The sequence below is a fragment of the Acanthochromis polyacanthus genome, chromosome 11, assembly GCF_021347895.1.
Source record: "Acanthochromis polyacanthus isolate Apoly-LR-REF ecotype Palm Island chromosome 11, KAUST_Apoly_ChrSc, whole genome shotgun sequence".
In the NCBI taxonomy this organism is placed as follows: Eukaryota; Metazoa; Chordata; class Actinopteri; family Pomacentridae; genus Acanthochromis; species Acanthochromis polyacanthus.
This window is the reverse complement of record NC_067123.1, coordinates 3,620,714-3,692,802: the sequence shown is the minus strand read 5'-3', so window position 1 is coordinate 3,692,802 and position 72,089 is coordinate 3,620,714. Positions and strand designations below refer to the sequence as shown.

At 38.3% G+C, this 72,089-nt stretch overlaps 2 protein-coding genes across 2 annotated transcripts; one reads left to right on the top strand and one right to left on the bottom strand.

Moving 5' to 3' along the window:
• The first annotated feature begins 23,211 nt into the window (after positions 1-23,211).
• Positions 23,212-53,122, top strand: LOC110966045 (prolyl endopeptidase-like). Its single transcript, XM_051955468.1, has 15 exons — positions 23,212-23,412; positions 31,780-31,854; positions 31,936-32,069; positions 33,476-33,606; positions 33,674-33,883; positions 33,952-34,073; positions 35,496-35,601; positions 38,642-38,833; positions 43,789-43,986; positions 44,562-44,665; positions 44,868-45,004; positions 48,747-48,841; positions 49,772-49,903; positions 50,967-51,123; positions 52,579-53,122. Exons 1-15 carry the CDS (start codon positions 23,371-23,373, stop codon positions 52,871-52,873), a joined length of 2,130 nt encoding a protein of 709 aa, XP_051811428.1. The 5' UTR covers positions 23,212-23,370; the 3' UTR covers positions 52,874-53,122.
• A 4,493-nt stretch (positions 53,123-57,615) lies between these two features.
• LOC110966042 (galanin receptor type 1-like) lies at positions 57,616-64,686 on the bottom strand. The gene is made up of 3 exons (XM_022215273.2): positions 63,917-64,686; positions 62,893-62,958; positions 57,616-61,288 (listed from the first exon to the last, which is right to left on the bottom strand). Exons 1-3 carry the CDS (start codon positions 64,568-64,570, stop codon positions 60,935-60,937), a joined length of 1,074 nt encoding a protein of 357 aa, XP_022070965.1. The 5' UTR covers positions 64,571-64,686; the 3' UTR covers positions 57,616-60,934.
• Positions 64,687-72,089: the final 7,403 nt, after the last annotated feature.

Here is a 72,089-nt window from a genome sequence, read left to right as displayed (position 1 = left end):
ATATGCAACACAACCCTAAATATTAGACACGCACTTAAGACAAATGTTTGTGAGTCACTTTCTGGCAGTTCCATGAACCACGACTTTTAGTTTCCAACCAGCTTGTCCACCGTAACACACCGTTTTCATTTCCTCGTATCTCTGACGTGACGCCTAGAGTCGAGCCAGATTCAGATCCAGTGAAAACAAAATGACACAGAAAGCCCTTAAGCTGCGTAGCCTCCCATAATGCCGCTGGTCGTGGGCCAGCACTCGTTTTGCTTTCACAGAGAATGAAAGTGATCCGTCGGCTGACTCAGATTGAAGTCCTGCATCTTGGAAACCTGCCACACCTGGAAAAACATGAAACTCCGGTCGACTGTCGGTTTGCCTCGACGTGTCCTCAATCCTTCTCCGGCTGTTTTTCCAGTTTCTGCCATAAACAGCTAACAGCTTAGCCGCAGATCTTCACAGGAAAAAAGAGGATTATTGTTGATAATGTCATTGTGAGGAGAAACAGTATTTTTCATTTTAATGTCAGGGGTTTGTGGTGTTGTTGTTGTTCACTGGGAAGCTTAATTTTCCATCGGATCCCTTTAACAGAAGGATTATCCCCCTGAGCCTTAAATATGGAAGATGACATTACAGCGTTTCCCTGGAAGCATCTTTGTTTGTCTAACTGGGTCTTACACTGTAAAAAATAACAACCTGTTCCCAACACTTAATTAAATACAAGAATGCACGCCTACAAAAAAAACCTTGTTAAGTTGAAGGAAACATTTTGATGGTTGACAGAATATGGGGGTATTGTAAACAATGCCATTCCATGCATCATGATATCAATCAGTTCTTCAGAGAAGTCATGAATACCAACGGCTCTGCATGTATGAATCATGTTACAAGAAGATTACAGAATATGTTGCACTGTTTTTACAGTTTGAGCGTTTTATTCCATCAAATTTCACTTCCATGGAGACGGCTTTCCTTTTCTTCGAAGCATCAGAAGAGTCTGACTGACGCTGCGAGTCATAATGAAGGGCAAAAGTTAGTGAATGTAGCACAATCCTAACCTTGCCAGCAAGTTGATTTCTCGCGATTTGTGAGTTCACAAATCTCTCAAGAAAGCATCTTGCTCCGCTCCTGCTTTCACTGTTCGGACAGAGCCAAGTTGGCACGGGCCAATCACGCCGCAGTATTCGTGTGTGGGGCGGGATATCCGGGTGTGAAGACGACACCAAGCGCCAGTAGATCAAAACAAACATGGCAACGGAGGACAACGATTGTGTAGATGCTGCTATTAAGTCAGTTTTAGCCGAATCTCGTATCGCTTCTTTGAAGGAAGAACAACGAGAGGCGCTTTGCGCATTTCTGGATGGTAAAGATGTTTGTGCTTTTTTACCTACGGGTTTTGGTAAGAGTTTAATCTACCAATTGGCTCCGCTCGTTGTGAAGATCCCGCGATTGGCTAAAAACAAACCTGTCAGAGGCGGGACATACTGTTGCATTGTCCAATCCGTGCCTCTTTCCTCCGAACGGATTTACATGGAGCGGTCCCAGATTGATATTGTGGAGTACTATCAAGTACTACACAATTATTAATCTGGCTATTGCCAGGTTAGCACAATCCACGGTGGAGTACAACCGGAGAATGGAAACAAAGCCGTCTTATAGCACTGCGTGATGACGTATGCTTCCGCTCTGCTCGTCAACTAGTTCCACATAACCAGTTCTGATGCTGTAGGTCGAGGACGTCGTAAATCGAGGACCCCCTGTACTGTTGCACAACTTTGCATCTTGTGTAATTTAAACTCAAATGTCTGCTTTAGGTTATTTTCTAATAAATTTAAGCTCAGATAACTTAATTAATTGACTTGAGGACATTTTATTCAGCTTAATTAAAGATTTTCGTCCAACTCCTTCCTAGTTAACACTGCAGTAAATTGATTTTTCAAATTTTGTCAACTTAAAAACGTGTCTCATAACCATCATACATTTAAGTTGAGTTAGCTTAATAAAACTGGCTTGAAAGCTTCATTTGCTTCACTTTGGGCCAAGTATTTCAGTCTCCTCCTTGATCTTAAGTACCTGAACAATTTTCTGGTGTTAAAAACTGGCAAATAAAAGCTAATTCCTTTAACTCAACATAGTTTGTTGGCTGAACTTAAGTTCTTAGATTGTTCATATCTCAAAAACATAAATTGCATTAGTTTATTAGATTTTTTAAGTCAAAATATGATTTTTACATTGAAGACTACTGATTTAATGTGAACTTTTAAACATTATTTTCATGAATTGCATTGACAACAATTCATGTTGCATCAACATAATATTGTGACCCTAACCCTTAACCCTTAAACTCAAATTTCTGCTTTAGTTGATTTTAACTAAATTTAATTTTAATTTAACTTGACATTTTTATTCAGTTTTTGTTCAAGATTTTCAGCTTTCCCGTCCTACTTGACACCGTAGTAATGAATTTTGTACAAATTTGTCAACTTAAAACGTGTGTTCATAATCATAATAAATTTAAGTTGAGTTTACTTAATAAAATTGGCTCAATAACTTAATTTTTCTTGACCTTAATTTCGGGATTTTAAGTCTCCTCCTCCATTTTAAGGTACCTGAACAATTTCCAATGTTTGGTGGTTGAACATAATTTATTGAAGTTGTTTGAACTGAAAACTTTATGTAAACTTATTTTGCTGAGTCCAGACATATTTTTTTAGAGTGCAGTACTTAATTAATAAAATGCTGCAAGATAAACATTCCAATTTACTGATTTAGTTCAACCTTTTAAACATTATTTTGATGAATTGCATGTTGCATCAAGTTATATCGTGAATAATTTAAACTCAATTTCTGCTTCAGTTGATTTATCACTAAATTTTAAGTTGAGGTAACTTAATTAAAATAGCTTGACACATTTTTATTCAGCTTAAATCAGGATTGCTAAACACTGCAGGAATTTAGTTTGTCCACATTTTGTCAACTTAAAAACAAGTGTTCATAATCATAATAAATTGAAGTTAACTTAATAAATTTATATTTCTTCACCTTCAGTCTGGTATTTCAGGTCTTCTCCTTTATCTTTAGGTACCTGCACAATCTCAGTTGTTAAAAAACTGACAATTAAAAGCTAATTCCTTTAACTCAATATAGTTTGTTGACTGAACTTAATTTTGTTCAAATTTTCTTACTCAAAAGATAAATTGCGTTAATTTCAATTCATTTTTTAAGGCTAAACTTTGTGTTTTACAGTGTGGAGATCCTTGGTGGTAAATCTTGGAGTCAGATTTTATTCCTGGGCTGCTTTGTTTTTAAGTGTTTCTTTGGAGCTCCATTGTTGTTTGTGGAGATAAGATGTGATTTACAGAGAAACATTTCATTTTCACTTTACATCATTATGAAAATACTCCTGAACTAGTCTGACCCGCTGCATAGCTTCAGGCGCTACTGTGAATTCACTGGAAAGCCTTTGTGTTGGCAAACAAACCCAAATGACAGAGGCAGATCTTATGGAAGCAATAATCTGAACATATGCGGGGGAAAAAAAGCACGTATGTAATCTGTAGGACAGCCTGTTGACGTATGTAATCCAGGTATGGAGAGTAATCCTCATATTTAATCTGACTGAAAGCCAACGTGTTGTCAGAGCTTTCTTTTGTTTTTTAATGTTTGTCATTCATTAAATTGTCGGCGACTTCTGAGGAGCTCTGCCCACTTCCTGTGGAAAAACAAGCCCGTTTGTTGGCACTGAAATGTTGCTGTGGTTTGAAATTGGCACAACGAGAAACCAGAACTAAAAAGAAACAAGAAGGAGGCTGTTGAGTTTGGGCTTGCAGTGGAAACTTTCACAAGTTATTGCTGCAGTGGCTCTAATATACCTGGAAAAGTACGGTAAAGTTCAGTGGTAACTCAAATTTCACTGGAATTTTACTGTGTTTGGGATTCTAACTGTTCAGTTACTGTTTAATGACTGCCGGACTCTACCGAGGTAACCAAGGTTACCGAAGTTACTGTTTAATGCAGTAACTAGACTTTACAATATGTCTGTGTAGGTTCTCATTCATTCCAGGTCATGGTGATCCAAAGTAGTTTAAATCAATCCACTGGACTTTAAGAAAGTTCCTTGAAGACGTTTCACTTCTTCAAAGAACTTTCTTAAAGTCCAGTGGATTGATTTAACTACTTTGGATAGACTTAACAATAACATCCTGTAGTTATAAACTAATGCCATTATATTCAACAGTAACAGTAGTTGGTTGTAAATCACGTATTTTTCTCCTTTTAAAAACATAAACTGTGAATTTTCTCTGTTTAAGGTGATTTTTTGCATTCATGAGCACAAGTTTCCATCCACTTGTAAAGGACCGTGTTTATCATGAGTCTGGAGTTTCCGATATTATCAATAATGGAATCATTTAAACACATGAATCTTAGTCATAATAAACAATCATGGATTTTGGTTATTTCGTAGATCCATTAAAGATCTTCTGGAAAATGTGACAAAATCTGCCGGGTCAAAATATAGAAACAACAACATCAATTTTGGACAAGTTTGTAATAATTTTAAACATATTTAGTCACTTTGGACAATTGTTGAAGTGAATTTATGTCCATGTAGACATCTCCTCAGTGAGTTTAGGCCGTATTGAGTCAATTTTGGACTTTTTTGCATCAGTTGAGGCAAACTTTTTAAATTCAAGTCAATGATATTCTTTTTCCGATCTTTGCTGAACTCCTCACACTTTCCCACTGTAGTGTTTGAGTCTAATGAGTGGATCTAATGGTTCTATTAAACTGGATCAGAGGAGTCAGCAGCTGTAGTCGCTTGTAATCACTCAGGAGAAATTTAGAGGCCTGAACTAAGAAAATTAGATTTAAAAAAACTTTCTACATCAACAAACTGATCATTTAAGCTGCTGTTTGTATATTTTAGTCATATTTGTAGAAGACTTTTAATAAAACTATGAAAGATCCAAAACTCATGATTGTTTTTAGTAACAAAGATTCATGTGTTTTCAATGAATTCACAGTTTAGGAGTCATAGAAACTCAAGACTGATGATAAACATGAACTTTATAGGTGATGAAACCATTATTTACAACTTTTATTGATTTTTACAAGCTAAATAGTTGGTAGATCTCAATTCTGGGTCATGAACATATATTTTTTAGTTCCACTTTTTAGGGATTTTAATGGACAAACTTTAGTCTGTTAAATATAATCTTAGAAACCAAATACCAAATAATAATGCAACACCAGTAAAGCTGACTTTCTCATGGTGGCAGTGTAAATTTAGCAGAAATATTTTTAGCTTCCTGACTCAGTCTGTGGTCTAAACAGAGTGAAGTGTAAAATCCTTTTGTTCGGTTCACACAGTCAGTTTAATTTTCTACTTTTGGCTGCGAAAGAGTTTCAGTTTGGAAAAACAATCGACTCCTGCTGTTTTTTTATGCAGTTTAATATTCTTAGTTGAAAAAGTGGAAAGATTTATCACTATTCTGCTCTTGGCTTTTCTTAAGCTTCACCACGCATCGACTTTGTCGGTGCAGCGACGAATGGATGCAAAGTACCGGTACAGCCAACGCTATTATAGCCGTTAGCTCAGCAGACACTTCTGCAGCACGGCAAGGCTTTGTGCATTTTTCTAAAGTGTTTTTTTTTTCAGTAATTCAAAGCTGCAATAAAAATCAAGAATGCAAAATTGCATTATGTTTGTTCTAAATTAGTCCAAATTCTCCAAAAAACAACTAAACACCTGTCCAAAATGAGTAAAACTGTCTGTAATTTGGCAAATTAGTCGAGAATGACTTGAATATGTCCAAGGTTACTTAAAAATATCCAAAATGAGTTAAAACCAGGTTTGAAGTGACTGAAAACTTTACTTGATACCTGGCCAACATCGTTCATATCTTCTAAAATTAGATTATTGAATAATTATTTGACCTTACGTGTGAGGAAAGTTTGAACAGACAAGGTTCCAGTTTTAAGATGTTTAGACTAAAGGCTGATGTGGATTCATCGGTAGGAAACAGAACCTGGTGTTCATAGAGGTCAGATGTTGGTGTTCACAGAGGTCTAGATGTTGGTGTTCATAGAGGTCGAGATGTTCATGAGGTCTAGATGTTTGTGTTCATAGAGGTCTAGATGTTCATAAGGTCTAGATGTTCAAAGGTTGTAGATGTTGATGTATAGAGGTCTAGATGTTATAGAGGTCTAGATGTTGGTGTTCACGGAGGGTCTCGATGTTGGTGTTGGCCACGGAGGTCTAGATGTTTGGTGTTCATAGAGAGAGGCTAGATGTTGGTGCTTCACAGAGGTCTAGAATGTTGGTGTTCATAGAGATCTAGATGTTGGTGTCACAGAGGTTCTAGATATGTTCATAGAGGTCTAGATGTGGTAGTTCACGGAGGTCTAGATGTTGGTGTTCATAGAGGTCTAGATTTGATGTTCATAGAGTCCAGATGCTGGTGTTAAGAGGGTCTAGATGCTTGGGTTCATGAGAGGTCTAGATTTGGTGTCCACGGAGGGTCAGATGTGGAGTGTTCATATTGAGAGAGTCTAGATTGTTGGTGTCAACGGAGGCATAATATTAAGGTCTCGATGTTTTCATAGAGGTAGATGTGTCAAAAATCTAGATGTTGGTGTTCAAGAGGTCTAGATTTGGGTTCATAGAGTTAGATATGTTGGTGTTCATAGAGATCTAGATGTTGGTGTTCACAGAGGTCGAGATGTTCATAGAGGTCTAGATGTTGGTGTTCATAGAGATCTAGATGTTGGTGTTCACAGAGGTCTAGATGTTCATAGAGGTCTAGATGTTGGTGTTCACGGAGGTCTCGATGTTGGTGTTCACAGAGGTCTAGATGTTCATAGAGGTCTAGATGGTGGTGTTCATAGAGGTCGAGATGTTGGTGTTCACGGAGGTCTAGATGTTGGTGTTCATAGAGGTCAGTTGGTGTTCATGGAGGTCTAGATGTCGGTGTTCATAGAGAGAGGTCAAGATGTTGGTGTTCATAGAGGTCTCAGAGGTCTAGATGTTGGTGTTCATAGAGGTCTAGATGTTGGTGTCATATAGATCTAGATTGGTGTTCACAGAGGTCTAGATGTTGGTGTTCACAGAGGTCTAGATGTTGGTGTTCATAGAGGTCTAGTTGTCATAGAGGTCTCGATGTTGGTGTTCATAGAGATTAGATTTGGTGTTCATAAGAGGTCTAGATGTTGGTGTTCATAGAGGTCTATGATGTCTGGTGTTCACAGGAGGTCTAGATGTTGGTGTTCATAGAGGTCCCTAGATGTCTCATAGAGGTCTAGATGTTCATCGACGAGGGTCTAGATGTTGGTGTTCACCTGGCGGTCTGGGATGGTTAGGTGTATTCACGTGGAGGTCTAGATGTTGGTGTTCATAGAGGTCTAGATGTTGGTGTTTCACGGAGGTATAGAGTTGGTGTATCATAGAGAGAGGTCTAGATTGGTTGGCGTTCACGAGGTCTAGATGTTGGGTGTTCATTAGAGGTCTAGATGTTGGTGTTCACAGAGGTCTAGATGTTGGTGTTCTAGAGGTCTTAGATGTGGGTGTTCACAGAGGTCTAGATGTTGGTGTTCCATAGAGATCTAGATGTTGGTGTTCACGGAGGTCTAGATGTTGGTGGGTTCACTGGAGGTCTCGATTTGGTGTTCATAGAGGTCTTGATGGTTGAGTGTACACGGAGGTCTAGATGTTTGGTGTTCATAGGAGAGAGGTCTAGATGTTGTGTTCATCCCGAGGTCTAGATGTTGGTGTTCAATAGAGAGAGGTCTAGATGTTGGTGTTCATAGAGGTCTAGATGTTGGTGTTCACAGAGGTCAGATGTTGGTGTTCATAGAGATCTAGATGTTGGTGTTCACAGAGGTCTAGATGTTCATAGAGGTCTAGATGTTGGTGTTCAACGGAGGTCTAGATGTTGGTGTTCATAGAGGTCTAGATGTTGATGTTCATAGAGAGAGGTCTAGATGTTGGTGTTCATAGAGGTCTAGATGTTGGTGTTCACAGAGGTCAAGATGTTGGTGTTCATAGAGATCTAGATGTTGGTGTTCACGAGGTCCAGATGCTGGTGTTCATAGAGGTCTAGATGTTGGTGTTCACGGAGGTCTAGATGTTGGTGTTCATCGAGAGAGGTCTAGATGTTGGTGTTCACGGAGGTCTAGATGTTGGTGTTCATAGAGAGAGGTCTCGATGTTGGTGTTCATAGAGGTCTAGATGTTGGTGTTCATAGAGGTCTAGATGTTGGTGTTCATAGAGGTCTAGATGTTCATAGAAGGTCTAGATGTTGGTGTTCACGGGAGGTCTAGATGTTGGTGTTCACAGAGGTCCTAGATGTTGGTGTTCACCAGCAGGGTCTAGATGTTGGTGTTCACAGAGGTCTAGATGTATGGTGTTCATAGAGGTCCTAGATGTTGGTGTTCATAGAGGTCTAGGATGTTGGTCGTTCATAGAGATCTAGATGTTGGTGGTTCACAGAGGTCTAGATGTTCATAAGGTCTAGATGTTGGTGTTCACGGAGGTCTAGATGTTGCGTGTTCATAGAGGTCTTGATGTTGGATGTTCATCAGAGGTCTCGGATGTTGGTGTTTCATAGAGGTCTAGATGTTGATGTTCATAGAGGTCTCGTGTTGGTGTTCATAGAGGTCTAGATGTTCCATAGAGGTCTAGATGGGTTTTTTTTGGCAGTTTAATATTCTTAGTTGAATAAAGTCGAGGAGTTTATGACTTATCTGCCTCGACGTCGACTTTGTGGGTGGGCAGCAACGCTGAAGTACAGCCAACGTTATTAGTACACTGTCGTTCGCTCGGCAGTCAGTCTGCATCGGTGTTTTGGCGCTAAAGTGATTTCTAATGAGGTTTTTTCTTAATTACCAACATAATACATAATTATTAGCAGTATAAACAGGCTTTTAAGGCTTAAAAGTGGAGAAAAGTGAAGTTATTAAGCCAATTTACTTCAACTTGAGCTTAGTTTCCGTGTTGATTATAACTTCATTAGTGTTTCTTCTTTCTTTTACATTGCTTTTGTACAGAATTCGCATTTCACTACACGACTCTTGCAGAAATTTGACTTTATGCAACATTTTTATGCCAAAACAACTCATTAAAACAGTTGTTTGCAACTTGAAAGTTCTATCTCAATCAATAAATTTGAATTTCGGCACGTTCTTTCTTAGAAATCTGTCGCTTTTACACCCTTTTGTGCATCTTGTGGTCAAAATAAAGTGAGAGTTGACACTTTCTCACAATAATCTGCAGCACAAATCGGTGTTTTTTATCAGTTGAGTAAAGCTGCAGTGAAAACTAAGAATGCATGACGTTTTTAAGCCAGTTTACTTCAACTTGAGTTTCGTTTCCGTTTTATTTATGACTTTCTTACTTCTTTCTTTGCATTGCTTTTGCACAGACTCTTGCAGGAATTTGACTTTATGCAAAATTTTCATACCAAAACATCTCATTAAAACAATTGTTTGTGACATAAAAGTTGTGTCGAAATCAATAAATTTGAATGTTGATGCGTTCTTTCTTAGAAACGTGTCACTTTTAAGGCCTTTTGTGCGTCTTCTGAGGTCAAAACAAAGTGAGAGCTGACGCTTTCTCACAAGATTCTGCAGCACAACTCTGTGTTTTTCTCAGAGGCGGACCAAAAATAACCCGACTTCACACCTCGTCTGGGTTTCGTGCCATCTCAGAAGAGGAAGGAAGGAGTCGGACGAGCCAGAGGCCTCCTTATCTCCGCCACCATCATCATCATCGGTGTTTTTATCGCAGCAGCAGCAGCAGCAGCTCTGAGGCTCATTTAGAGGCTCTAAATTGGTCTGACAGCAGAACATGCCGAACATTTTATGCTTTATTTACACTTTATGCATCTAAACCTGCAGCTCTCTGTGATCTCCATGAGTTGATGATGAACAGCTCCAGCATGAAGAAGCCTGAGAGTGCAGTGATGTGGGCCCGTTTACGGTTTCGTGTTTCTGAGTATCGTTGTCCGTCCAGCTGTTACCGGCAGCCGTGGGAGTTTCTTCTTCTTTCTCGGAAAACATGGCAACACATTACCAGTTCTCTCAGTTTTCGAAATGTTAGGAGAAATATCCGTAATTTAAGAATTAAAAGAAGAGAAGGCGTCATCAGAGCATCATCTGTGAAGCTGTGATTAGTTGTTGGATTCTGTTGCTAACATGTTTTTTTTTTAGCTCTTTCTTCACATTAATGTCTTTTTGTCAGATTAGATCAGCTTATGTTGCAATCTGTGGTCAGATTTCTAAAAATTTGCTTCCTGAGTTTCGAAATTCCCCATATTTACAGTAATCATGATTAAAATTAGAGGAAAATAAATTTTTTAAATATTTTTATTGTAACTGCAAAACAAACAAACAAAATGCTGTTTTGTCAACAAAAGATTATTCATTTTATTTAAGAATATATATATATATATATATATTTGTGTGTGTGTGTGTGTGTGTGTGTGGTGTGTGTGTGTGTGTGTGTAAACATACACATATATAAGTGTTTAACTGTAAATTTGCACTTATTTTCCTGTATCTGAATATGTGTATTGAGGACTACAAAAATGGAAAATATTTTTTAATGTCATTTAAAAATTTACTGTCGATTTTTTTAAACTATCAAACAAACAAAAACAAAACAAGAAAACATGCCAAAGCTGTGCCTAGTGTTTTTGTTTTGTTTTTATTTTAAAATAGTATTTTTTGTTTTATTTACAATGTTTAAGTGTAAAATGTCACTATTAGAACTATGTTTAAATCAACTAAAATATCATTATTTTGCTGGTATTCGAGTCAATATTCTATTAAGGATTGAAAAAATGTTTTGAAGAAAGTACACTTCTTCCAAAATTATTAAAATTACAGAAAAACAAACAAACAAACCAAACAGGTCGAACTGTGAAATACATTTTTTGCTGTTTTAAAATCAGTAAAAATATAATTTATTAATTCCCAGATAAAAATTACTACTAAATGACCACAAAAATAGTTAATATTCTTTTTAGTGTTGGTCCATAATGATTCAAACTCCAGAAAGGTGTTATTTTATATATTAGGTGTAAAACCCAGCACGGTCCAGTTTCATTCCTGACACTGGTTACGTCACGTCTGACCCGCTGAAACTAAACCTCCCTCTGATTCATCAGTTTCTGTGAAGTAAAGATGATCCGGTTCAACCTGCAGGACTCTGGATGTTCTGTGAGACGAAAAAACCTGGAACCAGACATGATGCATCAGATAAAGTCACCAGTTCAGGACACAAAGATGAGTCAGTCTGCTTCAGTTCAGGCAGAATTAAAGAATCTGTTACTGATCTGTGACCAACTAAGCCCACATTTACTGATGTTAGAGCCTCAAAAGTTGGAGAAATGTCGACCAAAGACTGGTTTTTAGTAGAAACAAGGATCCATCCATATATATATATATATAATATATATATATATACACTTACAGCAACTTTATGGAGACACTAGACCAGCCTGGAAGGGAATTTGGAACTTTATTTTTCCATTTTAAGCAACCAATAAGTTTTTATTTTTGACATTTTGGACAACTTTTAGTAATTATGTACAAGTTTGAAGACATTTTGAACAAATTTTAAGTAATTTTAGAGAAAATCAGGTCATTTTCAGGTCATTTTCAGCGACTTGTCGTCATTCTGGACACCTTTTAAGTAATTTTGGACTCATTTTGAGTAATTTTTGTACAGTTTTCAAGTTAAAGCAGTCAAGACAAGACACTGTACCAGCCTAGGTGGAAAATTTGACACCTTTTTCTCCACATTTTCTAAAAGGTCAAACACTTCCAGGAACCTTCTGAGGCCATCACCAGCCTGGGTTGAAGATTTGACCATTTTTAAACCACATTTTTCATTTTAAAGAGCCAGTAAGTTTTTATTTTTGTAATTTTAGACATTTTTTTTTAGTAATTTTGGTGAAGTTTAAAGTCATTTCGGTAGATTTTGTGTTATTTTAGACAAAATTTAGGTTCTTTTGGACAGATATCATTTCAAAATAACAAAACAACAACATGCTGTGAGTTAGTGAGTGAGTATGCACTTACTTACACTATACCAGCCTCATATGTTAATTTTGCTCCTTTTTGTCCGTTTTTAAGGGCGATCAATTACACATAATTATATTTTTTAGATTATTTACTGAGGTTTTGGACAATTTTTTAGGTCATTTTCAACTATTTTGAGTCCTTTTAGACAATTTTGAGTGATCTTGGAAAGTTAGAGGTCATTTGGATTAATTCTGGATGATTTTCACTTCAGTATTGGCTGATTTTGAGTCATTTAAGTCACTTTTAAGTGTAAAAATCTAAAAACTGGAACCTTAACACAATACAGAATTTTAAAAATAATATTTACAATGATTTCAATTTTAATACATATAACTGTACTTTGAATACCCGCAAATATCTGTAAAATAATTGCATTTTTAAAATATAAATATAGTAAAAAATACTGCAATTTTAAGGTCAAATCTTGTAAACAAATAAATACATTTTAAAAAGTACTATTAATTAAAATAAAATAAATTCATGTGGATAGTATTTACAGGTTAATTATAGAAATTAATAATTTTAATCTGTATTTTTTTATTTTTTAAGTTATTATTTCCAATTTGACTAAAAAAATGATAAAAATCGGTAAGATGACAGTAAATAGTTGATAAAGTTGCATTAATGACTGTTTTTCCAGTCTAATGTGGCTCTCTGAGGTAAAAGCCGACAGATGTCGACTTATTTTCCTGCTTTGAAGCTAATTTGTGATTTTAATGCTTCTGTAATCTTTTCTTTCCACCTAATTATCGGAGAGTCCAGATCTGCTAATGAGAGTCTGAGACCCTAATTATGAACCCGAGCAGCTAAAATCCAGCAGCAGGAAACAGACGGGGGATACTGGGGATACTGGGAGGATTAGACCTGCTGGGACACAAAACACACGGTCGATATTTAAACTTGTTACGGCAAAGAAAAACGAGGAATATTAAGGGTCGGAAAAAGGTAGATACATTTAAACTGTTGATGATTCAAATTACAGAAAAAAATATAGTTTTATGTTAATTGTGGAAAAACAAAAACATACAAAACAACAAACAGATAAACAGACCTAAACTGTGCAGAATGTTCACCTCAAAAATCTATTTATTTTTGTAAAATAACTATGTATTATTTAGCATGTTCAACTCTAAAATTACTCTATTTTGTTTTGTATTTAAATCAGCAAAAGTATCATTATTGCACATATTTTGCCAGGATTTGAAAAGCAATAACAACAAGGATTGAGAAGTTGTAAAATAAATAAATATAGAAAAATGAAAAATAAAAATAAATAACAAATTTGAAAATTATTACAATTATATTATAGTGATATTTTTATATTAGCTATTGCAAAACAACAACCTGCCCAAAATTGCAAGAAATGCTCACATAAATAGATAAATAAATAGATAAATAAATAAATAAATATAATTATGTACAGTATTTAACTGCAAAATTACATTTTTTACTGTATTTAAATCACTAAAAATCTAATTATTTTACAGATAAAAATTATGGATATTAAAGATTGAAAAAATTATAAATAATTGTAAAATTATTGTAATTGTAAATTATTTTTAAATGTTGTTCAAAAAATTGTATAGAATTTTATATTGACAAAACAAACAGGCCAAAACTGAAATTTACTGTAATTAATAAATATAAATAATAACAATAATAAATAAATAGATAAGTAAGTAAATAATAGATAAATAAATACATATATAGTTATGTATAGTACAGTGTTTAACTGTAAAATTGCATTATTTTTTATTGTATTTAAGTCAGCGAACATTTCATTATTTCACAGATAAAAATAATGTGTGTTGAGGATTGAAAAAATGGCAAATACTTCTCTTAAATGTTTTTCAAAAATTGTGAAATTAAATTATGTTCACATTGGAAATTGATATTAATCTGAATATGAATCAAATATAAATAAAATAAATATAAATGAATAAATAAAAAATATCAATTTGCTCTTTTGCATGTTTAACTGTACCAGGTAACTGTTTTTTACTGTTTTTAAATCAATAATAGTTTAGTATATGGATTAAAAATGTGTATTTTTCAGACTTTCTGTGTCTGATGGATTCTACAATAATATACGTAACAGTTGTGACGGTAAACGTGTTCATACTGATGGTCAACAGGTGGGTTTCTCTGCTCCTCTAAGTCTTTAGATCTGGTAGATTATATCATAATAAATGTTGGTGGTGGTAAATGTGTTCATGCTTCTGGTTATATAATAACACACGTGTTGCTGATGGTCAACAGGTGGGTTTCTCTCTTTCTGCTCCTCTAATTCTTTAGATCTGTCTGGCAGACAGCGAGGAGGATTTCAGCTCCAAATCCTGAGGATCAATAAAAATGTCTGCTAATTAGGAGGAAGAGAGTGAGACAGAAAAGAAAGGAGTCTAGACAGATAAACCAGACAGACTGACAGACAGACAGGAAGCAGGTGAAGACGAGGAGGTGAGCCTTCATCACTCTCCTCCCCTCGGTTTCCCTGACCCTAATCTTCCTCCTCCTCCTCCTCTGGTCTTCACCGCTTTGACCTAAATCTCCTCTTTTAATCTGCTGCTGGGCAACAATCAGGCCCTAATTGTCCTAATCTGGCTGCTGGTCTTTTATTGTCCTGAAGCGTCACGGCAGGAATGAGCAGCAGATCGATACTTGGCATCAGGCCACGAAACATCCAGCTTCTGACTTTAATTAACTCAGAGGAGCTGGAGGGTTCAGAACATCTTCGACCTTCAGAACATCTTTAGCCTTCACAACATCTTCAACCTTCAGAACATCTTCAGCCTTCAGAACATCTTCAACCTTCAAAACATCTTTAACCTTCAGAACATCTTTAACCTTCAAAACATCTTTAACCTTCAGAACATCTTTAACCTTCAGAACATCTTCAACTTTCAGAACATCTTTAACCTTCAGAACATCTTCAACTTTCAGAACATCTTCAGCCTTCAGAACATCTTCAACCTTCACAACATCTTCAACCTTCAAAACATCTTTAACCTTCAGAACATCTTCAACTTTCAGAGCATCTTCAACCTTCAGAACATCTTTAGCCTTCACAACATCTTTAGCCTTCACAACATCTTCAACCTTCACAACATCTTCAACCTTCAGAACATCTTCAACTTTCAGAACATCTTTAGCCTTCAGAACATCTTTAACCTTCAGAACATCTTCAACCTTCAAAACATCTTCAACCTTCAGAACATCTTCAACCTTCAAAACATCTTTAACCTTCAGAACATCTTCAACCTTCAAAACATCTTTAACCTTCAGAACATCTTCAACTTTCAGAACATCTTCAACTTTCAGAACATCTTTAACCTTCAGAACATCTTCAACTTTCAGAACATCTTCAGCCTTCAGAACATCTTCAACCTTCACAACATCTTCAACCTTCAAAACATCTTCAACCTTCAGAACATCTTCAACCTTCAAAACATCTTCAACCTTCAGAACATCTTCAACTTTCAGAACATCTTCAACCTTCAGAACATCTTCAACCTTCAAAACATCTTTAACCTTCAGAACATCTTCAACTTTCAGAACATCTTCAACCTTCAGAACATCTTTAGCCTTCACAACATCTTTAGCCTTCACAACATCTTCAACCTTCACAACATCTTCAACCTTCAGAACATCTTTAGCCTTCACAACATCTTCAGCCTTCACAACATCTTTAACCTTCACAACATCTTCAACCTTCAGAACATCTTCAACCTTCAGAACATCTTCAGCCTTCAGAACATCTTTAGCCTTCAGAACATCTTTAGCCTTCAGAACATCTTTAGCCTTCAGAACATCTTCAACCTTCAGAACATCTTCAGCCTTCACAACATCTTCAACCTTCAGAACATCTTCAGCCTTCACAACATCTTCAACCTTCAGAACATCTTCAACCTTCAGAACATCTTTAACCTTCAGAACATCTTCAGCCTTCAGAACATCTTTAGCCTTCAGAAAAGCGGCAGAAGGTGGCAAAATATAGTAATAAGATAAAACAAACACAAAATCCTTAAAATTAAGAGGATTTAGAGAAACCAGAAACATGTATTTTTGAGACTTTTCTCAAAGATGTGTGCTGTTTGGACTCCATTTCCCAGCAGCCCTCAGTCCTGGAGCCAAATGTAAACAAAGTGAACAACAGGGTGAAGAACAGATGGCTGCCGGTTAATCCGTTATTATTCTGAAAGTTTTATTATCATTTCACAATCACATCACATCAGGTCGAACCTCGACCTGCTGCCGGCTGATGTCTGGAACATCTGGAACATCTGGAACATTAGAAACATCTGCAGGAAGTTTCCTCCAGCAGATCCTCCTTTCACTGATCTGTTTTATTACCAGGAGATAAATAAATAAATAAAATGTTTTACAGCTGCTGAGTTTAATCCATCAGGTCTGGAGATGTTCCCAGAATTCCACCAGGAAATATTTTACACAATCCAAGGTCTTTTGCATGTTATTATTATTATTATTATTATTATTATTATTATTATTATTATTAGCATTTTCCTTTCGGCTTTTCCCTTCAGCGAATCAATTGCCTCCATCTAACCCTGTCTGCTGCATCCTCTTCTCTCACACCAACTACCTTCATGTCCTCTTTAACCACATCCATAAACCTCCTCTTTGGTCTTCCTCTGGGCCTCCTGCCTGGCAGTGGGAAACTCAGCATCCTTCTACCAATATATTCACTCTCTCTCCTCTGGACATGTCTGAACCATCTCAGTCTGGCCTCTCTGACTTTATCTCCAAAGCCTCTAACATGTGCTGTCCCTCTGATGTCCTCATTCCTGATCCTATCCATCCTGGTCACTCCCAAAGAGAACCTCAGCATCTTCACTTCTGCTACCTCCAGCTCTGCCTCCTGTCTTTTCCTCAGGGACACTGTCTCCAGACCAAACAACATGGCTGGTCTCACCACAGTTTTGTAAACCTTTCCTTTCATTTTAGCTGAAACTCTTCTATCACACATCACACCTGACACTTTTCTCCAGCCATTCCAGCCTGCCTGTACACGCTTCTTCACCTCTTTTCCACACTCTCCATTGCTCTGGACTGTTGACCCTAAGTACTTAAAATCCTCCACCTTCTTGATCTCTTCTCCCTGTAGCCTCACTCTTCCACTTGGGTCCCTCTCATTCACACACAGATACTCCGTCTTGCTGCGGCAAACCTTCATTCCTCTCCTTTCCAGGGCAAACCTCCACGCCTCTAGCTTCTCCTCCATCTGTTCCCTGCTCTCACTACAGATCACAATGTCATCTGCAAACATCATAGTCCATGGAGACTCCTGTCTAACCTCGTCTGTCATCCTGTCCATCACCATAGCAAACAAGAAGGGGCTCAGAGCTGATCCCTGATGTAGTCCCACCTCCACCTTGAACTCCTCTGTTACTCCTACAGCACACCTCACCACTGTCTTACAGTCCTCATACATGTCCTGCACCACTCTAACATACTTCTCTGCCACTCCAGACTTCCTCATACAAAACCACAGTTCCTCTCTGGGCACCCTGTCAGAAGCTTTCTCCAGATCTACAAAGACACAATGCAGCTCCTTCTGACCTTCTCTGTACTTCTCTATCAACATCCTCAAAGCAAATATTGCATCTGCTGTACTCTTTCTTGGCATGAAACCATACTGCTGCTCACAGATGTTCACCTCTGCCCTTAGTCTAGCTTCAACTACTCTTTCCCATAGCTTCATCGTGTGGCTCATCAGCTTTATTCCTCTGTAGTTGCCACAACTCTGCACATCTCCCTTGTTCCTAAAGATGGGCACCAGCACACTTCTCCTCCATTCCTCGGGCATCTTCTCACTATCTAAGATCCTGTTGAACAACCCAGTCAGAAACTCTACTGCTACCTCTCCGAGACACTTCCACAACACTCACCTCTTCTACTCTTTGTTCTCTCTCATTTTCCTCATTCATCAACTCTTCAAAGTACTCTTTCCATCTTTCCATCACACTATTGGCACCTGTCAACACACTTCCATCCTTATCCTTTATCACCCTAACCTGCTGCACATCCTTCCCATCTCTGTCTCTCTGCCTTGCCAACCTATACAGGTCAGTCTCTCCCTCCTTACTGTCCAACTTAGCATACAAGTCATCGTAAGCCCCTTGTTTGGCCTTTGCCACCTCTACTTTCAACTTACGCTGCATCTCCCTGTACTCCTGTCTACTCTCTTCAGTCCTCTCAGTGTCCCACTTCTTCTTAGCTAACCTCTTTCTCTGGATCCACTCCTGTACCTCCTCATTCCACCACCAGTCTCCTTATCTCCTTTCCTTCCAGATGACACACCAAGTACTCTCCGACCTGTCTCCCTGATCACATTTGCTGTAGTTGTCCAGTCATCTGGAAGCACCTCCTGACCATCCAAAGCCTGTCTCAACTCTTTCCTGAAAGTCATACAACACTCTTCCTTTTTCAGCTTCCACCATTTGGTCCTCTGCTCTGCCTTTGCCCTCTTCATCTTCTTCACCACCAGGGTCATCCTACACACCACCATCCTATGCTGTCTGGCTACACTCTCACCTACCACTACTTTGCAGTCACTGATCTCCTTCAGATTACACCGTCTACACAAGATGTAGTCTACCTGTGTGCTCCTACCTCCACTCTTATAGGTCACCCTATGTTCCTGCCTCTTCTGGAAGAAAGTATTCACAACAGCCATTTCCATCCTTTTTGCAAAGTCAACCACCATCTATCCTTCTGATACCAAACCTGCCCATGACCTCCTCATCATCTCTGTTTCCTGCACCAACATGTCCATTGAAGTCTGCACCAATGACAACTCTCTCACTTCTAGGGATGCTCTGCATCTCATCATCAAGGTCCAACCAGAATTTCTGCTTCTCCTGCAGCTCACATCCTACCTGTGGAGCATACCCACTAACAACATTGAACATCACACCTTCGATTTCTAGCTTCATGCTCATTACTCGATCTGAAACTCTTTTTACCTCCAGGACATTCCTAACAAACTCCTCCTTCAAGATAACTCCTACTCCATTTCTCTTCCTATCTACACCATGATAGAACAACTTGAACCCTGCTCCTAAACTTCTAGCTTTACTACCTTTCCACCTGGTCTCCTGGACACACAGTATGTCCACCTTCCCCCTCTGCATCATGTCAACCAGCTCTCTACCTTTTCCTGTCATAGTTCCAACATTCAAAGTCCCTACTCTCAGTCCTAGACTCTTGGTGTTCTTCTTCTCTCTCTTCCTACGAACACACCTTCCTCCCCTCCTTCTTCGACCAACAGTAGTCCATTTTCCACCGGCACCCTGCAGGTCGACAGCACCGATGGCGGTCGTTGTTAACCCGGGCCTCGACCGATCCGGTGTGGAAGTCGTACATTTGATTTACATGTTTGATTTGGCCAAAATTTTACGTCGGACGCCCTTCCTGACACAACCCTCTGTATTTATCCGGGCTTGGGACCGACACAATAAGACACTGGCTTGTGTCCCCTTGCGGCTACATTTTTATTATTATTATTATTATTATTATTATTATTATTGTTAGTGTCATCCATATTAATTTGACAGAGAATAAAGTCATAACAATAATAATAATAATAATAATAATGTTAATAATAAATTTAACCATTGCAAAAAACAAACAAACAAATATATTTTATTTATATACATTTTTTATTGTCAATGTAAAGTTTTATTATATAATTTTATTTTTTTATATTTTATATTTTTTAATATTTGTAATTTAACAATAAAATAAAATATGTAAAATACTAATTTAATTTATTAAAAAATATATAAATCAATTTAAACATTCACCATTTTTTGAACACATTTTTTTTAAATTAAAGATTATTTTTAAACTTCACTTGATATTATCTGTAATTCAACAATAAAGAAAAAGCAAATACATTATATATTTTTAAATTCAATAATAATAATAATAATAATAATAAATTATATTATTTTTCTTTTAAATAAAAGCAACAACCAGATTTTTTTGCTGATTTAAATAGTTTTTTTTAATTTTTAATTTTTTAATTTACAGTTTTAATATTGTAAAAGAAGAAATATCTCTTTGTAAAATTATTAATTTAAATTTAAACTTGTTTTGAAATTTTAAGAGAGGTTTCTGTAATTTGACAAAAAAAAGAAAAATAAAAAAAATAATCATTTTTTAAAAGTCAGTAATATTCATTATCTATACATCGGTTTATTCTAATTAGGGTTGTGATAGTATAATAATGTAAAAATAATTCTTTCAATAAATGCAAAAATCTGTAAACCTGTGATATTTTTTGCTGACTTAAATACAGTACAAAAATTATTTTACATTTTCAACACTGTAGAACTTACTAAAAAAATTACTAGATGCTTTTTGTAATTTAACAAAAAACACTGAAAGTCTGAAAAATACCATTTATAAAAATATAGATTTTTAAATCCATGACATAAGTGACTTGTCGTTGAACACTTTTGTTAAATTATTGCATAATTTTTGCTTTTGACTACAAATAAAACACCAAATTTTCACGACTGTCACTGCTCTTAGAACTCATTTATTCATTCATTACACCAAAAATCCTTTGACATGTTTTTTAATTTAATTCATCGTGTGTTTTTGACGTTTCTGACCGTTAAAGAGCTGTTAAGTAGTTTTCTGTCCCTCTGAGGCTGAGAGTGTTTGATTCTGCTGATAATAATAATAATAATAATAATAGTAATAATAATAATAATCATAATAGTAATAATAATAATAATAATAATAATGAGAATATAATAATAATAATAATAATAATAATAATGAGAATAATAATAGCTTTTAGGTTTTTTCTGTGGCTCCTTTCTTGACCTTATTCTGCCGGTAAATCTCCCGTTCACGGTCAGTTCTGTTACTTAACAGGCGATGAGTCAGCAGTCAGTCTGGATGAAAGTGGACCAGGAGGTCATGGAGGCAGAGATCTGGGAGCAGACGTCCTGATCCAGGTCCAGGCTGGTCCTGGATCAGATCCACTGATCCTCCTGAACCAGGTCCAGGCTGGTGATTTATTTTTACTGTCTGTAAATGAGTTATTTATAGATATTTTATGTATTTAATTATTACATAATAGTAATTATTAAACCTTCATTAGACCGTAGAGAGAATTAGTCAGTTATAGACGTTAAATGTTCAGTTAAATTAGTAAACACTGTTATAATAGCCTTTATTCTGGGTAAAATAGTAGTTTGGCCTGTTTATGATTAATATATTTTACCTTTAATTGAAACTTTCTCGTCTGAATCGGATCAGAAACTACAGAAAAGTCGTTTTCTTGTTTTTTTTTGCAGGTTTATCTTGATGGTCTGGATGTAAAGACAAAGAGGTAAATACTGTGGAGGGTCAGAGGTTTTTCTAACGGCCTGTTTTCTCATCAAGCCCGTCGCTCTTAATCACCTTAAAGAAATTAGCTGGAAATTAGCCTCTCTGCCTCCTTTCCTCCCCCTTTTCTCCCTTTTCACAGCTCAGAGGATTAGACGGATTAAACGTCTGAAACTCTGTTTTTTTCTCTTCCAGTGTCTCACTTCCAGATTTATTCACAACAAAACAACATAAATCTGCTCACAAAGTCCCGGAATGACACAATTTACTGAAATAAAACTTCACACGGTTCAAATTTACAGGAATAAACACACCTGTAGGAAACGGTTAGTGAGAATTTAAGGATGTTTTCAGTGACGTTAAAATGTTAAAGTGATTCATTCACGCCTGCTGAGTTTTGTTAAATACTGTGGAAGTCGTGGATGTTGACTCAATGTTTGTTTGTGGTTTTGATTTTACACTTAGCTGATAATTACAGAACTCAGGTGTGGACGTCACAGACAGACAGTTAATATTTAATTTCCAGAAAACTGAACGTGACTCAGTTTGTTATCAGCAGAAGAAAAAAGAAACAGAGCATTAATATATTTACTGAAAGTAAATTAATCAATGAACAGAAAATCACCAGCAATCCTGATGAATTAAGAAAATTTCTCTACAGGATTCAGCTTCAAAATGTGATTATTTGATGCTTTATGTCGTTAAAATTTCATTTCTTTGCATTTCAGATTGATTATTGGACAAAATCAGAGACTTGGACACAGAATCTGGACTTTTTTTTTTTAGTGTTTTCTGACATTTTAAAGTCTAAAAACTCCATTAATCATGGAAAATAATTGAAGAATTATTTACTAATGATGATAAGAACATGCTGACAAGAGTGAATCTAAAATGTGGGATAAATATAAAATAATATTAAAATATAAAGTGAGGCCCAAAAAAAAATAAATAAATAAATAAAAAGCAGCATGGATATTTAATAAATGATTAAAAAATAAGACAACACAGAATATTAGGGTTTGAAAGAAGATAAAATACAATGAGTTAAGTAGAATTAAGTTAAATTAAATTAATTAAATCAATATAAAATTAAGTTAAATTGATTTAAATTAATTTAAAGAATATAAATGAAATTACATTTTTTAGTGTTTTCTGACATTTTAAAATCTAAGAATTAATTCTGAAAAATAACTGACGGATTAAACGACTCATGACGACATTTAACATGCAGTCTTGAGGAATTCAAACTTGAACTTTGCAGAACTTTCTCAAGAACGTTTTTAGAATGAAAGATCTGCAACATTCAGAGAACATTTGGAGAATGTTGCTGGATTACGTTCCACGATAACAAAAGAAGAACGTTGCAGTAAAGTTTTCTAGATGTTATCGAGTCGCACGAAGACAATAAAACTTTCCTGCAGCGTTCTTCTTTCTCCAACATTCCGTTAAACATTTCCACAATGTTACGGATAAAGTATGTTCTCAACACAACAATTCCTAGAGGAAAGCTTTCAGAGAACATTGTGGGAACTAAAATAGAACCTCCCACAGAAGAAAACTTTAAACTGATCAAAAACGTGCAATTTTTCCTCCACAAACAGAAAATGCTGCTTTAAGTGCCCTTTTTAAATTTATTTTCTAACTTTGCAGAACTTTATCAGAATGTCCATGAAGTCTTAATTCAGAGGCTGCTCGTTAAGAATTTAATACCCTTTCACTGGATGCACGGCGGCTGCGCGCATCCCCCTACCCCCATGATGCGTCACTTCCGGTTCGTCTGGAACGTGTGTTTGTGGAAACTTTCACTTTCGTTTCCAGCTGCTGCCATTCTGTGGAGACGCTGCGAGCAGAGCGACTAAAAACAGACCGAAAGACGAGAGAAGGAACCCCAGAACCTCCAGAGAATTTTCAAAGAACCTCCAGAACCTCAGCATGGCCTTTCAGTACCCGGCGGCCCGCAGAGATGAGACCCAGGTCAGTGCAGGTCCGGGTTCGGGTCCGTGTGTCCGTCGGTAAATAAAGCGATCAGGAGGACAGACGGGAGACAAACTGGTGGAGGAGTTGTTATAAAAACAACAACAACAACACCAACAAACAAACCAAAAACAACTTTAAAACCTTGCTTAAACTTCCAGAAACGCTGCGTCATTGTTTCATTTCCGGGTGTTGGTCCTGCAGCTGGAGGTGTCATATCAGGTCAAAGCTCCTAAAACTGCATCACATGTTTGATTTAAGACTGAAAGCTGCTGCAGAAATACAGAAACAAGATGCAGGAATCATTTTTTTTTCATTTACAGTCTCAGAAAACTCCCCAAAAAGAGTGGAAAAAAACTACAAAATATGTTCTCAAAAACCGCATTTATCCTCCAAGCATGTAAAAATGTTCAGTTTATGAACAAATATGACTCAGAAAAGAAACAAAATAAAGATATTCCACACATCTGTGCAGATTTTCAGCCACCAAGTCGTATTAATGTGGAGAACTTCAGCAGAAGACGCCTGGACTTCTTTATTTCTATGAATCAATCTATTTCTTCATTTCCAGTAACTTTATTAACAATTAGAGTTCTACCATCATACTGGGAATATTTGCAGAGTCCAGCAGAGAGACACAAGACATTCAGGAGGAAAAACACCTGAATTCTGGTAAAAACTGAAGCTAACGTAACTAAAAAAAAAAAAGCTGAAAAATTACCACAAAAAGAGAGGAAACTACCCTGAAAAGTTCAAACATGTCAGGAAAAACACCCCAAATCGTCACAAAATTGGTGAAATTGCAACAAAAACTCAAATACGGCAAAAAAACCATGCAAAATTACCCCAAAAAGAGACAAACTTGCTCTGAAACTGAAAATCATTGCAAGAATGACCAGATTTACTATTAAAAGGACTAAAGCTACCATAAAACTGGTGAAATTGCAACAAAAACTCAAATTTGGCACAAAAAATGCAAAATATTCAGAAATCTTCCAAAATGACCATGAAAAGACCCCATAAAGAGCCAAAACTACTCTAAAACATTCAAATATGCCAGGAAAAGCATGCGGTATCACCCTAAAAGACCAAAAGTACCACAGAACAGTTGAAATTGCAACAAAAAAAATCAATTTGGCACAAAAAACTTGCCACAAAACAGCCAAAAATTTTGACAAAAAGAGACAAAATCACCCCAAAAACAGCCAAACCAACCTTGACAGGTTCAAATAACTCAACAAAAACACCCCAAATCACCACAAAAAGCACCAAAGGTACCCTGAGGTTCAAATATGCCAGCAAAAGCATGCAGAATCACTACAAAATGGACCGAAATTAACGCAAAGATTACCATAGAACAGATATAATTACGAGAAAAACTCAAATACGGCACAAAAAACATGCAAAATTACCCCCAAAAAGAGCCAAAATTCCTCTGAAGCGATCAGATATGGCTGGAAAAACATGAAAAATCACCACAAAATGGTCAAATTTACTACAAAAAGGACCAACGCTACCATAAATTACCATGAAGAGACACAGTCACCCCAAAAAAGAGCCGAAATTACCCTGAAACATTCAAATATGCCAGGAAAAACATGGAAAACCACCATAAAAACAAATAAATTTAACACAAAAAGGACCAAAATTACCATAAAACAGGTGAAATGCTGACAAAAACTCAAATTTTACACAAAAACATGCAAAATGACCTACAAAAACGGCCAGAATGACCAAAAAAGGACACAATATCACCCCAAGAAGAGCCAAAACTACCTTGAAAGGTTCAAATATGCCATCAAAAACACCCAAAATCACCACAAAAAGCACCACAACTGCGACAAAACAGATGAAATTGCGACAAAAGCTCAAATTCGGCACAATGACATTCAACCAAATAGGATGAAGTTCCTTCCTAACCTCCTAATAACATCTGATTCTTCATCTTCAGTAACTTTATTAATGATCAGAGTTTTTTGTTCCGCATTTGAGTTTTTTTGTGGTAATTTTGGTCCTTTGTGTGGTGGTTTTGCATGTTTTTGAAGGCATATTTGAATCTTTTAGGATAGTTTTGGCTCTTTTAGTGGTGATTTTGTCTCTTTTTGTGATAACTTTTGGCCGATTTTGTTGAAAGTCAGCGTGTTTTTTTTGTACAAAATTTGAATTTTGTTGCAATTTCAACTGTTCTGTGGTAATTTTGGTGCTTTTTGTACTCGTTTTGTTTTTTTTGGTGATTTTGCATGTTTTTCCTGACATATGTAGGGTAGTTTTGGCTATTTATGGGATGATTTTGTGTTTTTTTGTCTTGATTTTGCAAGTTTTGGACCAATTTTAAGTTTTTGTCACAATTTCACCTGTTTTGTGGTGATTTTCCAGCTTTTTTGGTTATTTTAGTTGCAGTTTTTCCCAGAACTCAGATGTTTCTCCTCCTAAATGTCATGGTTCTATCTGCTGGACTGATGAAGTTCTGAGGCTCAGAAATGATGGGAAAAGTTCATTAAAAAGTGATAAATCTGGACCCACCTCTGTGTACGTGAGGCGACAGTTCCTGGTTAACAGTAGCAGTGTCGTTTTACACCAAAATCTGTGTGTAGATTGCTGTTTTGTTTCTGTTTGTTCTTCAGAACAGACTTTGTTATTCTTGGGAAACATAATGAGGCCAGAAATATGTGGAAGCGTGACGGCAGGCGAGCCGAGGGATGGATTCAGAAACCAGACACCAGATAAATGAGATACACCAGGTTTTCTGTTCACGTGAAACGGAGATTTGTCACAAACTGACAGATGAAAACACGTTGGCTGACTTCTAAAGAACCAGACTATGGCATTCGAATGCGTCAAATGTGCATCCAGGCAAGAATTCTCTGCAGAACATCATTTTATCAACATTTTCCTGCATTCTAAAGCTCAAAACGTGCTTTTAACCTCAAAGGAACGTTGTTGGAGCTGCTAAATATCCTTAAAACATTCTTAGATCTTTTGTTCTAGAAACGTTCTGAGAAAGTTCTGCAACGTTCAAGGAGGTTCTATTTTAGTTCTCTGAATGTTCTCTTTGAAGACAGAATATAATGTTTTCCGAAGGCTTTTCTTTAATAAAATGTTGTCTAAGCATTTGCTGAACGTTGCGCTGAGAACGTCCACGTGTTCCTCAACAACTTCTTCGGAACGTTGCAGCCAGAATGTTCCAACATTGTTTGAGGAACATTTTACAGCCTGAAAAATATCTCGTGAACGTTTTTTGAATGTTTCTTTGAGAACGTTCTACTTCCTGCAAACATCCTTTGAATGTTAAAATCAAATGTTATGTTTGCGTTACTGTTTAACCTCACAGGAACATTTTTCCGATTGAGAAGAATCCTTAATGCCTTCTCTAAATATTACAAAGTTTTCTTTAAAACATTAATAGAACATTTATTAAATGTCAGCCAAATACAGACGCCACAGCTGAAGCTCTTTATTCGTGACGTAAACGTGGAGTTGACTCGACTCTTTTAGCTGCTAAAACACAAAAAAACAGAAGTTTGAACTCAACTTTTCACCTCTAAGGCCCGTTTAAAGATATGAAATGGAGCTACAGAATAACAGAATAAATAACAAACCGTCTGAGCTGAACATGTAATAAAAATGAAACAGAAACGACCGTCCAGGACGGGGATGAGATCATTAACAGACGTAATGAATCACAGATTTACTGGGAATTGTTGTTTTTGAATCTCGTTTCCACAGACATGACATTAAAACGATAATGTGATGTTTAATTTTGATCCAAACATGGAAAACTGTCTTTTTATTTACTGTACAGCTAGAATATTAAATGAACTCCTGAAAACTACAAGAACATATCATGAGTGCTACTCTTAGTCCTCTAAGTTAGCTTTACGGGTATCATAGCTTTTACTGTTTTCAGGCCTAAAATCAACATGGCCGCCTATAACCAAACACCACATGGTACTTTAGAGAAAGATTCTGCTAAATATTATATATATATATAACTGAGTAGAATTGAAATTTAAAGTTATTTCTAAAGATATTGTAGTAAACCTGTTGACTACTTGATATTAACCCTTACAGGGTCATGTTTCTGGAGAAGTACATCTACTAAAACATATACTAAAACCACCTAATCCATAAAAATATCGATCAAGTCTTGTGAGGTCGCATTGCCGTAGACGTTTGCCACATTGAATTTCGGCCGGTACATGGCCCCGATAAGAGTTTCGTAATTGTGGCTTTGTTATAACGGCTCATACGGGTTTATCGTTTGAAATAAGCAAATTTGGGGCCAATGTTTATATCTTACCAAACATACGGGTGTGTGCGTATTTTATGTTAATTAGCAATCATGAACAAGTCACACGTGTTGAGCCGAGAATGTTCGGATTCGGCTGTGTGTACGAGTAAGCGGGAACGAGTATACTCGGTCCCGGCTTTTTAAGGGTTAAATAACTCAGAAAGCCTTGGAGTCTGGCCAGTCATTTCTCCAGGAGGAAGTGACATCATGTGGAGCAGGTCACGTGATCTGGAATTAACACACTTTGACAATAAACTGAGTCACCTTCAGTCTTCTGGAAATTAAACCCTAACTCTGTCTGCCGGCATCCACACCTGAGTTGTGTAATTAACGTAATCCATTAACGGTAAAATCAAAACCACAAACAAACATTGAGTCAACGCCCACGACTTCCACAGTATTTAACAAAATTCAGCAGGTGTGAATGAGTCACTTTGACAGCTCTGTGGGGCTGAAAACGTCATTAAATGTCTCATTTACAGGTCATCTGTTTCCATCAGCTGTTTTTATTCATTTAAAGATGAACACAGTTAACTTTCTCTCCCATTTAACTCTGAATAAACTCGTTTAATCCATTAAAAATCTGTAAACCAAAGAAAATCTGTCAGCGGGATGCAGAAAACATGTTCAAAAACTGTAAGAGCTGTGATAAAAAACAAATATCTGTAAAACAGTGATGATGTTTGTGGATTTAAATACATCCATCCATTCTCTATCCACCACTTTATCCTCACTAGGGTCATGGGGGGTGCTGGAGTCTATCCCAGCTGACTCGGGTGAAGGCAGGGGACACCCTGGACAGGTCACCAGTCTGTCCAAGGGCGACATATACAGACACACAATCACACTCACATTCACACCTACGGACAATTTAGAGTAACCAATTAACCTCAGCATGTTTTTGGACTGTGGGAGGAAGCCAGAGTACCCGGAGAAAACCCACGCATGCACAGGGAGAACATGCAAACTCCATGCAGAAAGATCCCAGGCTGGGATTTGAACCGGGGATCTTCTTGCTGCAAGGAAAAAGTGCTAACCACTACTCCACTGTGCAGCCCGATTTAAATACAGTCAAGTAGAATTTTATTGTCGTATTTTAAAACTAGTATCTAAAAATACTGATGGAAAATAAGAGTAATTTTAAAATGCACTGGATTTTGTAATAGGGCTGCACCTAACGACGCGTCGACGAGTCCTCTGAGCACGATAAGTCATCAAAAGCGGAAGTGAGCGCGCAATGCAACAGAAATTCCCTTCCGACCGGAGCGCGGAACATCGTGCATGTCTTATGTATGCATGATGCAGCGCGGACGTCCGCGCCGACGTTTGTCCGTGTTCCGCGCTCCGGTCGGAAGGGAATTTCTGTTGCATTGCGCGCTCACTTCTGCTTTTGATATCGTGCTCAGACGACTCGTCGACGCGTCGTTAGGTGCAGCCCTATTTTGTAATTTTATCAAAAATAGAGTAAGTCTGTAAAATAGAAGAACGTTCTTCTTTTGTTACCGTGGAACGTAACCCAACAACATTCTCCAAACGTTCTCTGAATGTTGCAGCTGAAAACGTACTTTTAACCTCAAAGGAACGTTGTTGGAGCTGCTAAATATCCTTAAAACGTTCTGAGATCTTTTGTTCTGGAAACGTTCTGAGAAAGTTCTGCAAAGTTCACAGAGGTTCTATTTTAGTTCTCTGAATGTTCTCTTTAAAGGCAGAAAGTAACGTTCTCCGAACAATTTTCCGTAAAAATTGTTCTTTAACATTTGTTGAACGTTGCGCTGAGAACGTACTTTATCAGTGACGTTATGGAAATGTTTAACGGAACGTTGCAGAAAGAAGAACATTCTAGGAACGTTTTATCGTCTTCAGAGGTCTCAATAGAAAACTTTACTGAAACGTTGTTTGAGAACGTTCTTCTTTTGTTATCGTGGAACTTAACCCGAAAACGTCCTCCAAACGTTTCCTCAGTGTTGCCGCTGACAACATACTTTTAACCTCAAAGGAACGTTGTTGGAGCTGCTCAATATCCTTAAAATATTCTTCGATCTTTTGTTCTAAAAATGTTCTGAGAAAGTTCTGCAACGCTCAAGAAGGAATATGTTAAATTCTCTGAATGTTTTATGCTTTTTTTGCAAAGAATTCTGGACATGAAAAGCTAAATAAGTCTCTGATAAACTGGTTGTTTCTGGAACGTTTCTCTGCCCTGCAGCCACAAACCAAACCAGTTTTTAATTGATGATCACATTTATTGCTGCTCATTAGAAAAGTAAAAACAGCTTTTACTACCTGGAGCTGCCAGATCAGCCTGAAGACACACAACAAGTTCAATGTGTCATTCTAGTTTACAGTGAGTACAGAAAAGTTACCGAGCAGGTCGTTATAGGCACAAAAATACACAATAAAAATTAAAAATCCATGTGTCACTAATGCAGAAACTCAGAGTTTTTATGTCTTTGTCATGTTTTTTCTGGAATATGTCACAAATTAGTGAAAAATAATCATGATGTTGCCTCCAAAGCACAAATAAAACCACTCTATTTCTCAGGAAACAGAAAAAACAGGAAGAATTGTGGGAATCTTTGATTTCAGCAGGAGTTTGGTTCCACATCTGCAGCTTTAAAAACACCTGAGAGGATTTTATTATCAGTCTGAAGTCCACAAACAAGTTCACTTTCTTAACTCCACCAGCTGAATCTGTGAACTATATGTTATATTTTAGCAAGTAAATGCAATAAAATGACATTATATACATCAGAACTGACTTTTTAATTAGATTTTTGTTATTTTTTCCTCATATTTTATGACACAAATTAGTAAAAAATTCTCAGAATTTTGCTTCCAAACCCCAAATATAATCATTTTTTTCTCTATATGATGAAGAGACGCTGCAGATCCTCACATTTGATGAAGTGGAACCAGGAAATTTGTGCTAGAGATAAAAACCAGATGATTCTTTGTAGGAATTCTGGTCATTTTTGTGGTAATTTTGCTTTTCTTAGTGCATATTTTGGGTCATTTTTATGGTATATTCACCCATGTTTTTGGTGTTTTGGGGTCATTTTGTTGTAGTCTTGGCCCTTTTAGTTCTGGTTTTGCTTTTATTTGTGGTGATTTTGGGTCTTCTTGTGCAGTTTTTTTGTTTCTTAGTGGTGATTTTGGCCCTTTTTTGGAAATTTTGTGTCTTTTTGTTTTAATTTTGCTTATCTTTGTGGAAATTTTGTGCCTTTTTTGTGGTATGTGTGTGGTGATTTGGGTCATTTTGTGGTAGTTTTGGCATTTTTTGTTCTGATTTTGCATCTTTTTGTGGTGATTTTGCATCTTACAGTGGGAGTTTTGTGTTGTTGTGGCGTATTTACCGCTTTTTGTGGTGATTTTCGGTCTTTTTGTGATGATTTTGTGTTTCTTACTGTTCATTTGTCCCTTTTTGTGGAGATTTTATGTCTTTTTATCATAATTTTGCCTTTTTTGTGGTAATTTTGCTTCTCTTAGTCGGGTTTTTGTGACTTTTTTGTGGTATATTTACCCATGTTTGTGGTGATTTGGGATCATTTCATGTTAGTTTTGGCCATTTTTGTTCAGATTTTGCATATGTGGTGATTGTGAGTCTTCGTTGTAATTTTGTGTTGGATTGTTAACCCCGCCAGCAGGTTAATAAGACGTGTTATCTTTAAAAAAAAATCTGTGTCCCAATGCTACCAATGCTTAAACTTAGCATGGAGTTTAGATAAACTGTAGATTGTTTATTTCGTCTCCAATATCAAGCATAAATCCAGAAGTTCTTGGTGTTTCATCAGACTCTTTAAAGCCTAATATGCAAATCTTTGTAATGACCCTTCAGCGTCTGATCTTTAAGTGTTCTCGTGTATTTTTAGCCGGTTATTACTGGTGCTGCTGGTAGCCTCAGTAAAAGTGTTGACAGAACTTGTATTGCTTCCAGTCGGCGTTTCAAAGCAGCGTTTCAACGCTGACGAGCCGCCAGATGACCTAAAGGAGTTCAGTTCCGCAGAAAAATATTCAGAAAATCCGGTCTGAGTGCCAAATGTGAAGGCCTCGATGTTCACTTCCTGTTTCCTCTGCCACAGGTGGACGACTACCACGGAACTAAGATCTGCGACCCCTATCACTGGCTGGAGGACCCCGACAGTGCAGAAACGGTGGTACGTGAGGGTTTATAGCGGGATGTTGAAGTCGGTTCTTTGCCAGAAGCTTCTCTCAGTGGTTCTTGTTTTGTGTCTCAGACCTTCGTTGAAGCCCAGAACAACCTGACCATGACGTACCTGGAGAAGTGTTCAGTCCGGCCTCAGTTCCACCAGAGACTCACCGAGCTCTACGACTACCCCAAATACAGCTGCCCTTACAAACGAGGCCAGAGGTACCAAAGGAAGCTTCAGTGGACTTTAAAATTCATTCAAAGCTTCATTAGAGTTCTGCTGCAGATTTTCACAAATTCTGGGGTTTACTTTCTGGGTTTTCCAACAGCACTCGATTTGTTTTGATCGTTAACGTCTAAATCTGTTTTTCTATCCGTGATTACTCGCTTGTTGTCAATTTTTTGCTGCCTTTGCTAGAAGTGTAACTGTACACAAAAACACAGTTAATGGTAGCAAATGGACGGCATCGTTGGGGTTTAGCTAGTAACGGGCACCATGACAAACACTTCTGTAGTGATTAATGACCTCCAAACAGAGATTTTGTGTGTTTTTGTGGTAATTTTTGCCGTTTTTGTGGTGATTTTCCAAGTTTTTTTTATGTTGAATTTGAGTTTTTGTTGCAATTTCATCTGTTTTATGGTAGTTTTTGTGGTGATTTTGCATGTTTTTGCTGCCATGTTTGAATATTTTAGAGTAATTTTGGCTCATTTTGTAGTGATTTTGTATCTTTGTGGTAATTTTGACCATTTTGGGGGTGATTTTGTGTCTTTTGGTGATAATTTGGTCATTTTTGGTGCCAAATTAGAGTTTTTGTTGTAATTTCACCTGTTTTGTGGTAGTTTTGCATGTCTTTGCTACCATATTTGAACATTTTAGGGTAGTTTTGGCTCTATTTGTGGTGATTTTGTGTTTTTTTTGGGTAATTTTGACCATTTTGGGGTGATATTTTGTCTTTTTTTGTGGTAATTGTGACTGCTGCATGGATAATTTTGTGTCTTTTGTGATAATTTTGGTCATTTTTGGAGTGATTTGGTCAAGTTTTTTCATGCCAAATTAGAGTTTTTGTTGCAGTTTCACCTGTTTTGTGGTAGTTTGGGTAGTTTTTGTGGCAATTTAGCATGTTTTTTCAGCCAAATTTATGTTTTTACAGTTTCACCTGTTTTGCATTGTGCAGATTTAGCTTGCAATGAGCACCATGACAATGGCTAATGTGGTGGTTAATGACCTCCAACCAGAGCTAATGCACGCAACCAAAGGGTAGCTATTGGGCTGATTTTAGACTGGTTTTTGGGCCAGTTTAATACTTGGTTTCAGTCTTATTTTAGATTAGTTTTGGTCTGACTTTAGACTCGTGTTTAAAACAAACTGCAATCGAGCAGAACAGTGTTTTGTATTCCAACAGAGCCACTATTATGTCTTTTAACCAAAAAAAGCAACTTTTGTACAGTATTAATCCATTGTGCTCAATCTTTGACATTAATTACTTGATAAAGCTGTCCATTGTGGATTAGGAAAATGATTTAAGTCTGCATCCCTGACATCCTGATAAAACCTGTGCTGCTAATTTGGCAAATCTGAAATAGAAACCTGAATGCTCGTTCTCACTTTCTTCCCATTTCTTCTTCAGGTATTTCTATTTCCACAACCAGGGTCTCCAGAACCAGGATGTTCTGTACGTCCAGGACTCTCTGGACGCTCCCGCCACCGTTTTCTTCGACCCGAACAAACTGTCCGATGACGGAACCGTGGCGCTGAAGAGTGAGTCCAGCTGCAGAGTTTTAATTTATCGTGCACAAACAGCTCTGTAACCCTCGTTTCCCTCCAGTGGGCCGCCTGTCGGAGGAGTGTGAATACTTTGCGTACGGTCTGAGCAGCAGCGGGTCCGACTGGGTGACGGTTCGATTCATGAAGGCCGACGATCTGACGCCGCTGTCCGACGTCCTGGAGAGGGTGAAGTTCAGCTGCCTGGCCTGGACCCACGACGCTAAGGGCGTTTTTTACAACTGCTACCCTCGTCAGGAGGGAAAAACTGACGGTAAGGAGACAGAAATGGAAAGAAACAGTGGCTTATTCAGAACTGAGCATCTTTGTGTTTGTTTAAAGGCACGGAAACGACGTCCAACCTCAACCAGAAGCTCTACTTCCACGTCATCGGTACCGAGCAGTCCGAAGACGTTCTGGTCGCTGAGTTTCTTGACCATCCCAAGTGGCACAGCTCAGTCACCGTAAGTCAGCAGGAGGCTTAAATTTATTCGTTTTAATCAGTCATTTGGATTCAAACTAGTGGTAGGGCGTGATTTTACATCGGAGTTCCGTTCCTACGGTGCGACGTAATGCGATTTTCACCATAAGTCAGAACTCACATACTATGACTTATGTGGCATACAACCAATGAAATGTAAACAAAGCCTTTTTTACTCGTATTGCGCTGCGTGATGACATTTTCATCTGCTCCATTCGTAGACTAGTTTCTGCACGAAATTTATTTTAACGTCTCAAACAGCGTACGTTGCAATGATGGAACAAGAGTTTCTTAATAAATTTATGGGCGATGTAGCATGACACGCTGTAAGTCGAGGACGTCGTAAACTATTTCTAACCTCAATTGTTTTCAGAAATACTTTGCGCTGAACAGTTTTCGGAATAAAAGAGAAAGTTTGCGACCGGGCCGCCATGTTGGTCCGATGTTTCTACCGGACTGAAGGTCTGAAGCTCTGTCATGTGACCTCCTAGTGGCCCACTAGTGACCCTCCCACCAATCAGCTGATATTTTAGATGCAGTTACCATGCGAGAAAAGCGTCCCTGTTGACACGTAGCTTTAGCTCTGGTGCTAACAGCAACATGTTTTAGCATTTTTAGCTTGAAGCGCTGCAGCGATCGTAAAACTCTAAAATAATACGTCTGTAGATGAAGTGCATGTCAGTAAACTGGCAAGCAGGTTAAAAATGTGCATTATATTTTTAAGAATCACAGAAATCACACAAAAATCAAAGTTTGGTTCCAAATTTGCAGCTTTAAAATCACCTCAGTCTGAAGTCCAAAAACGCTCAAACTTCTTCTCCAAGTTCACTTTCTTCACTCCATCAGCCAAATCTGTGACCTATATGTTGAATTTTTGCTGAGTTATAAGCAGAATAGATGCAATAAAATGACATTATGCACGTTAAATACATCAGAGCTGAGTTTTTACTTAGGTTTTTGTTATAGTTTCTCATATTTTTCTTCTATTGTGTCACAAATCAGTGAAAAATGATCATGATTTTGCATTGAAAGCCCAAATATTATCAGCTTATTTGTCTGTAGAGTCCAGAGCAGCAGCTTTTAGTAACAGCAGAAGCTCATAAATTACCAGAAGTACGAGGGGAAACACTGAATATTAATTCCGCAGCTGCATTTGTTCGGCATACGTGAGCCAAACTGAAAGGCCTGAAGGGATTACTTAATTAAAACACCTGTGAAGCTGTCAGCAGGAGTTTAATCACCTGCGTGCACAGAGTTTGATTCAATTCCTGCAAACTTTCTGACATTTCCTCGTCGTTCTGCAGCTCTAAACGGCTTTAAATGTGTCGTAGCATTAAATGCATTGACATAAACATGCGGTTTTATCAGTTTTTTCCATTTTTCCTGCTGTTTTTTCCTCCTTCAGATCTCAGATGATGGCAGATATGTGGTTCTGTCCATCACTGAGGGCTGTGAACCCGTAAACCGGCTCTGGTACTGCGACCTGCAGCAGCTTCCCGACGGCATCAAAGGTGAGAATTTGTGCTCCAAAATCCACGTTCAAATCGCTGCAGCAGTTCATATATTTAATGCAGAAGATCAGGATGAAGTGTTTTGGTCTGCTGCGGCATTTTTTTGTACTTGTGTGGCTTCATTATGGGCTTGTTTGGTGCAAAAACGTTTAAATTACGATTTTAAAATGATGAAGTCTAAACTAAAGTAGGCTGATGGAATTACAATTGTCTTCACAACTAAAGAAATTCATGAAAATATGACAAAAGAATACATTAAATGTTAACAAAATCACATTTTAATTTAAGAGGAAACTGCAGCTAGTGTTTAGTTACATCAGTCTGCAGGTTTTTTTCCGGATAAATTTACTCATTTACTTTCTAAAAATGTCAAAAAACAGCAGAAAAATGCAGGTTGTAACTCAATAGAACCTCTAATCATGATTGTTGTAAGAAAACAGTTGGATGTAGTCAAATAGAATTTGATTTAAAATAATTGTTGAGCAGATTTTAAATGTTGCACAAGTTAAAAGATGGGAAACAACAAAGATGTGTGAAAAAACAAACTAAAAAGTCACTTTTAAGTCAGTTTCCACATTGTTTTTTCACCGTTTGCGCTCTTTTTTTCTTCCCCAGCTGTTTAATTTAGAGTCTTTTTGATTTGAAGTCGCATGAAAAATAACTCAAAAGCTGCTAAAATCCTCAATAACAGCCATAAAATACACTGAAAAAGACGATTTAAACATTAAAATGATGAAATCGTAACTAAGTAGGCTGATGAAATTAAAATGATCTCTGCAAACTGAAGAAATTCATGAAACTATGACAAAACAATACATTAAATGTTGACAAAGTCACATTTTAATTGAAGAGGAAACTGCAGCTAGTGTTTGTTTACGTCAGTTGGCATGTTTTTTATGTAAATTACTCGTTTCCTTTGTAAAAAATGTCGAAAATCAGCAGAAAATGCAGATTGTAACTCCATAGATAGTTGTTTTTTCTTGCATCCCTCAACTCAAAGATGTTCAGTTTTACAGCAAAGTCTGTTTAAATCAGAGAATTTTGCTTTTTAACATGGATGATTTCAAAATGTCAGAGGAGCTGCAGGAGTGAAGAATAGAAAATGAAAGTGTTTTTGTCGTCTGCAGAAAATGAAGACGTGCTGCTTGGACGGTTTTACTGGAGAATAGAGGAAGTTGTGTCATTTAGCTGTCATTAGTTGTGTCATTTATGATTTATGAGCAGGGAACAGGTGGAGGAGAAGCTAGAGGCGTGGAGGTTTGCCCTGGAAAGGAGAAGAATGAAGGTTAGCCACAGCAAGACGGAGTATCTGTGTGTGAATGAGAGGGACCCAAGTGGAAGAGTGAGGTTACAGGGAGAAGAGATCAAGAAGGTGGAGGATTTTAAGTACTTAGGGTCAACAGTCCAGAGCAATGGAGAGTGTGGAAAAGAGGTGAAGAAGCGTGTACAGGCAGGCTGGAACGGCTGGAGAAAAGTGTCAGGTGTGATGTGTGATAGAAGAGTTTCAGCTAAAATGAAAGGAAAGGTTTACAAAACTGTGGTGAGACCAGTCATGTTGTTTGGTCTGGAGACAGTGTCCCTGAGGAAAAGACAGGAGGCAGAGCTGGAGGTAGCAGAACTGAAGATGCTGAGGTTCTCTTTGGGAGTGACCAGGATGGATAGGATCAGGAATGAGTACATCAGAGGGACAGCACATGTTAGAGGCTTTGGAGATAAAGTCAGAGAGGCCAGACTGAGATGGTTCAGACATGTCCAGAGGAGAGAGAGTGAATCTATTGGTAGAAGGATGCTGAGTTTCCCACTGCCAGGCAGGAGGCCTAGAGGAAGACCAAAGAGGAGGTTTATGGATGTGGTTAAAGAGAACATGAAGGTAGTTGGTGTGAGAGAAGAGGATGCAGCAGACAGGGTTAGATGGAGGCAATTGATTCGCTGTGGCGACCCCTGAAGGGAAAAGCTGAAAGGAAAAGAAGTTGTGTCATTTATGATGAACGTGGAGCCAAAGAAATGCATAAATATAGAAGCTGTTGAAGCCAATTAAGTCTCAGAATTAGATCAGAATCACCTGATGGCAGATTCTTTAGCTGTGTAATTGTTCTATTTTGTGATTATTGGAAGAAACAGTTTCTTACTATTTGGACTGAAACTTCAACAAAATTAGTCCAAATCGTCCCAAAAACAACCAAAGACCTGTCCAAAAGGAGCAAAAGGTGTTGGTAATTTGGCAAAATTTGTCAAGAATGACGTGAAACTTGTCCAAAGTTACTCAAAAATACCTGAAATTAGTTAAAACCCTGTTTGAAAATGCGTTAAAATTTACTTGAAACCTGACCAACACCAGTTACATACTCTAAAATGACATCAATGGATAATTATTGGATCTTGAAAATGGGGGAAAAAAAGTATAGGTACTAAATCTCCAATCCAGGCTGGTCTAGTGTCTCCATAAAGTTCCTATAAGTGTATATGTATGGATGGATCCATATTTCTACTAAAATACAGTCTTTGGTCGACATTTCACCAACTTTTGAGGCTCTAACATCAGTAGAATCTGATGTGAGGAAAGTTTGACCAGACAAGGTTCCAGTTTTTAGATATTTAGACTAAAGGTTGATGTGGACTCATTGGTAGGAAACAGAACCCGGTGTTCATAGAGGTCCAGATGTTGGTGTTCATAGAGGTCTAGATGTTGGTGTTCATAGAGGTCTAGATGTTGGTGTTCATAGAGGTCAAGATGTTGGTGCTCATAGAGGTCAAGATGTTGGTGCTCATAGAGGTCAAGATGTTGGTGCTCATAGAGGTCTAGATGTTCAGAGGTGTAGATGTTGGTGTTCACAGAGGTCTCGATGTTCATAGAGGTCTGGATGTTGGTGTTCATAGAGGTCTAGATGTTGGTGCTCATAGAGGTCTAGATGTTCATAGAGGTCTAGATGTTGGTGCTCATAGAGGTCTAGATGTTCATAGAGGTCTAGCTGTTGGTGTTAGACGTACAGATTTTCTTAGTTCCTATTTGTCTTTCTTGTCTTTCCTTCCTCTTCTCCAGGTTTGCTGCCGTGGGTCAAACTCGTGGACAACTTTGATGCTCAGTTCTCCTACGTGACCAACGAGGGTTCGGTTTTCACTTTTCAGTCCAACCTGGACGCTCCTCGGTACCGTCTGATCAACATCGACATCCAGAAACCGGACCGGCAGCACTGGACCACCCTCATACCGCAGCATGACAAGGACGTCCTGAGTGAGTAGAGGTGGACGTTTTACCAGAACGTCCTTCAGCGTGGACACTCTGCGGTAACCAAAGTATGACCTTTAGAGGATCGTGAGAAACTCTGATCAGAAGTGTGTCAAAAGCTCGTACACGGAAACGCAGTTCCACAAATCAGATGTGAAAGTCTTACAAAACTCCTTTTCGCTGAATTTCTCCCCCACTGTTTCCAGGACACTCAGACCACAGCAACCTTTTACAACAACTCTTATTTTTGTTTTTCTGTGTGTTATTTTGGTCTTTTTATAATTATTGTTCGTCAGTTTGTGTCTTGTTTTTCTCAATTTGTTTGTTTGTTTTCTCATTTTGGATCTTATTTTTGTGTTTTTGCAGCACTTTTTACTCCTTTTATGTCTTATTTTTACTGTTCTTAGGAAGCTTGTTTCTCATTTTGTGTGCCTTATTTTTGTCTTTTTGTGACTCTTTTTTAGCAATTTTGTGTGCCTTATTTTTGTCTTTTTGTGACTCTTTTTTAGCAATTTTGTCTTATTTTTGTCTTTTGTGACTATTTAGTCGTTCTGTGTCTTATTCTGGTGTTTCAATGACTGTTCTTTGTCAGCTTGTGTCTTATTTTTCTCATTTTATGTCATTTTTTCTCATTCTGAATCTTATTGTTGTCTTTTTGTGGTTCTTTTTAGTCATTTTGTGTCGTATTTTGTCTCTTCTTAGTAAGCTTTTGGGTTATTTTTCTCGTTTTATGTCTTATTTTCATCTTTTTGTGACTCTGCTTAGTAAGTTTGTTTCTAGTTTTTCTCATTTTGTGTCTCATTTTTGTGTTTTTGTGAATCTTTTAGTTATTTTATGTCTATTTTTTCTCATTTTGTCACTGTTTGTCAGCTTGTGTCTTATCTTTCTCATTTTGTCTTTTTTCTCATTTTATGTGTTTTTTTTCTTTTTTTGAATCTTATTTGTGCTTTTGGCAGCTTTTTTTTTTAGTCATTTTATGTCTTATTTTGACTCTTCTTAGTAAGCTTGTGGGCTATTTTCTCATTTTACATCTTATTTTAGTCTTTTTGTGCCTGTTGTTTATCAACTTGTGTCTAATTTTTCTCATTTTTGTCGTTTTTTTCTCATTTTGAATCTTCTTTTTGTCATTTTGCAGCTTTTTTAGTCATTTTTTGTCTTATTTTGAATGTTCTTAGTAAGTTTGTGTGCTATTTTTCTCATTTTATGTCTTATTTTGGTCTTTTTGTGACTCTGCTTAGCAATAGTTTGTGTCGTTTTTTTCTCATTTTGTGTGTCTCATTTTTGACTTTCTGTGACTGTTGTTAGTTTGTGTCTCATTTTGAATCTCATTTTTGTTTTTTGCAGCTCTTTTTAGTCATTTTATTTCTTATTTTGACTCTTCTTAGTGAGCTTGTGTCTTAATTTCTTATTTTATGTCTTAATTTTGTCTTTTTGTGACTCTGCTGAGTTAGTTTGTGTCTGGTCTTTCTCATTTTATGTGTTTTTTATCTCCTTTTGTGCCTTATTTATGTCTTTGTGTGACTGTTGTTAGTCAGTTTGTGTCTTATTTTTCTCAATGAATGAGGAAAAGTGGAAATTTTACCAGAATGTCCTGCAGCGTGGACTAGCCACAGTATCGCTTCTACTCAGATAAATTAAAATACACGTCCGACGCTTTGACCGTAACTTAAAAACCAGACTTTCATTGGCACAACATCCGCAGCCTTTAGAGGATCGTGAGAAACTCCGCCGGCGTTCAGAAATGCGTAAAGAGCTCGTACACAGAAACACACTTCCACAATTCAGCTGTGAAAGTCTTACAAAACTCCTTTTCGCTGAATTTCTCTCCCGGCGTTTCGATGACATTCAGACCACAACAACTGGGAAGTTGAGCGTCTGCAGTAGAAAACCTCCGTCAGAGGGAACTCAGCTCAAAAAGTGAAACTTGGTCAATCAGCAGCGTTTTTTTGTTGCTGTGAGTCATTGAATGATGGTAACTGAACCCAGAGATCCTCATCAACATCAGTGAACGTTTCCTCTGTGTGGTGTTTGACAACGTCACTGAGTCACAGCAGATACAACCAAGTCAACAAATACAGGATTAAGGAACCAAAAAATGACCTAAATTATGTTAAGAAGAAAATACCAGGCAACTATTTCATGTGTTAAAAAATACCTTTTTAAAATGGTGAACAGAGAGTTTTTCTTCTTCTTTTCTTGCAACTAAAAAAGTACAAGCAGTTTCTTGATGTTTTTTTGAAGGCAAATAAAAAAATGTTGAAATTAAAAAAAAATATATTGAAGAACAGAAAATGAAAACTATCAGACAACTATTTTTCTGTGCTATGCAAAAAAAATCAACATTTAAAATTTAGGCAAATAAACAAATGTTGGAATTAAAAATAGTTACGATAATAATTATAAAATGATTATTAGTTATAGTGCTTTGAAATTATTTTGTGCTGTGCAAAAAAAAATCGACATTGGTAATAGTAAAGTAAGATAAAACAATAAAATAAAATAAAATACAACAGAATAAAAATTTCATTAAAAAATGAAAATACAAGGAAATTTAAAATAAAGATTAAAATGGAATTAAAGTTAAGGAAATACAACAAAATAAGCACTTTATTCAAGAAAAATAAAATAAAATCAAGCACAATAAAATAAGAACAAAATAATACAATAAAATATAATAAATATAAAATCTGAGTTCAGTAAAATAAAAGTAGAATAAAAATTAAATTGAATAAAATCAAATAGAAATAAAATAATATAAAAACTAAAATTAAAATTCAATTAACCCTTTAAGCTTCAGTCAATTCCAGCCCTTTTCAGTACAAAAAAATCGCTAATATTCTATTTTTAAATTTAAAAAATTACGAAAAATACAGGGAATATTGGACGGGCATCGCGAGGTGCATTTCCTTGAAAATGACCGATTCGGGGATTTTATATCGACTTCAGGACATGTTTTGGATAAAATAGTTTACTGGCTTGTGTCATCTGGATGTAAAAGGTTGGATTATGGCCGTTTTTTGTGGAATCTTTTTTTCTGTGTGTGTAATAATAAACCCGGAAATGTGAGTCGCGCTGTGTACGTTGAAGCCGTGTATAGAGAACGGATGGATGAATATTCGTTTTTGTCGGACAAATGTGTTTTTCTCACCCGCTGTGGTAATCACATCTGAAAGTGGTTTATACCGGCAGATTCATGAGAATCTAAGCTTTCCATCGGCGTATAATGTTTGTATAATTGTGTTTGCAGCCGTCGGAAATTCTTGAAATTCCTCTGCAAATTAGTAGGTGTACCGCCGGCGGTACACTGAAGCTTAAGAGGAAATTGAATGCAATGAAAATAAAAATAACAAAAACTAAAAATGAGCAAGACTGCACCATGTATAGTGTAATAAATTAGAATAGAACTCTGACTCTTTCACCAACTTATTTAATAAACATCCTGTTTGGACAGAATAACTGTCCCTTTATTTATTAAAATAATCCTTCTTGTTTATATATTGACTCTCTCTGGTTGCCATGGTTACAGCCCAGAAGTGTCAGCAGTGTGTTAGCAGATTAAAGTCAGTAGAAAGTCTCTGAATCATCTGGTTCCTCTCCTCTGTCCTCCTGATGGCTCTCTAACATGTTTCCTGGTAACAGCTGTCGCCATGACAACACGTGTGTTCTGCTGCCTTCTGCTGGACGTTTCTGTTTCTGTCGGTTTTCTTTTTCCTTTCTCCTGTTCTGAGTCGGTCTGTGTCTACTGGTGTGGTTTTGTCTCAGGTTTGTCATTTTTAGGTTTCCTTTCTGTCATTTTGTGTCTCATTTTTGTGTGAATCCTTTTTATTAGTGTTGTTTTGTGTTTTTGTTGCTCTAATAATGTTTTAATTTGGTCATTTTGTGCCTTGTTTTTGCTTTGTTTTTTGACTGTTTAGTAATTTTGTTTTGTTTTTCTCATTTTCTGTCTTATTTTCGCACATTGCATCTTGTTTTTTCTATTTTTGTGACTTCTTAAAGTAATTTTATGTCTTCTATTTCTCGTGTGTGTTATTTTTGCAAAGTTTGTGACTTTTTTGGTCATTTAGTGTCTTATTTTTCTCATTTTGTGTCTTTTTTTTAAAAATAATTTTGTGAATCTTTTCAGTCATATCATGTCTTGCTTTTCTCATTTTATGTCTTATTTTTGTCTTTTTGTAACTCTTTTTAGTAATTTTCCTCATTTTGTTCCTGTTGTTAGTCAGTTTGTGTCTTGTTTTTGTTTTTTTCTGACTACTTTTAATAATTTTATATCCTATTTTTCTAATTTTATGTCCTATTTTTGTCTTTTTGTTTCTTATTTTTGTCATTTTTTGACTCATTTTTAGTTATTTTCTGTCTGATTTTTCTCTTTTTGTAACTTCTTTTAGTAATTTTTTGTCTTATGTTTCTCATTATGTGTCTTATTTTTGTTTTTTGGTTCTTGTTTTTTTCTTTTTGTGATTCTTTATGGTCATTTGTGCCTTAGTTTTGTCTTTTTGTGTCTTCTTTAAATAATGTTTTGTCTTTTTTCTTTTTGTCACTTCTTTTGCTAACCCCATGTCTTGTTCTTCTCATTTTGTGTCTTATTTTTGTCTTTTTGTGACTCTTTAGTAAGTTTGTATCTTATTTTTCTCATTTCATGTCTTGTTTTTGTTTGTTTCTGACTATTTTTAATAATTTTATGTCATATTTTTCTCATTTTATGTCTTGTTTTTGTATTTGTGTCTTGTTTTTATTTTTTTCTGACTCTTCTTAGTAATTTTGTGTCTTATTGTTCTCATTTTGTGCCTGTTGTTGGTCAGTTTGTGTCTTGTTTTTTTAGTGTTAGTCTTGGTCAGACATCCTGAGACGACTCCTTCTGATCAGAGACGGAGTGAACATGGAGATGTAAACAAACAGGGACACCGTCTCCTTGGAAACTGTCATTTTCCTCATTTCCTCTTTGTATTTCCTCCTTTCTGCAGGCTTCGTCTCCTGTGTGAACCAGTGCCACCTGCTGGTGAACTTCGTCCACGACGTGAAGGACGTCCTGCAGCTGTACGAGCTGTCCACCGGCCGGCTGGTCAGAGATCTGCCGCTGGACGTGGGCACGGTGTCCGGAGTGAGCTGCAAGAAGAAACACTCCGAGTTCTTCTACAAGTTCACCTCCTTCACCACTCCAGGTAAATCTGAGGATCTTTAAAGCAAAATAAATGCTATAAAACCCAAAAAACATGTTAAATAACACCCACATGTTTCCATGTTTCTGAGATTTTAACCTTTAAAGGAAAGTTTGTTTACATGACGCCTTTTTTTAAAATGAAAAAACACGAAAAAGTTCATTATTTTCCATCTAATGAGTCTCAAATAAAAGCATATTATTATTTTTTGTAACCACAGTCTGGGATGTTTATGTTTTTTAATGTTATTGAACCTTTATTCTAAAAGTTTGTCATGATGTTGTTTCCAAAATGCAAACATTATCACTTTATTTGTCTTTCGAATAAATAGAAGCAGTAGATTCGGAAACTTCACAAAGCAGGAACCAGGAAATGTGGACGTTTTTGACAAAAAACCAAAGAATTTCTCTTATTAAATGACTAATAAATTAACTTTAATTGAAAACATTAATACATGTAGGACTGTTACACCAGTATCACTAATACAGTTAGGTTTTAGAACTCTTTTAAAACAAAGAAAAAAAGCTGGAATGACACTATTTATCAGAGCAGTTTCCTAAATGTTCTGCTGTCTCCAGGGATCATCTACCACTGTGACCTGAACGAGCAGAACCCAGAACCCAAAGTGTTCAGAGAGGTGGAGGTGAAAGGAATCAGACAGGAGGACTACCAGACCAGCCAGGTAACCTCACCTGTCCACCTGTTTACCTGTCCATCTGTTTACCTGTCCACCTGTTTACCTGTCCTGGTTTGTTTACCTGCTCGGTTTAAAGGCCATAACGTACAGCTTCCTCCAGCAGGGCAATGATGTGAAAAAGAAACAATTTTTTATTTTAGAAAAAAATCTCACAAATGGAAGAAGATGATTTATTTTGTGTCTTCAGGTTTTCTACCCCAGTAAAGACGGAACAAAGATCCCCATGTTCTTGGTTCATGCTAAAGGCCTGAAGAATGACGGGACTCATCCTGTTTTCCTCTACGGATACGGAGGCTTTGAGGCGTCCATTCAGCCGCGATACAAGTAAGAACTGAAACACTGCTTCTCTGATATGAACCCAGGGTTCTCACCAGGGTTTTTTTTCAGTGTAACGGCAGGTCCCGCATGTGCACGTGCATGCGCATTAGACAGGAATGGGTCAATCAATGACAGGAAAGTACGGCTGAGGTGGGGAGACATAAATTAACCTAGATAGGCACCCAGTTGATAAAAACAAACGCACATGGCGTTATCTGTCAAAATAACAGCGCAGCGGCCCTAATCACAGTGTTAACCCTTCCTGTTCGGCCCCCGACCGTGGTCAGGAAGCCCGGGGTTAACCCCCTTCACTTCCTCAGCAGCCGTAGAGGCAAAGACACAGGAGCCCAGCCGTATCGAAGAACACTGCAGCCTTTATTGTCTATAAACAGTGGCTGAACCGCACAGTACCTCCAACCCAGCAAATACACACCTTCTCTCCTCTTCTACCGAACCGACTGCATTCTCTCTCGCTCGCGCTGCATTCAGGGTCGCTTGGACATCTCGCTCTCTCACACACACACACACGCTGCTCTCTCTCCCTCTCTCATACGGAGCCACACACTCTCATAACAACAGCGTAATCTTTGAAATGCGCTGGCGAGAATTCTGATATGTCAAAATAACAGCATAGCGGCCCTAATCACAGCGTAATCTTTTAAACTGACAGCGTAACGGGCCGTTAGACTGCGTAACGGGCCGTTAGACTGCGTAATGGGCCGTTATGACAGCGTAACGGGCCGTTATGACAGCGTAACGGGCCGTTACCCTGAAATGCGCTGGCGAGAACCCTGGAACCAAATAATTAATAAATCAACCAGTTTTCTGTGGAATTCAGTGGAAATTCAGTTCTTCTAAAGCGTCCTGCAGCACTTCTGGTTCAATCATCGATCATTTTACAGTAAAATCTGCAAACAAATGAAATAAAATAGACAAAATTACACCATTTACCTGTGTCTACTCCGTTTTACCATGTTTCTAGTCCATTTTAACATGTTTCTAGTCCTTTTTAACAAGTTTCTAGTCCTTTTTAACATATTTCTAGTCATTTTTTAAACATATTTCTAGTCATTTTGGACAAGTTTCTAGTCCTTTTTAACACGTCTCTAGTGTTGTGAAGCATGGAGATATGAGATCCCAGAATCAGCCACAAAGGGGAGACTCTGACAGAACAACAGCTAAATAAGGGAACATTGTGATATTATAACCTGTGATTTAGGATCAGATTATGCCATAACCTAATGAATGAGTTTGAACTAACCAAGTGTCTATTTCTTACATTCTTTAATGTTGAAACAGTGTAAAAATCAGAAGCGTGACTCACTGTAAAAAGTGAGGGTTTGATTATTTTTGAAAGGTTGTCTTGAGAATCTTTGTTTAAGAAGTAACCAGGTCAGAACAGCAGCTCACTGTGAAAACTGGTGTTTGATAGATTTGACTAAAAAGAGGAACTTATGCTTTATGAAATGGGAATGCTTTTAAGAGTTTTGATTTGACTACTGTTAAGATAAGAGGGTTTTAACTTTGTATTGAGGTGAGAAGTCACGAGTTAAGTGAACTAGGGTCAAGTGTTCACAGTAAAGGTCTCTAGACTCAAAATAGATTGTTTTTTTTTTAATAAGTCTGTACACATTGTCCAAAAGATTGCACAATGGGATGCCAGCGACAGTTAGAGGCTGACATCCGCTTTTCCATTTCCTGATCAGGAGCCTGTGCTGAGTTGCAGACAGGAGAGATCAGGGGGGGGCAAGATGGGCTGTCTGGACAGTCCAAAACAGATAGTTTCAGTTCCTTAAAAGTGGAGGTGATCATGCGGTCAGTGTATGGGGCAAGTGTGTGAGTTGGGAGGGGGTAAAGATACAGTAAACTATAAATTACATCTGATCGAGACGCAAGTTGGGAGATTGTTGCGGGTATCTGCCTGGGTGCAATCCAGACATCAGTCTGAGCACAGGGGATGATTACCACGTAACTCGGACAGGGAATTCAACATGATCTGCAAAGGAATAACTGTTCTGATGGAATTATGGACCAAAGTACTGCGTTTCCTGCAGTGTTGGAGGATTACTGAACTGTGATCTGGAAATAATGCTGTCTGAAGGAACATTACTGAACTCTATTTTCCATGTGAGGAATACTGGACCAAACAACAAAAATGGATATATGCAGATCTAAATCTGGTCCGGACCCCCGTCCACTTCCCCCTGGGCCCCAGCGGGTCTCAGGTGAGCAGCCGGGTGTGGCCACACCGTGACTGCTCTCCCTCCAAATTATGTAATCTGGGTGAATATTACTTCTCTTTTATGAAAGCATAGTTCCACTAATGAGTCGTGTTAAACAATTGAAAGAATAGTGATGTTTGATTAACTGTCTGATGATTTATTGGCTATGCTTTTGCCCTGCTAAAATATATTAATAAAGCATTATTCTGCAATTAAAGACAACAAATTGCAAGTGCTATTTTTATCCCTGAATGAATACTTATACATCTAGCTCTGGATGTAAAAAGTCAGATTACTGCGTGCATAACAATAGCAAAGGTTCTGAAAGGTTACCTAATCATGGGGGCCAGGTTGGCCCAGTCTAAACATATCCTAGAGGTTGTCTATATGTCCATAACCTCTGAATTAACCTAGCAACTTACCAAGTGCCAGATCTATGAGAGGAAAAGCTGCCGTTAACAGGTGTGTCTGGTGGTTAAATTTAACTATACCGAAGTGGCTACTCGGTTAAATTAATTATCAGAGGAAGCAGGGATAGGCATCTGGATGAAGGCAGTGAGACAGCTAGGCGAATTTTCCTCGTCAACCAGCTTAACAGTTCTGCAGCATCCCTCTGAGTAAGATCTCAGGGGGCAGTAGGACCGGACCCGAAGGATGGAGAGCTGGTCCGGTGATTCCCTAACAACTGAATAAGTTAAGTAGGGGGTCACTGGCCCTGAGGATCAACACTAGTCATTGTGGGCATTTTTCTAGTCGTTTTGGACATTTTCTAGTCGTTTTGGACATCTTTTTAGTCTTTTCTAACATGTTTCTAGTCATTTGTAACACCATTCTGTCATTTTTAACAAGTTTCTAGTCCTTTTTAACAAGTTTCTAGTCATTTTTAACATATTTCTAGTCATTTTTTAACATATTTCTAGTCATTTTGGACAAGTTTCTGGTCATTTTTAACATGTCTCTAGTCATTGTGGGCATTTTTCTAGTTGTTTTGGACATTTTCTAGTCGTTTTGGACACGTTTTTAGTGTTTTCTAACATGCTTCTAGTCATTTGTAACACCATTCTGTCATTTTAACATGTTTCTGGTCATTTTACTTATATTTTGTGACCAGAGTCCATAAGATGACCAGAAACTGCTTAAAATTCAGAAAATTAAACTGTGTTTCAGACCAGAAGTAAATCGTGTTCACCAGTAAAGTTATTTAGCAATAAATATTAAGAGAGTTTCTGGTTATAAAGCACAGAAATGTTAACTGATAGCTTCTTCTTGTTGCAGCTGAGAACCAACAGCTGGTTTAGTCTTCATAAAAGGGTTAAAAAATTATCGAATAAACTCTGATTTCTGATGGTAACGTTCTTCTGAATCTCTGTGTTCTCACTAGAAAGAGACTTCTGTGGTGTCTGAGCTTTAGTGTAGATCTAAAAGTAGAGCCACCTCGTTATATTCTGGATATTTTACTGCTGCTGTACCTCACTTCCTGTTTCTGTAAATCTATTTAAATAAAAGAGTCTCCTGTGTTTCGTCAGCGTCGCCTACCTGCTGTTTGTGAGACACCTGGGAGGAATCCTGGCCGTGGCCAACATCAGAGGAGGAGGAGAGTACGGACTCACCTGGCACAAAGGTAGCTCTGGTTTCACTGCAGGGCTGCCAACATTTTACAAGATATGCTATTTAAAAAAACCAAAGCAAAACTGCATCATTCCAAGATCTCGTAGACATCAAGAATTGTCTAATTTTCAACTTTCCAGTGGTCAGTGATTTTTAGTTTTGTCCAGAAAAACAACCAAATCAAAGCTACAAGTCAGGATGCTTTCCTCCAGATCACTTTATTCTACATGTCTCATTTAGAAATAGTGAAAAATAAACCGTTTGCACTGAACAGATTCTGTAAAAAACAGAAAATTCTGAGCTTCTTGTTCCAACCATGAAGCCATAAATGACTCGGCTGTGACCAACAGTCACTTGACAAAAATTCTTCAAATGAAACATTCCCCAAACCGTTTAAATGAGTTTTTCAGCTGCGCAGATATCAAGTTATGATTAAAACAAGTTAACAATGTAAATCCAACCTTATTTTTGTATTTTCTGTAAACATGGGGTCAGGTTGAGGACAAAAACAGTAGATGATCAAAGAACATTACAGAAGGAATATCCATCCATCCATGCATACATCCATACATACATCCATCCATCCATCCATACATCCATCCATACATACATTCATTCATCCATTCATCCATACATACATACATCCATCCATACATCCATACATTCATACATCCATACATTCATCCATCCATACATCCATCCATTCATCCATACATACATACATTCATTCATCCATTCATCCATCCATCCATCCATCCATCCATCCATCCATCCATCCATCCTCTATACTCTGCTTTCTCCTCACTATGGTCGTGGGGGGCTGGAGGGGACACCCTGGACAGGTCACCAGTCTGCCTCAGGGCTACATATACAGACAAACAATCACACTCACATTAGAAAGAACATTAAAAAGCAAATTTTTTTTCTGTTCTTGTGTTTGCAGGAGGAGCTCTGGGGAACAAACAGAACTGCTTCGATGACTTCCAGTGTGCCGCCAAGTATCTGATCAAGGAGAAGTTCACGTCGGCCGACCGCATCGCCATCAACGGAGCTTCTAACGGAGGTCTGCTGGTCGGTGAGTCGGACACGAGAACAGGTTCACAGACATCTAGAGGGGATTTCTGATAGTAAAACCAGACTTTGTATTTAATTTACTGCACATCGTTGGTGTCAAGTTTAACATTTCTAACATCTGCTGCAAAAATGACAAAAGATTTACAGATTCTCACAAGTTTTTAGTGATTTGCACTTTTATGAATCGCAAAAACATGAATCATTAAAGTAATTTTTTAGCTACAGATCTTCAGCTTTTTGTCTTCAGTGTTTTAAAACCCTTCAAGAAGTTTTATTACTGCAGAATGTGAGAATTTACTGTAAAATTCAGGACTATTTTTCCAGATTCTTGCTGGTTTGTCAGTTTTATTCTGATTTGTGGATTTATTCATCTTGAAAAGAAGCAACTGAAGAATTTTTTAAGCAATTTATGAGACTAAAATGCTTCAAATTTTCCTCTTCAGTGTTTTAAAACCTTTCAGTAAGTTTCTATTATTAAAGAATCTGTAAAATACGATTTTATATTTTCAGATTTTTGAAGGTTTGTCAGTTTTATTCTCATCTGTAGACAGATTTATTTTGAAAAAAGAGCAGCTTAAGAATACTTAAAGTAATTTTTTAGACTAAAATGCTTCAGATTGTCATATTTAGTGTTTTAAAACCTTTCAGAAAGTTTTATCACTGCAGAATGTGAGAACTTTCAATAAAATTCAGTATTTCTCCAGATACTTGTAGGTTTGTCAGGTTTCTTCTGATTTATTTCATTATTCTGACTTATTTGTTGTAAAAAGATACAGCTGAGGAATGATTTCAGTCACTTTTTCATTTGGTTTCAGCTGTTGGAGCCTTGATCTTTATTTTTATGGCTGAAATCTGTTAAGTGAACTTTACTTTTAGCTCTGATTATTTGAATCCTAAACAATATTCACCCAGATCTCAAGATAAGATAAAATCTACTTTATTCATCCTGGAGCAAATTATTTAACCCTTCAGTCACATCGTTTACTGATGGCTGGCTGCTTCCTGTCAGTGGACGTTTAGAGGGATGGAGTAAAGAGGATTTTCTGTTCTATATTTCCTCTCAGCCGCCTGCCTGAACCAGGATCCGGACCTGTTCGGTTGTGTCGTGGCAGAAGTGGGCGTCATGGACATGCTAAAGTTCCACAAGTTCACCATCGGACACGCCTGGACCACCGACTACGGATGTTCTGATGATCCAGAACAGTTCAAGTGGCTCATCAAGTAGGAAAAACTCCCACACCACCCATAAATAATAGTGCTTTTCTGATGTAAACCTAAGAAAAACCTGACAAATTCCTCTAATTTATTAAATTATGAATGTTTAAAAGCACACAGTGATTTATATTTTACACATTTACTGAACTAAAACAGGGATCAGTTTAACTTGTGGCCAAATCAAAGGGAAATTAATGTTACTGACTGATTATTCTCTGTAATAAAAATTAATACTACAGTCACTTTAAATCCTGAACAGAACCTGGATCAGGTTAGCTCCATCTGTTACCATGGAGATCTAGCTTCTCAGCATCAGTTACCGAGGAGATCTAGCTCTGTAGCATCAGTTACCATGGAGATCTAGCTTCACAGCATCAGTTACCATGGAGATCTAGCTTCACAGCATCAGTTACTATGGAGATCTAGCTTCACAGCATCAGTTACCATGGAGATCTAGCTTCACAGCATCAGTTACTATGGAGATCTAGCTTCACAGCATCAGTCGCTATGGAGATCTAGCTTCTCAGTATCAGTTACCATGGAGATCTAGCTCTTTAGCATCAGTTACCATGGAGATCTAGCTTTGTAGCATCAGTTACCATGGAGATCTAGCTTCACAGCATCAGTTACCATGGAGATCTAGCTTCTCAGCATCAGTTACCGTGGAGATCTAGCTTTGTAGCATCAGTTACCATGGAGATCTAGCTTCACAGCATCAGTTACCATGGAGATCTAGCTTCACAGCATCAGTTACTATGGAGATCTAGCTTCTCAGTATCAGTTACCATGGAGATCTAGCTTTGTCGCTTCAGTTACCGAGGAGATCTAGCTCTGTAGCATCAGTTGTCATGGAGATTTAGCTTCACAGCATCAGTTACCATGGAGATCGAGCTTCTCAGCATCAGTTACCTTGGAGATCTAGCTTCACAGCATCAGTTACTATGGGGATCTAGCTTCACAGCATCAGTTACTATGGAGATCTAGCTTCTCAGGTCAGTTACCATGGAGTTCTAGCTTTGTCGCATCAGTTACCGAGGAGATCTAGCTCTGTAGCATCAGTTACCATGGAGATCTAGCTTCTCAGTATCAGTTACCATGGAGATCTAGCTTTGTCGCATCAGTTACCATGGAGATCTAGCTTTGTAGCATCAGTTACCATGGAGATCTAGCTTCACAGCATCAGTTACCATGGAGATCTAGCTTCTCAGTATCAGTTACCATGGACATCTAGCTTTGTAGCATCAGTTGTCATGGAGAACTAGCTTCGTAGCATCAGTTACCATGGAGATCTAGCTTTGTTGCATCAGTTACCATGGAGATCTCGCTCCACAGCATCAGTTACCATGGAGATCTAGCTTTGTAGCATCAGTTACTTTGGAGATCTAGCAGGTTAAAGAGCTCCTGCTCCCCACTTGTCTCCTCTGTATTCCATCCCTCTGGTCTCCTCCTCTCCTCCTCCAGGTATTCTCCTCTCCATAACCTCCCTCAGCCTCCCTACTCCGGTCCTCCTTATCCGGCGGTTCTGCTGCTGACGGCGGATCATGACGACCGTGTGGTTCCCCTCCACACCCTGAAGTATTGCGCCACCCTGCAGTACGGCGTCGGCAGCAGCGCAGCACAGCGGCTGCCGCTGATGGTCAGAGTGGACACTCGCAGCGGACACGGAGAAGGAAAGTCCACGGCCAAGGCCATCCTGGAGGACGCACACATCTTCTCATTCATCGCCGAGACGCTGGGACTGAGCTGGAAGGAGTGACTGGAGGAAAGCGGAAGGATTTAGAGATGAGTGGGTTCTGATTAGAATAGTTCTAAAAACAGAGGATGTGTGTGGAGTCATGTGACAACATAAGGGAAATGAAAATGTGCTAAAATCTGAGAAACTAGATTGAAACTCCATGTTCTTCTAACCACTCAGATGCAGAGAAACTTATTTTTAACGCACTCCCTGATTTTGTAATTGAATTGGACTGAAGTATTTTCAATAAAATTTCTACTTGTACGATGATTTCTGTCTTACACAGCATCTTCAATCTGAATACTGTCATTTATCATACACATAATTAGATATTAATCATTCAGTGATGGTTGTGGAAGAACAATTTACAAATATTTAACTGTGTAGTGAAAGTAGCAGAACTTAAACGCAAAAACGTCTCATTTATTCTCATTTAAAAACAAAATAATCATATATTTCTAGGTCTAGAATCAGGTCATGCAATGTCCTTGTACTTACACCTGCTCATCACCTGATTAATTAGAAATAATAATAATAATAATTACTATATAATATTGTTAGAGACCAACTCAGAGGCAAGAAGAAGAAAAAGTAAAAGATTTATTTGAAACATTTAGTTGTCAGGTTAATTTCATTCAGTTACCTCGACATGAACTCACATAAATATGAGTTTAAAATATACACAAATTCTGTGATGATTGCCATACGTCTGTCTGTCTGTCTGTCTGTCTGTCTGTCTGTCTGTCTGTCGGCAACATCACTCAAAAACAGACAAACAGATTTGGATGAAATTTTCATTGAAGCTCAGAAATGACACAAGGACCAAGTGATCAGATTCTGGCAGTGATGCAGCTGATAGTCTGGATCCATGGATTAGTTAAAGATTTCTGTTGCTGGATCACTGTAACCATGACAACAAGTGAACACTACATCAGTTGATTGTGATCCTACTACAAATCCACCTCTGAGGACTCATCAGGACTTATCCATCAGAAATGATACGACTGAGCAGCCTTGGAGGAGGACTGCGCTCTTTTCTGTTCTGCATGCCTCACCGTCCATTCAGTAGATAGAAAACAGAAAGCGTGCTGAGTGGGGTCTGGAGGTCGGTCCAGCTTCTAGTCTTTTCCAGGTTGTTAAAAATAGTACAACTGTTTGCTGAGAGGTTCAGATTGGCTGTGTGGTCTTCCAGGGTTTGGTCTGACTCACTGCCATTGTAATAAAGCGGCGACAATATGCAAGAAAAATAAGAATCTGAAACGGAGGCAAAAACTTTTTTTTACGGCACTGTATATCTAAATCAGGAAAATTACACTTTTATCTTGCAGCTGTGCCTTTAATGAAGTGATAGGAATCTGAATTAAGCAAGAAAAACCTCCTTGGTTGAAGCTTCCAAACATCGTCAGTTTAGTTTTCATGTGAAGTTTGTGTCGAATAAAGCTGTATCATAAAGACCTTTTTTTTTTATCTAGGCTATGTTCACTGCATACATTCATTCATTCATTCATTCATTCATTCATTCATTCATTCATTCATTCATTCAACTGCACAGGTGGAGGGCAGGGCCAAGCTGTGCTACCATTGGCTTATTAACTTGGACTGACAGCTTAACCGTCCAATAAAAACGGCAGGTTTTCTGACTGATGGCCAACAAACACTACTGTAGTGACCCATTTTACCTGCCTTACACCTGGTTGTCCGTGTAGCCCTGTGATAGGCTGTTACCTGTCCAGGTGAACGTGCATTCATGCTAAATCAGCTGTGATACACTCCACCCCCCATGACCCTATTGAGGATTAAGTGGGGTATAGATGGTGGATGGATGGACTCAAACTGCAGTTTTTCTCCTGAACAATCCAGCAGCAGTTTGTTTCTCTGCTGTGAATAATGTTTAGTATCTCAGGGTTTATATCCTTCACCTTCAGCCTCTGAGAACAGAACACTGATCTGCATTTCCATTTCATGTTTACCCTCCTGTACCTGATGTTCTGAGGATACAGCCGTCCTATCAACACAGTAACTCAGCCTACAGATACCATTTATATGCTAATGCCATTTATATTCCACATTACCATGATGCAGATGATTTCTCGTCGGACTTCAACTGTGCTCCCATTTACTGCTGTTTACAAGATACTTTAAAGTTTTCTCTCACTTTAAATGCATTAAAATCCAACTGAAGCCACATTACAGACAGAATATTTGATCCCCCGGCGGCAGCATTGTGAAACTTTGTGAGTGTTTTTGCAAATGTGACTCAGCAAGAAACTGCATTAAAGGACATTAAAGTCCACTTCAGACTGTGCCTCTGAAATGCCACTTCAGCTGGGGCATTATAACCAAACAATACACTGCAGTACACCGAGTTTGAGTTTTATGTTCATGCGTGGAGGTCTATAAAGAGTCTGCCAAGTTCATCAGCGCTGCAGCTCGTGTTGATAACTCTGTTCTCAATCTTTCTCTGATCTTAATCAAGAGTTTTAGTTGTCTAGTCCACCAGAGGAAGCAGAAAAGTGTTCTAATGCTACATTTACCCTCTAAAACTACATTTACCCTCTAAAGCTATATTTACCCTCTAACGCTACATTTACCCTCTAGTACTACATTTACCCTCTAAAACTACATTTACCCTCTAATACTACATTTATCCTCGAGTCCTATATTTACCCTCTAATGTTACATTTACCCTCTAAAACTACATTTACCCTCTAATGCTACATTTATCCTCTAGTCCTATATTTACCCTCTAATGCTACATTTACCCTCTAATGCTACATTTACCCTCTAGTCCTATATTTACCCTCTAATGCTACATTTACCCTCTAATGCTACATTTACCCTCTAGCACTACATTTACCCTCTAACACTACATTTACCCTCTAATGTTACATTTACCCTCTAGCGCTACATTTACCCTCTAATGCTACATTTACCCTCTAATGTTACATTTACCCTCTAGTGCTACATTTACCCTCTAATGCTACATTTACCCTCTAATGTTACATTTACCCTCTAACACTACATTTACCCTCTAATGTTACATTTACCCTCTAGTGCTACATTTACCCTCTAATGCTACATTTACCCTCTAACGCTACATTTACCCTCTAATGCTACATTTACCCTCTAGCACTACATTTACCCTCTAACACTACATTTACCCTCTAGTGCTACATTTACCCTCTAATGCTACATTTACCCTCTAACGCTATATTTACCCTCTAATGCTACATTTACCCTCTAATGCTACATTTACCCTCTAGCACTACATTTACCCTCTAACACTACATTTACCCTCTAACACTACATTTACCCTCTAATGTTACATTTACCCTCTAGTGCTACATTTACCCTCTAATGCTACATTTACCCTCTAACGCTACATTTACCCTCTAATGCTACATTTACCCTCTAGCACTACATTTACCCTCTAACACTACATTTACCCTCTAGTGCTACATTTACCCTCTAATGCTACATTTACCCTCTAACGCTATATTTACCCTCTAATGCTACATTTACCCTCTAATGCTACATTTACCCTCTAGCACTACATTTACCCTCTAACACTACATTTACCCTCTAATGTTACATTTACCCTCTAGTGCTACATTTACCCTCTAATGCTACATTTACCCTCTAACGCTACATTTACCCTCTAATGCTACATTTACCCTCTAATGCTACATTTACCCTCTAATGCTACATTTACCCTCTAGTACTATATTTACCCTCTAATGCTACATTTACCCTCTAATGCTACATTTACCCTCTAATGCTACATTTACCCTCTAACACTACATTTACCCTCTAATGTTACATTTACCCTCTAATGCTACATTTACCCTCTAGCGCTACATTTACCCTCTAATGCTACATTTACCCTCTAACGCTACATTTACCCTCTAATGCTACATTTACCCTCTAGTCCTATATTTACCCTCTAATGCTACATTTACCCTCTAATGCTACATTTACCCTCTAATGCTACATTTACCCTCTAGCGCTACATTTACCCTCTAATGCTACATTTACCCTCTAGCACTACATTTACCCTCTAACACTACATTTACCCTCTAACACTACATTTACCCTCTAGCGCTACATTTACCCTCTAATGCTACATTTACCCTCTAACACTACATTTACCCTCTAGCGCTACATTTACCCTCTAATGCTACATTTACCCTCTAACGCTACATTTACCCTCTAATGCTACATTTACCCTCTAGTCCTATATTTACCCTCTAATGCTACATTTACCCTCTAATGCTACATTTACCCTCTAGCACTACATTTACCCTCTAACACTACATTTACCCTCTAATGTTACATTTACCCTCTAGCGCTACATTTACCCTCTAATGCTACATTTACCCTCTAACACTACATTTACCCTCTAATGTTACATTTACCCTCTAGCGCTACATTTACCCTCTAATGCTACATTTACCCTCTAACACTACATTTACCCTCTAGTACTACATTTACCCTCTAAAGCTACATTTACCCTCTAATGCTACATTTGTCCTCTAATGCTGGTTCCTTCATGACTTCCTGCAGAACTTTAAGGACCAACTTGGATGCAGAAGTCCAATTTGTTTTAATAAACTGCAGAGCTGCTCAGGTGTCAAACATGTACACTGGAGGTATTTTAATACACATAACTTACTTGGAATGTGTATTATTTAGGAAATTGGTATCAGATTGGAGTCGGTATTGGCCGATGCTAAATATTAAATGATTCAGGTCAGTGTAGAACATCTGTAATAAACTGGACGTAGCAGTTTTTATTTGTACCATCAGGGCTAACAGTTGGTCGTACGATGAGTCGGTTACACCTTGACACTTGAAATACAATAAGCATACCAGGTACACTAGTTGCATCATCTGGGCTGAAGCCATCTTCTTCGCGACCATAAGTTGAACCTCTCATCAGGATCAGACACACATGTAAAAACTAGGCCATTTCTATAGCAACAACACAGCATGTAGCACTAAGCACTCGTAGGAGACAACACTCCTCTCGCAGTAGGTCATTATACAGCTGCTTTACCTCCAACCAAACCAGTAGTTTCAATGTTCATAATCAACAATCAATGATTACAGACTATATGCTGACGTTCTTCACGGAACACCCCAACAGTTTTGTGTCTTTTTGTTAAAGAAATGTCTTTCTCTTTCCAACTCAGGAGGTCTTTTCACTTCTTTCTTACATTACATTCTGGACAAAAGCTGCCTGAGAACAGTCACTGATGCTTTCAGTTGTTTCCTTCCAAGCCAACTGTTTCTTCTGCAGTCAGTCTTCTTGTGCTTCTTGTGCTGACTGTTCAACCCGACTTTTGTTGCTGCAACACGTCTTAGCAACACATGGCGCCGAAAATCAGTCACAGTTACGTCGATGTTGTGTGAACATGCAGCGGTAAAACCAGGCAGAGTTAAGGGTTAAGTTTGGTTTGTGCCATCGGCATAAAGCTCTTTCTAGTTATTCAGGAATAGGAACAGTAAAGACCAACTGGTGCTAGCAGCTTGAAGTCTAAGGTCTGAAATAGTTTAGCAAAACAGCAAGAAGACAAATGTGATGCCATAAACATCTACTAGATCTTCACTCTAAAAGATGTTTAGGTTCAACGACAACAGCTTGCCATGAGCTATTTGAGTTAACGACAATTTCTGTTTCAATTATGTTCAACCAACAAGCTACAACTTACAATATTCTGAATCTGTAGTTTCAGGACTGCATTTCTAGGAGGTTGTTTTGTCTCAACAGTGCCACCTATCAGATTGGATGATTGCTGAAGTGTGGAACTTGTAGTTTTATAAGTTTATTCCAACAAAAAATACAACTTTCCGTCCCAATATTCATAGTTTTGAACCTTTGTTCCAGACAAAATACTACTTTTTGTGCAAATATTTAGAGTTAAAAGGGTTTATTCTACCCAAACAGTACTTCCTAACCATCCATCCATCCATCCATCCATCCATCCATCCATCCATCCATCATTATCTATACACTGCTTAATCCTCATCCAGTCATTTTGATAAAACTTAGACTTTTTTGGGACTTCTTTTTGGTTATTTCAGACTTCTTTTGGGTCATTTAAAATAGGATAGAACAAATTTCTGACATTTTGAGTCATTTTGGACCATTTTGAACATCCACCCATCCGTCATCTATACACCGCTTAGTCCTCATTACAGTCGTGGGGGTTGGGGTCTATCCCAGCAGACTGAGGGAGAAGGTTCACTTGGACAGGTAACAGTCTATCACAGGGCTACACAAACATTCACACCTACAATTTAGAATCAACAGCTTACCTCAACATGTTTTTTGACTGAGGGAGGAAGCTGGAGAACCAGGAGAAAGCCCACACATGTACAGGAAGAACATGGAAAATTCATGCAGAAAGACCTCAGGAAGGCCGGGATGTGAACGGGGGATCTTCTAGCTGAGAGGCAACAGTGCTAACCACTGATTCATCGTGCAGCCCATGATGGCTGAAGTGTTGAACTTATAGTTTCAAAGGTTTATTCCACCAAAAGAATACTACTTTCTGTCCAAAGATTCTTAGATTTGAAGCTTTGTTGCAGACAAAATACTAGTTTTTGTCCAAACATTTACTGTTAAAAGGGTTTATTCTACCCAGCTACAGATACTTCCTGACTAATGAGTTCTGGTTAAAAAAAATCTCCAATACTGTACATTCTGTAAGGGGCTCTACAGTGGATTGGTGGTTGACACTGTTGCCTTGCAATTAGAAACTCCCTGGATTGCGTCCCAGCCTTCCCAAGATCTTTCTGCATGAATTTTCCATGTTCTTCCTGTACATGTATGGGTTTTCTCCAGGTTCTCCAGCTTCCTCCCACAGTCCAGAAACATGCTGAGGTTAATTGGTTGTTCTAAATTGTCTGTAGGTGTGACTGCAAGTGTGATTGTTTGTCTCTATGTAATAGACTGTTACCTGTCCAGGTGAACCTTCACCCTCAGTCAGCTGGGATAGACTCCAACCCCCATGACTCTAATGAGGATTTAATAGTGTATAGATAATGGATGGATGGATGTTTTTGTCTCAATAGCGCCACCTAAAAAATTGGATTGCTGAAGTGTGGAACTTATGGTTTCAAAGATTTATTCCAACAAAAAAATACCACTTTCTGTCCAAATATTCATCGTTTTGAAGCTTTGTTCCAGACAGAATACTACCTTTTGTCCAAACACTTCCTGTTAAATACCTGAATAATAATTCCTAACCAATGAGTTCTGGATAAAAAGCTTCTTTCTCCAAAACTGTGTATTTTATGATGCTAGTGCCCCCTGTTTTCTGCTCTGTCTCTTATTTGCTGACATTTCTAATAATTATGTCACGATCACAGGTATACAATAAAAATGACATTCAAATACAAAACTCAGAGAAACAAGCAGCTGTACCAAACAGTGTCCCAATGTGCTCCTTACAGTGTTTTAAAACCCAAATACATCAGCTCTTTAACCTCAGATATCAACCAGGCGTAAACTCACCGTGACGTCACCCGTTGGTTTCAACGCTGAGAAATGAAGCCCGGATTTTGCTACTTCCTGGTCGCAGTTTTGGATTTTTTGGAGCCAGTGACGTAAAAAGCGTCATCAAACAGACTGGACCGGAGAGCGACTAGGGGCAGGATTGGCTGAGGACTCTCTTATCCCGCCCACATTTTACCGCAGAGGCTTCTGTTGCTGTCTATCAAGTATAGCCACGCCCCCTGGCTCCACCAACTTTGACAATTTATTTAAAATTCAGTATTGGTTTATTTTAAGATCGGCCACCTGATCTCTCATTTTGACCATGAAAACTAACAGGAAAAAATCCTGAGCTGAAGAAAATCAGTCTATCAAATTTTATTTTTTCCAAAAATGAATTGGGGTCTATGGAGAAAAAGCTTTTTGGAGCCAACCCTAGCGGACGGCGTGATATTGCAAGTTTTTGACACTTCTGGGTGGGCTTCAATTCTGGAGCCAGATGCTACGTCCATCTTTATATACAGTCTATGATATCAACATTGAGCCTCAGTCAGCATCAGTCAGGTCGGACTCTCCTCTCTGCATCAAAGCATTTTACTGATCTGAGAGTCGTGAGCTTTATTTGTGACGCTGACGTTGGTGGACGGCGGCGCCTCCAGCCGGCTCCGGAGGTCCCTGGTGTCGTTGAGCGGACAGTCGCTGGGCGCCCGGCACCAGAAGACCTGCCGGTAGGAGTTCCTGAAGTTCTCAGACAGGAAGGCATAGATGATGGGGTTGACGGAGGAGTTGCTGTAGGCCAAGCAGTGAGCCGCCACCCTGAACACGAAGGAGGCCTGGTTCAGGGGGAACGAGCCGAACTCCACCCACAGATGGACGATGTGGTGAGGCAGCCAGGACAGGCAGAAGACCACCACCACGGCCAGGACGGTCTGAGCAGTCTGAAGAGGAGACAGGAAGTGATGGAGGGTGTCAGGAGATCACACTGCGTAGGAAAATTACATTATGATAGATAGATGGATACTTTATTTATCCCAAGTGAAATCTAAGTGTTCAACAGCTTACATACAACATAAAATAACAAACAACAGGCAGGTTAGTAACACTGACAGTAAAGGTTAGCATATAAACTATATGTATGTGTATATAGTTTTGTTTTTTCAGGTTTACGTGTATTAGTATTATTTTTATCAGAGATTTTACATATAACCTGCAATTTACCAAAACAGGAAACATGTCAACAATAACAGCAAGTTGCTTTAAAAAATTGCAGTTAAGAATTGTTAAAAACTTTTATTGCATACTTTTTTAAAAGCCTGTTTAGAAGCAGTGCAAGTCTTTTAGCAAGTCTGTCTGAAAAAATTAAAATAAATAAATAGAATGTTGAATAGGAAATTGAATATTTTCATTAATTAATTCAATCAAGGGCTGCACAGTGTTGTAGTGGTTAGCACTTTTGCCTTGCAGCCCTGCATGGTTTTCATGTTCTCCCTGTACATGCGTGGGTTTTCTCCGGGTACTCCGGCTTCCTCCCACAGTCCAAAAACATGCTGAGGTTAATTGGTTACTCTAAATTGTCCGTAGGTGTGAATGTGAGTGTGATTGTGTGTCTGTATATGTAGCCCTGTGACAGACTGGTGACCTGTCCAGGGTGTCCCCTGCCTTCACCGAGTCAGCTGGGATAGACTCCAGCACCCCCCATGACCCTAGTGAGGATAAAGTGGTGTATAGAGGATGGATGGATGGATGGATAATTCAATCAAAAATAATAATAATAATAAATACATTTTTTACTGATTCTAATACAGTTAAACTGTGCATTGCCTTATACTAAAAAATACATATTTGATTACAGTTTTGGCCTATTATTTAATGTTAATATGTAAATTCATACTTTTAATGAGATCTTCACTAGATATTTGTAATTTTAAAAAAAAGCACCTTTGTAAAATAAAAAAATATGTAAAAAATAAATAAATCATAGTAAATGTCTGTAAAATGTTTTTTCTAGGTTTAGAAACTATTTTTTAAAAACTGAATCCTGATTAAATAATTGCAAATATTTGCAAAAATAAAAAGATTTGTATTAATTAATTACAGTAAAATAGATTTTTTTTTATTAAATGTTGTAAGAGAACAAATGATCATTTGTTAAAATGCAGACTTTCAATGTGAATATTATTTACAGTTCTTACCTTTTCTTTTTACAGTCAATGTGTAAATTAATACTTGATTTTAGGAGTTATTCTCTGTAATTTAAATATAATAGGAAGATCTGCAAAATAACAGTAAATTGTTCAAAATATTGCAGCTAAAACTGCTTTTTTTTTTTTACAGTGTCCCTAACTGGAGGAGTGTAGATGATCCACTGACTGCAAGATGACAAAAATAAGAAGAAAACCATCATGAGAACAGCAGAGGTTTCACTCTGATGTATTTATTGATATTAATGCAGCTCCACGTGGATAAATCAATTTAAAAATGAACATTATAGTGAATTTCCACGTGGAACTTGCAGGTAAACAACAGAAACGGCTTCACTGACCTTCTTCTTGGACAGCTCTGACTTTTTGGAGACGTTCTTCAGCTTTTTGTGCAGATGATTTAAAACCTGCAACGCAAAAAACACATTCTGAGGATGATTTTTAGCAAAAAATCCAAACAGATTCAGCATTTTTCTGCAAACACCCGAACCAGAGCAGCATTTGCATCTGAACGGACCCTGAAAAGTCCCATTTTTTGACTCTTTAACCCTCGTGTCGTTATGTGGGTCAAACTGACCCGTTTTAAAGGTAGAAGGGGGGTGGGGGGTGGGGGGTATATTTTTTCACAGTGAAACTTCTGATGTCCACGTTTTAAACATTTCTGGGAATCTTTGAACTTTTTTCAGTGAAAAAAACAGAAATGTTAAAAATGTTTCTGCAGAACATTCACATAAAAATCAACCAAATCCAGCGAATTTTGAAGGAGTTTGGTTGATTTTTTTGTGAATGTTCTTAAAGAAAATATCAGAAGTTTTACTGATATATGTGTAATCACTTTAGACATTTTAAAGATATTTTTGGAAGAGTTTTACTCATTTTTTTGCAAATATTTGCATGAATTTTCTCGTCAAATTTGGGGGATTTTTTTTTAAATTGAATTTTTTTCAGAAAAGGAAACAATATTTTTGCTGTCTGTAAATGAGGACAACAGGAGAGTTAAAGTTAAACTTTTTTTAAAAAAAACATTGACATTTTTATGATTTTTTAAAAAGATTTTTACTCATTTTTGAAAATATTTACAAGAATTTTCTTGCCAAATTTGGGGGATTTTTTAATAAAGTTTTTAAGGAATGGTTGAAATGTTCTTCCTGAAGGTTTTGCCATATTTTCAGAAATTTGGGGAATTTCTGTGCTGGAGTTTTGGATTTTTTCCAAACAAGGAAGCAATATGTTTTTGGTGCCCATAAATGAAGACAACAGGAGGGTTAAAAACCCAAACGTGGCTTTTACGCGCGGCGCTGGCATCTGATCCATCTGCGCGTAAATCTGTTATGAATCCATCGACTCTGCTTCACGCGCACCCACCTTTGCGTAGCACACGGAGATGAGCGCGAGCGGCAGCAGGTATCCGACCACGAAGGTGCACATCACGTAGACCTTCCTCTGCTGGTCCGGCCACACTTCCCAGCAGAACGTGCTGTTGTCCTCCCGCTCCACGATGCTTTGGTAGTGCGCCACGGGAGCCGCCATCACCAGCGACAGCAGCCAGATCAGCAGCACCCCGAGCACGGCGTGCCTCCCCACCCGGATGGACGAGGACTTCCTGGCGTGGACGATGGCCACGTAGCGGTCCACGGACATCGCGGACAGGGTGAAGATACTGACCAGCATGGACACGGTGAAGAAGTAGTGCGTGAACTTGCAGATGAAGGCGCCGAACACCCAGGTGGGCAGCATGTAGATGGTGGACTGGAAGGGGACGCAGAAGAGCAGGTAGGACAGGTCCGCCACGCTCAGGTTCAGGATGAAGATGTTGGTGGTGCTCCTGGGCTGCGCCGGCTTGCTGCGCGCCAGAACCGTGATGACCAAAGTGTTCCCGAGCACGCCGAGGAAAAAGATGAGTCCGAATATGAGCAGAGAAACGAAGATATCCACCCCGACCCCCAGGATTAGTTTAACCGGCAGCCTCCCTGTGTTGGTGTCCAGAGGCTGGCTTTGGTTTTCCACCTGTAGCTCCATGTTCGTCCTCTCACAGGAGAAAAGTCACACGTTGGTGTGGACGAACCTCAGCTCAGAACGGTTGGATGAAGCTGCGCAGCGACGTCACCAGCTGTGCGCAACGGATCCCACCAACACCTCCCCACTGTTTCAGCCAGCAAACAGGGAATAAAAATAAATGCTGTTGTGCCAGCATTCATATTAATAAGTCAGTTCCACTCGAGGTAATTTCATCAAAACAACCAAATAATCAATCATCGCATTTTTACGGATTTGGACACGTTGACTTAAACAGAAAACATGATGGAATATGTTGCACATAATCTACAAATATTGTCAAACACGCCGTAAATGTGGTTAAAACAACAATATAACACTGCAAAAATAGAGAGAACATCTTAAAACAAACTAACTGTATTTTTTCCAACAATTCAGTTTAATTTTACTGTTTCTCCCTGATTTGTAAAATTGCAGATAACTACAGAAAAATCACAGAGAAGATGTAAAAGATGGAACTGCAAAAACACCAATTCTTTTAAATTTAAACATCATTATTTAAAGATATTTGTAGTTTTCTGAAAGGGAATTATTAAAATTATGGTGTGAAGCACGGTGATGGCATCATCATGACATGAAGCATGGTGGTGGCAGCATCATGTTATGAAGCACGGTGGTGGCAGCATCATGACATGAAGCACGGTGGTGGCAGCATCATGACATGAAGCATGGTGGTGGCAGCATCATGTTATGAAGCACGGTGGTGGCATCATCATGACATGAAGCATGGTGGTGGCAGCATCATGTTATGAAGCACGGTGGTGGCAGCATCATGACATGAAGCACGGTGATGGCATCATCATGACATGAAGCATGGTGGTGGCAGCATCATGTTATGAAGCACGGTGGTGGCAGCATCATGTTATGAAGCACGGTGGTGGCAGCATCATGACATGAAGCACGGTGGTGGCAGCATCATGTTATGAAGCACGGTGGTGGCAGCATCATGACATGAAGCACGGTGGTGGCAGCATCATGACATGAAGCACGGTGGTGGCAGCAGGGGCGATTGTAGGATCAAATGTTTAGGGGCGCTGAGCACCCAGAGGTGCCTGGCCAGGCAAGATAAATTTCACTGTTTTGTACATTTTAACGCAATTTCATTCCCACATTTGTCAAAGAAAAGCAACACTTTTTGAAAAAGTCTGTGACTAAACCATCCAATCTGATAAAGTTTATTTAAATGCTGAGTCACAGCAAAGGAGGAATGCTCTGGAATCTTAAAAGAAACCTATCACAACCCTAATTTCTTGGAAAAGTGACTAATTTAGGTGCAGCAGCTCCTTAACATACACATAAATAGCATGCATGTTTCTGGAGTAAACCAGCCCCCTATACTGAGTACCAAAAACACCAAATATGGACCTTGGACTTTATTTTTGACTTTTATTTGAAATACGATGCACAGCATCTCTTTCCCTGGTCTGCTCTCTCTCATCTTCCAGAGTCTCTCCCCGTTCTTCTCCTCCTTGTATAGTGAAATTAAGCAAATATTAAAGCATACAGTTAATTAGGAAAATGTAATGAAGATGTTCTGTTTAAATTGAAGTCCACTGATATCTGTTAAGTGTGCTTCTGGAAAGCATTTACTGTGGGGAGAACACATGACTTCCATGACATATATGTAAAATTATATTGTGAATGGAATGTTCTTCTTTGTCATCTTAACAGGTGCTGTTGTGCATGCCTCTATTCTCTGTTTGTGTTCTTACCTGGTTATTCCTGACCTTGCACTCTTTCCTCTCCTTCCCCTTTATCGTCTCTCCCTCTTTGGACTGACAATCATACACAAATAGATTGCATTCAACTGGATGAAAAATTACATAAATATGAAAAAATACCAATAAGAATACAAATAAATAACGTCCTCTCTCTCTCTCTCTTTGTGCTGTCAGCCTAAACCAAACCATAACCAAACAATGCATTTTATATCTAATAAGAGACATAAACACTGATACACTGACCCAACTTACGACATTACTCATGATAGATAAACCATTTGATCTTACACTCTTACCTGATCCTGGCTCTTTAAAAAAAAAAAAACAGTCTTATGTCCATGATGAGGCTGTCTGTCTCTCTGTCCACACACACACACAATAGGAGTTATAATGTCAATGGGCATCCAGTCAGTTAGCTAGTCAGTAGCACCTTGGCTTTAATATTAACACATGCACTGACACAATAGCTGGCTTGTCTCAGTCCAGTTCAAACAGACACTGACCACCTGTAACGTTTGCTAGCTGCAAAAAACGTCTGCTAACTCCTACCTAACAACATAAACAGTAACCTGTGATTAAATGCAGCAAAAACGAGGACTTGTAATGATAATAATGTGTTGGTATTGAGTGGTAGAAGTTAAGAATTGTGCCACGTATCCTGATTTAAACCAGGTACTTGCACTGCTACGAAACATGTTCTTCTGTGAGAGGAAGCGCTTAGCTCTGCAGGTAAAGCGTAAAGGCTCAGAGCCCGAGTTGGGAAAGTTGGACGGGATCAAACCATTTTTGAGGCAAGATGGGGGGAGAGGAGTGCTGTATTTTTGTTGTTTAAACATTATGTTTCAAGTGCTGTTTGATTTTTACACTTTTCTGGTTTGTTAAAAAAACAAGGACATGCAATACAAAAAAATATCTCTCAAACTTTAGGGGTGCTGGGATTCAATTTAGGGGTGCTTGAGCACCCCCAAAAATGCGCTAGAAACGCCTATGGGTGGCAGCATCATGATGTGACGCATGGTGGTGGCAGCATCACGTGTGAAGCAACAAAAATATTCACATTTTAAACATTTCAGACATTATTTTGAAAAAAACTCTGCATATTGAGGATTGAAAAATAGTTAAGAAAATCCCACTATAGTGAATTCCTTTTAAAGACACAGCAAGTCAAATTTATTTTTTTATTTTTTATTGTTTATATTTCGTACAGCTGCCCCATTTAAATTCAGATGCATTATTAATAGACATTTCTGACTGTAAATGTCCTCTAACTTCATGAACGTGCAGCTTTTAATGTGTTCTTTAATCATCCTGAAGAATCTTTTCTCTTTCTGAGTGGAGACCAACAGACCGATCATCTTCTGCTATCGATCTGTCCTCCTGCAGCCTCTTATCCCCAATCTGCCATCTGGAAATGAGGAAGGATGATGCAGATTCTATGTAACCTGAGAGCTGCAGCTGATTTTATCTTCCTGTCCTCAGCTGGTTGAACAGAACCGAGGCTGTTGTTGTTGCTTTTCTGGTGATGGTTCCATAGAAGCTCCAAATCTGAGGACTGAGATGATGAAGACAGCGATGAAGATGAAGACAGTCGAGTGTTTCTGCCTTTTCTCTGCATTAATAACGCTCGCTGTATCACCTGCACTGTACTTTCGGGAGCTCGGCGGTTGTTTGGTAATTGCTTTCTTAGATCGTGTCCTGAAGCAGCCTGAAGTTTCCATGGCGACTCTTTACTCCGTCAGCCGAGATGTTATCCGTCGTTTCTGTCACTCAGAAGCCAAGAAGAATGGTCATCTGTCAGCCTAAAAAACTCACATTTCTCCATCAGTCAGCTTCAAAATCAGTATTTGTACAAACATATAAATCCAATTTAAAACAGCGTGCTACCTGGGTGGATTTGTTTTCCATTTCACCAGTTTATTATGTGTGTAACGGGATCAACCTTTCCATCAGGGAGCTGTGGGTTCCTGTAAATGACCTTAACTGGCAGAATGAATGCATCTGCAGCCACATTTTACAAACACACAAAAGGACATTTTCCTCAGGGATGCTGTGTTTTTTGTTGGTGTTGTTGTGTCAAATAAAGCATAAAACCTTCAGGTATAAGGTTAGAAGTGTCAAAGGCCGCACACGCCTGAGAAAAGCAGTATGTGTGTGCAGAGCAGAATGCTGACTGCATTATGTGTGTATGAACAGGCAGTCTGGGCACACGGCCAACAGCTGAGGCTGCCACAGGGAAGCCGAAGCGCTCAAGGTCAGGGAGGTTCATGTTTGTAGAACTTCTGTGTTCATAGAGGGATGAGATGCCCGGACATTAACGTAATAACACCTGTTGTTGTCCTAAATGTATCTTCCATAAAGTTGCAGAGGATAATGATTGGAGGGGCAGGGAGCCAGGACAAGAGGAATCCCCTCAGAACAACACTTGAGAGTACCCAGCAGTTACCAGCATTTAAGACACCCTTAACAAAGGAGTAGAGAAGGTAATAGTGACAGATTTACGAGTTTTATGATAAGAAAAGGATGGCCTTGAGGTATAGAGAACTACACACACCAGAGCAAAACAGTATAAAAGACCGGGCATCAGAGGGCAGAGTCAGATCGTCCCGGGGCGTCTCATCGGTGTTTGGACCTTGTGCACAATGGAATAAACACTTTTTATTTTTGAATCTGAAGAATGCTCCAAGACTCTTCTGTTTTTTATTCGTGAGACTGCTGCAACTATTATTTTTAACGGTGTGTATTTTTCACTGATTGGAACCTAAAACTGGGACAGAAGACTTAATCTGAGAAGAAAATGTATTTACGACAGTGTGAGTACAGAGAATTATTACCTCTGCCAGGAGGTTATGTAATCACCGTAGTTTGTTTGTCTGTCTGTCTGTGTGTGTGTGTGTCTGTTTGTCTGTTAACAGCATAACTCAAAAAGTCATGGACGGATTTTCACCAAATTTTTACAGGATGTCCGAAAGAGCAAGAGTAAGAATCGATTAGATTTGGGAGGTGGCCATCTCTCAATTGTCCTTCGACCTTCAAAAAATTCCTGGATCCAGACGGTGATTCATATCACCTCCAAAATCTAATCGATTCTTACTCTTGCTCTTCCAGACATCCTGTAAAAATTGGGAGAAAATCCGTCCATGACTTTTGAGTTATGCTGTTAACAGACAAACAGACACACACACACACACACACACACACACACACACACACACACACACACACACAGATGGACAGACAAACAAACAGACACACGGCATGGCGGAGGTATGCGCTCTCCGAGTGCTTTTCTAGTTATTTTGCCTTTATAAGAACTTAAAACCAAAATATGTGACTGAATAAAACTCTTTTGTGTACACTACCAGTCAACAATGTCGTCTCTTTTAATGACTATTCCATTGCAGATTCTCACTGAAGATATTAAAACTATGACATTATGGAATTATGTAGGGAAGGAAGGAAGGAAGGAAGGAAGGAAGGAAGGAAGGAAGGAAGGAAGGAAGGAAGGAAGGAAGGAAGGATGGAATGGAGGAAGTAAGGATGGAACTGAGGAAGGAAGGAAGGCTGGAAAGCAATGGCGCCACCACGCGGTGGCCTGGGGTGGCCCCCCCTACAAATCTGCTGGCCACCCCACTGGCCAGTCATAAACATGGATTGCTGGTTAAGCTCACACAGCAGCAAGGACAAGGTTCAGACTGTACACACTTAGCCAGTCGGAGGCTACAAAGACGGTTCCTTCCCCCTTGATTGGCTCATTGTCTAACAGTGATGTCAATCACTCATTCATTCCACTGGTTCTGAGTAGGTTGCAAACTGACAATCCTCATCAATCCGCAGCACCGATCTGAACAGAGGACTATGAGTAAGTCATCATTTCTTTTGTAAAAAGAAGGGGAGAAGTAATGTTCGTCATGACATGCTTTAAAAGGTGCTGCTACAGCAACCAGCCTTCCTTCCTTCCTTCCTTCCTTCCTTCCTTCCTTCCTTCCTTCCTTCCTTCCTTCCTTCCTTCCTTCCTTCCTTCCTTCCTTCTTTCCTTCCTTCCTTCCTCCTTTCCAGCCTTCCTTCCTTCCTTCCTTCCTTCTTTCCTTCCTTCCTTCCTCCTTTCCAGCCTTCCTTCCTTCCTTCCTTCCTTCCTTCCTTCCTCCCTTCTTTCCAGCAGTGGCACCTGCAGAAGTTTTTCATAGGGGTGGCCAGGTGGGGCCACTTAAAATCTTGGGGTGGCACACCAAAACTAAAAAGTCATAATTTCAGGAATTTTATTTTACTAGTACTATTATTACTGTATTTTTTAAAATAATACTGTAGTATGTAGGCTAGCAGGAAACTCTCAGAAAGACTGAGGAAGCGCCTATTGATAAACTTGTCTTATGTTATATTTAATGTTACTAATGATCTAATGTGCATAGACTAATAACAGTACAGTTAACATTTTGAGTTAATTTGCTCCCTTCCTTCCTCCTCATCACAGCTGTAGCCATTGTAGCAGCAATCATAATACAAGTAGTCGTAGAATTAGTCATAGTAGAAGTAGTAGGTGTTGTAATTGCAATAGTGGTAGCAGTCGCTGAAGACAAAAACCCTCCAAAAGTTTTACAAATCATCTTTTAAACGTCTCATTAGATGCACCATGTTTACTGTGTATTGAAGGCTGTTCTATCTGATGTAATGGTTTTATCATGGAATTTCTCCTCTCCAGAGATCTACGGATAGATTGTCAGATTTAGCAAATGTTTGATTGTGTTTGTTTTAAATCAGGATCGTCCCCTGCTCTATCTCCTGGTGATTCCCTGATCTCATATCGCCGCGCCATCTCCCTGCTGTCATTTTCTTTTTATTGGAGTCGTGAACAGATAAGCTGCTTTGTGCTGCCGCTGCTCCCAGGTGGTGGAACCTTCAGCTCCAGGTCTGTTGTTACCAGGAGGAGACCACGGCAACAGTCCATCCACCCCAGTGATTCAGAATGGACTCTCCTTCACCTGCTTCAACAGCTGCCAGCCACAGGTTTCCATTTGCATTTGACAGATGACGGTGTTTGTTTCTTTCTGTGCTCAGATAATGATGTTTGTTTACCCATCTGGGAGATGCAGGAGGACGATAATGTCACCAAAAGTCAGTTTGTCTAAATCCTCAGGGTCTGGAAGCCAAACTTTCTGAAAAAAGAAAAGGCTTTTTCTTTTATTACACACATTGTTTTCCTCTCCGGTGGATGCTGTAAGAATAAATCAACTATTGTCTTTGGAGAAAACAAGAAAATGAGCAGGTTTCCCAGTAATGAGGTAATAAATGAGGTATTATCAGAATCAGAAAGGCTTTATTGTCATTGTATGAGAACAACAACAAAGTGCAGTGCATAGGGTGCACAAAAAAACACATCACAAGCACTGAGAGAGCGCAGTCCTCCTCCAAGGCTGCTCATTCCCCCATATGTCAGAAATGCAGCATTTGTTTTTTAGTTATGGATGATCAGAAATCACAACAACATAGATCCTGATGGGTGTGCAAATTTTCATACATTTTGAGTATTTTTAATGCCTCAAAAATGTGTTTCTTTCATCTGACAAAGAACGTACAAAAATAGTGATTTTACCCGACACTCTTACATAAATGGATCAAAAACTACCTCTATGAGAATCAGTGTGTTTTTTCTGACATTTTGGTTCAGAATAATCATTTGTATTATTGTTTGTTTTATATTTTTGAATGTGCTCCTTTTTGAAATATGCTTATGTTTCCCTTTATAGCAAATTTTAATTATTGAAAAA

Bases quoted from the DNA above. Each gene is read 5' to 3' on its own strand.
- LOC110966045 (XM_051955468.1), top strand. From the start codon at position 23,371: ATGGCCTTTCAGTACCCGGCGGCCCGCAGAGATGAGACCCAG. The intron at 33,884-33,951 runs GTAAGGAGACAG...GTTTGTTTAAAG, and splicing joins TCAGGAGGGAAAAACTGACG to GCACGGAAACGACGTCCAAC. The intron at 38,834-43,788 runs GTGAGTAGAGGT...TCCTTTCTGCAG, and splicing joins GCATGACAAGGACGTCCTGA to GCTTCGTCTCCTGTGTGAAC.
- LOC110966042 (XM_022215273.2), bottom strand. From the start codon at position 64,570: ATGGAGCTACAGGTGGAAAACCAAAGCCAGCCTCTGGACACCAACACA. The intron at 62,959-63,916 runs GTGGGTGCGCGT...TTTGCGTTGCAG, and splicing joins TCTCCGTGTGCTACGCAAAG to GTTTTAAATCATCTGCACAA. The intron at 61,289-62,892 runs GTCAGTGAAGCC...TCTCCTCTTCAG, and splicing joins CAGAGCTGTCCAAGAAGAAG to ACTGCTCAGACCGTCCTGGC.